Raw genomic sequence first — 71,817 nt, 5'->3', positions numbered from 1 at the left:
TCTCCAAGCCTCTGTCCTCCAGACAGTGGGCAGTATGGGGTTTGCAAAGCATCTTCATTGCTTCCAGGCACTCTGGAGTCTGTAGTAGTTTCCTGCCTGACACCTCTCCACTCTTTCTTGTGCTGATCTTTTCCCTTTGCTAAAACGTCACGGCTCTCATTCCTGTCCCTCACCATCCTCCTCATGAACTCTGGTAATGAGACAGGTTGTTTGGAGAAGTCCTGGGAACTCAGTCTGAGTGTGTAGACACTGAGCTGTCCAGGACCACGAGCTCCTCTTGCCAGAGACCAGCACCCAAGCTGTGTTCTCACTGGACTAGACCTTCCAAGCCACAGTCAGGAGCTACAGCTTCTAACAGCACAGCTAGATTGCCCTACAACAGCTGTCCACAAGTACCCAGATACAGATCTGCCATGTCATCCTCCACCGTCATGATGCTCCCTTAGGAGGGCAGGCTGTTCTACTACCCTGGGAAGTAACCGGATAGCTCTGTGATGGGAAGATGGCCTCTCTTATCTTGTCAATACAGCTTTGGCAAGAAAACCAGCTCCCTGCCTGTGACATTGCAATTTAGCCCAAGTCCCAGTGCCTGGCCAATGGTGAAGGCCAAGCAATGCCCTAGGGTGCCTCTTCAATGGCCCTGAGGTGCTTCCACAATGGCCCTGGGGTGCCCCTGCAATAATCCTGGGGTGCCTTACAATGGCCCTTGGGTGCCCAATAATGGCCCTAGGGTGCAGCATAATGGCCCTAGGGTGTCCCACAATGGTCCTCAGTTGCTTCACAATGGCCCTTTGGTGACCCATAATGGCCTCTGAGGGGCTACCACAGTGGCCATGAGGTGTCTCACAATGGCATTGGGGTGCCCTGGAGTTTCCCGTAATAGCACTGAGATGCTTTCACAATAGCTCTGGGGTACCTACCCCACAATGGCCCTGGGGTACCTACCCCACAATAGCTCTGGGGTACCTACCCCACAATGGCCCTGGGGTGCTACCACAATGGCCCTGGAGTGCTACCACAATGACCCTGGGGTGCTCCACAATGACCCTGGGGTACTTCACAATGACCCTGGGGTGCTCCACAATGACCCTGGGGTGCTCCACAATGGCTCTGGAGTGCTCCATGCAGCTCCACATGCAAGTGTTCCTCGTGTTCTCTCTCCCCCACTGTTTGCAGCTTCAACCCGAGCCAGCTCAGTCGACATCAGCCCCCTGCATCTGCCCCCTCCTTCTTAGAAGCCTTGCCCTCACTGATGCCTTCACTCACCCCCTGGCCAGACCTGCAGCTCAGGTAGACTCTTGCCAAAGGCTGATGTCATGAGTACAACCCACAGAACATCAGGAAACCACTGAATGTATGATTCTAGATCATTCTGATTTCTTGGCCATCCTGTTCCAGGCTCAGCCACCCCCTGGCTTGTGAAATCTTCTAAAGAGAACTAATTTGTGTCTTTGTCTTTCGGTCCAGATCCTGGATCTGGTCTCTCCTATCCCAGCCCATTAAAAATAAAATTATGAAATCATTTTATCTTAGCAGATAACACAGCCGGCGTATTCTCATGACCTGAGTAGGACAAGTCAGAGAGGTTTGGGAGTTTGCTTTTCCAACCTCAAAGGCACAGTAAGACGTTTTTCTAGAGAAACAACTACATAAATTTCCATCTAGTTCCAGCAGGAAGTTTCAGAGGGTTCGAGATAATAGTAATTGCTCAGTGTGCTTCGGTAAGTTCCTATACTCATTTCCTGGCCCTCTCCAGCTACGCCGTTGATAACAGGGAAGGCACATGTACAGCAAAGTTTCCATGGTGTGTGACTTACTGATACATGGAACAGTATGTTGGTTGGAGAGGTTAAGGAAGCAGATACATGAAATGTGCTGAGACAGAGTTTTAAAGCACCCAGGTTGTGTGTGGGTCGTTTCTCTCTCTCTCTCCTCCCAGCCCCGTGTGTGTGTGTGTGTGTGTGTGTGTGTGTGTGTGTGTGTGTGTGCGCGCGCGCGCATGCAATCACATGTATATGGATGTACTCCTCACGCTCATGGGGATGTGTGTACATGTGAGAGCTTACATGTGCTGTGGTTTGAGGTGATCTGTAGCAGTGTTTACGAAGGCCGGAGCTAGAGGGCCTGTGGAGTGTGGGAGAGGGAGAAATTTGTGTGCAATTTCAGATTTCTCAGCCTGTCTCTTGCCAAGTGGTTTCCTCTGAAGCTCAGAATCAGCCCATATGGCCTGGGGTGGAAAATACCACCGTAGGCAGCCAGTGCCTGACTCATTCCGAAAACCTGCAGGCTTCTGCTTACTCCTGGGTTCCACATTTGCATCACATCAGCCCTGCCTCCAGACTGTTCCTTTGAGGTCCCACACCCATCCCTCTTGGAAAGCTTGGAAGGGAATGTGGAGACCCTTGAGCTCACATCTCATCGTGATTCTCTCCTTCCTGCCTGGCCTCTTCTATGGAAAAAAAAACCTACTCTGTATTCAGAGAGCTCCCAACTACAGACTCCCTTACTATTCCCAGGGGTTCCTGGCAAGTATCTCCAAAGCCCCACATATGGTTCCATATGGTTTCTTTCTTCTTTATCTCCCTTTCTTCCTGTTCTACTTGACCCCTGGGTGACATGTCACTTCAGTGGCCCTGTAGGAATGATGACATCACCTCTGGAGACAGAATGAAAAAAGTTAAAACTTTGTGGAAGTGGCTATTATTGGGGGGAGTACTGGAAATGAACCTGTGACCTGATGCCCAAGACACTTTGAACCAATGTTTAATCTTAGCTAAAATTCAGAGAAGCAATATAGGCTTTCAAGATGATAGTAGTTCCTTCGTGGGCCTCATCAAGTTTGTCCATTCCCTTCCCTTCTCACACTATAATGACAATAATGGAGGGCACATCCAGGGGAGTTCCCCACTATTTCCACGTTGTATAACTATTTCCTTTGATATAGCACAGTATGAACAAGTGGGTAAAGGACTGGATACGCTTTCTCTGCTGTGTTTCCAGTCACAGGGTTTAAATGAGTTGTAAGTCCGTGTCTGTATTTTAAGAACAGGGAATATAGACCCCAGGCACTTCTGCCTCTAACCCTCCTTCCACTAGGGAGGGTGGGCATGACATGAGATCCCCAAGGCTTGGGAGCATTCATCCAGCTTGATCACCAGTGTGTAGGTGGCTATTTTGTCTCACAGAAAGCCAGCCTGTCTCCTTGCCCTTCATCTTGATGCAGCCTATGGGGACTACAAAATGGCCACCTCTTCTGAGTTCCTACCTGATCTGGGTGACGCTAGCCATGCTGAGAGTGTATTTCATCTGCAGGATATTGTTCTAGGATCTGGGCCCTGCTTTTCACAGGACACAGATTCTGTAGGTGCCAGAAGAATCAGCACTGGTATTCCATAGAAATGTGGGCCAGCCACTTGTCACATTTACTGCTGAGAGGCAAAGTGGTGGGCTAGAGTCTGCAGTCAGTATGTTCCTTCTGTTAATGGTTGCTCTTCCCTGCGATAGGAACCACTCCCACCTCCTTCTGTACCGCTCCCATACTTAGACAGTAGACACAGTCACGCACTTGCAACCCGCTGCTCTGAGACACCCATGGAAGAGGTTTTCTCCTGGTGCTGCAGTTTTTCTTTCTAAGCAGAGTAAATGGCCATTTCTAACTACAACCTCCTATTCTAGAAGTTACCAGCCTATGAGCACAGCCAAAGAAAAATCTGTTGCCACTTTCTACAGCTCTAAGTCTCCTCCTCCCAGCCCTCTGTGCTCCTTGGACCCTGTCCTCCCGCTCTAATTTGTCCCTGGCGTCAACAAAAACAAATTGACTTCTGGGTTCCAGCCATGCCCAGTGAAAAAGGCAGGACAGTTGAGGCTGACAAAGCTGGGCCCTGAATGACAGAGGTTACCCCCCTTTTCAGCTCCTAAGTTCCAGAGGAAACTTTTGGTGAGTTATTAACATGATGGACTGTGAGTTATGCAGTCAAGAGATGGGCAGAATTAAATGTCTGTTGTACGCCCCTCTCCATCTTGCCAGGTCATAAAAAAATGTCACGCATATTTGGTGGCAAGTACATCAAAGTCACCACAAATACAATGTACAGCATCTGGAGTAGAACCTTCTCCTGTCTTCTGAAGTGGTGTCTGAATTCTAAGGCCACAAAGAACAAATGGTGCCTCAGTTTCTTTTCCTCTTGCTGGGATAAACTCCCCAAGACAAGCAGGTTAAAGCAGAATGGGGTTTGCTCTGGCTCACAGTCTGAGAGCACACAGTCCGCAATGGTAGAAAAACTGAGGTGACAGGAGCTTGAAGCATCACATCATGTTGGTAAGGAAAGATGAATGCCCTCTGCTGCTCAGCTCCTCCTCCCTGCCGATACTGTCCAAAATCCCAAGCAGAAAATGGTCCAGGGCACCATTAAGACAAATCTTTTATTGATGAATGTTATCCAGACAATCCCCTACAACACTGGTTCTCAACCTTCCCAGTGCTATGACCATTTAATACAATTCTTCATGACCCTCAGCCATAAAATTATCTCATTGCTATACCATAGCTATAATTTTACTACAGTTATCATAATATACATATCTGCTATGCAGGATGTCTGATATGCAACCCGTGTGAAAGGGTCATTTGACAACCCCCCCCCATGGGCTGAGACCCACAGGTTGAGATCCACTGCCCTAAGGCATGCCCCCACATCCACCTTCTAGATGATTCTAGAACCTGTCATGGTCACAGATGCGGAGCACATGAATGGCTCATGTCCCCATCTTCCATCCTTCTCTAGTGACAGGACCTGGTGGAATTGTCTTGAAGAGTCGGCCTTCATGTGTTGGGATGGCAGGAGAGGAACATGTGTGGTGGGCTCTCTCAGGGTGGGCAAAGGAAGCGGTGGGCTGCTCTCTGCCCTGAACCCTTCTTCTCTGGGCCGTTTCAAGAAAATGAGTGACAGCCCACTCAATTTGGAGAATACTCTAGAAGTCTTGTTTGTGTTCTATACATTTTACTCCCCAGTGGGATTCTGGGTGGTCATAGGAAGTTGCTGAGAATAAAGGATTTTCCCGCATGTGTGTAGTGGTTACTAACCATTGGGTAAGAACATGAGCCCTGGAATAGAAAGGTCCTGCTGTATCAGACACCGTGAACTCTTGGACTCAGGAAAGTTGGAATGTGATCCGTAGCCCTCAAGACCAAGTTGAGGAAATTTGTATTACAGCCATATTTTATTGAAGGGCCTAATGTTTCCCGTAAGCATGTTCATTGCAGCTTTTTTTAACTGTAAAAGTCACATAATTCCTTACAGAAATTGCTCAGTGTAAAGACAGTATAAACGCAAAACCCATGGTTTCACCAGGAAGCTGTAAAATAACCCTGTAAATACCATGACATGTGTTCTCCTGGCTCTTGTCTCCCTGTGTGGGTGTGCGTACGTTTAGGAAACTCTGCTGATTCTTTACCTGCACTTCACATCCTTTCTTTGTTTGTTTTCTTACATCTGCTACCATGAGTCGTTTCAGTTTTCTACTAAGACGTCAGTGACACCACCAATGAAGTTGAAACTGAAACTTTAAAAAAAAATGTATTTTTCTCAAAAGATACATTATGTGCTAGGCAATGAGTGTTTAATATGTTTTATCCCTTCTTCCTTTCAGAAGAGGTAGGTTTTGATTTTTCTCTTGTTTTCCAAATCAGGAAACTAATGTTTAGATAGATAATGTAAATTATGGAAATAAAAGTAGAATTGATGGAGCTAGAAAGATGGTTCAGCAGTTGAGTTCTTCCTATTGTTGCAGAGGACCAGTTAGGTTCGATTCCCAGCATCAACGATGGCTTAAAACCACCTAGAGCTCTGAATTCAGGAGTTCCATTGTTCCATTCTGGCTGTTGTGGGCTCCATCACACATATAAACTCATAGGGACACACTCACACATGTACATAGGCACATACATGTGCATGCATGCACACACACAACATAATAAATATGCATTTTAGAAGGAATATTTTTGAAATTTAATTAGTGCATGTGATTCCAGCATTCAAAACATTAACCATCTCTCTTCTTTCCCTCTCTCTTTTATAAATGTTATTGCCAGACATTGCTTTAGAATATACCAATAAGAATAGGTAAAAACAAACAAACAAACAAAACCATTCTCACGGTGTTCTGATCAATTGGGAGTTGGTGAGGCAAAATTAACAAGTGGATGAGATGAGTACAGAAAGAGTATTATAAATGCTTCTAAGTGCTATGGAGGATGATAAATGGGAGGGGAAATAAGATAGCAATTGGCAGTACAATGCTATAGAAGACGTGATACAGGGCAGTGGATAAAAGGTAGTGAGGGAGGTGGCCATTTGGGTGTTATGAGGACATGAAGTGCTCCACCCAGATTCCTGTGTTGAATCTCCAGCTGATAGGTTCTATTATTAGAAGGTAGTTGGTTCCCAAAGACTCTGACTTCACCCATAGTTTAATTTAGTGATGGACTCATTATGGAGAGACAATAGAGATGTAGTCTGGTTAGAGGAAGTAGGTCCTTGCTGGTGTGCCTTTAAAGAGTGTGTACTGTGTGTGTGTGTGTGTGTGTGTGTGTGTGTGTGAGAGAGAGAGAGAGAGAGAGAGAGAGAGAGAGAGAGAGAGAGAGAGAGAGAACTTGACACAAGCTAGAGTTATCTGAAAGGAGAGAACCTCAAATGAGAAAATGCCTCCATAATATCAGCTATAGACAAGCCAGTTGGGCATTTTGTTAATTAGTGATCAATGGGGGGATGGTCCAGCCAATTGTGGATGGGGCCATTCTGGGCTGGAGGCCCTGCATTCTCTAAGAAAGCAGGCTGAGCAAGCCATGGGGAGCAAGGCAGTAAGAAGCACAGCTCCATGACCTCCACATCAGCTCCTACCTTCAGGTTCCAGCCCTGCTTGAGTCCCTGTCCTGACTTAATCCAGAGGTGGACTAAGGTCTGGAAGTATAAGCCAAATAAACCCTATCTTCCCCAACCTGCTTTTGGTCATGGTGTTTCATCACAGGAATAGAAACTCCGAGTAAGTTAGGGTTTCTCACCCTTGCCCCCTTTCTGCCCCTCTCTCTTCCCTGGCTGCCATGTGTTAAGCAACTTGGCCTGGCCATCATACTGTTTGCCTCACCACAGGCCCAACTGCAGCCCCGAAACCATGAGCCAAAAATCAGTTCTTCCTCCTTGAAGTTGTCCTCTCAGGCTTTTATCACAGGGACAAAAAGTCGACTAATATTGTGGAACACAGCAGACACCAAGTCCCCAGAGCAGGAGGGTACTTATATTGTCTGAGGGCTGGGAAACAAATGGGGTGACTGGGGTGGAGTGAGCTGGAAAAGTGGGGAAGAGATAAGACTTGAAATTTGGTACAAGGGTCCAGTGACCCCCCCATTTTACAGATGAGGCCGATTGAGACTTAGAAGAGGGGGAAATGTTCATACTAGTATGGATACTTGTTCTGAGGTCTTGGTCGGGTATTTCACAGCACAATTCATTGCAGACACTGGCATGAACACTATATCTCCTTTTACGATGGCCCTCCTGAAGCAGCCCTCCACCATTTTAGGATATCAAGGCTGATGGATGCAGCTCCAACTTCCTCCTGCCCCAGGTGATATGATTCTTAGTCATGATCTCCCAGAGGAAAGGGTCCCAGACACCTCTGGTCTTCTTTTTAGTTGATAACATTCTAAGATAATCCCAATGGGTTTTCCCAGATCTCCATGTGGATTAGTTACTGACTTTTCACTGTTGCAATTCCCGACAAAGAAAGTTTAAGAAAGGAAAGGTTTGTTTGGGCTCAGGGTTTCTAGGGACATGTTCTATCATGGTGTGGAAGTATGGCAGCAAGAGAATGACATAGATGGTCACATGATGTTCACAGGCAGGAAAACAGAGAACAATGAATGCCTGTGCTCAGCTTCTTTCTCCAATTATTCAGTCCAGGATCCCAACCCATGGCGTGGCATCAATTATATCTAGAGTGAGTTTTCATGCTTGGTTAGCTTAATCTAAATAATCCCTCAGATGCCCGGAGATTGCTTTCCACTGTGATCCTAAATCTCATCAAGCTTGCAACCAACGTTAATCAACCAAGATTAATTAATTAATTCCCTTACATGGGACGTCTGCATGGTTTCTCAAGAACATGTCTTCTCCCAAGATTGCTTTTGAAAAACTTGAAATGAACACTTGGTGTGACACAGGATGAGGTGGAGGACAGACATAGCACAGCCTATGGCATTTGGGGGAGCACGTTCATGTGTCAGTATGTATGGTACACGTGGTCCCAGGAACACATCCTGGTAGGTAAGGACTCACATCCGAGTGCCAGCTCATAAGCTTAAAACCAGAAAGGAAAATGTAAGCAGACACTCATGTAAACACTGAACAAACAGAATGCTGTTCTTTGCTCCCAGTCACTGTGGAATTTCTGAAACCCTACCCTGCCATATGCACACACATACACACACACACGTGCACACACACACACACACACGATGGATAGCTGTTGAGAGTGGAGAGGGAAGACAAGGCTATTTTGCTTTGGGGATTTCAAAATTACTCTCTCCTCCCTGTCTCCTCTCTTACTCTGCCCTCCAGGTCAGAATGGAGGATCTACTGATCTACCAAAGGGAGGCCCTGGAGCTTCCAGAAAGAGTAGTACTCTCCCTATGCTCTGAAGAGCCAGAAATTCACTGGCAGATGCTGGATCACCCAAAGTCCCTTTCACTCGTCACCTCCTTTTGAAACTTGAAGGGAAATCGTGAGTGGGAGTCCAATAGCTCTCAGTTGGGTAATGGAAAGTGTGGGCTCGTCATCCACCTGGGTTCATTCAGCCCATGGCTAAGGCATTTAGTGCTCTGAGGATGGGCCTCTGGCCTGCGAGAGGGGTGTGTAGCTAGCGTCACATCCATGAGGGAGGCTATGAGCCTCAGGTAACACTGGGAACCAGAAGAGACATCTGAGAGAAGAGACTTTACCAGAAGTATTCAGGTTCAAGTCTGATCTCTGCCATTCCTGGGACCATGGGAAATAGTACACCCATTTGATCCTGTGTGATCAACCTCATTTAATTTAAATGGCACTGTGCAAACATTCCAGTTGTTGACTTACAGGATGTACCTCATGATGTTCCTTTCCTCTGTTTCACAGATTCAGCTGTTTCCAAGGAGACTGGAGGGAAAGAGAAGCAACAGAGTATGTAGAAGACTCACCTCGGCATAGCAAAGAGGTCAGGAACTTCCAGAACTGATGCCAATAGCACGTGTGATTTAATGGTCTTGGTGCAGCCCTCTCCTCACTGTCGACCCAGGGGCCATGGCCACGGGCGATGAGACTCAAAATTTAGTCATCCGGTAAAATGCTGTAGCCTATCCGAGTGCTTGTGCAAAGAAACTAAACAATGGTAGCTTTATTTTCATGATTATAAACTGAAGGTCCATGAAAGCAAACTTTGAAATACAATCCAGAATGAAAAGATCATCCATAACTCGATCAAGCTTTGAGTATTTCTCTGCCATGTCTTTTGCTTTCTTGGCTTTTCCTTGAGCAAAGTACCATCCAACACATGGTAAATGTTATGATCTTAATTAATCAGCTTTTTCAAATGTCTGGATTATTTCATTTCGCAAATATTCTGGGGCTACACCCCGCATCATTTGATTGTTTACATTCTCACAGGCTCGTCTGATGCCAGTGGGCACGGAATCCCAGACGTGCCGTGTGAGGAGTGAGACGTGGTCTCATTATATAACCAGGAGCTGGCACTTTGGTCCAGGATGGACTTGAAGTGACCATCCTCCTGCCTCCGCTTCCCAACTGTGAAATGACAGTTGTGCACCACCATACTTGGCTCTTTAAATTGGTGATACATGTGCCTATGTTTCATTCTTCAGAGCATTTGAGATAGATGGAGAGCATCTTGGTAGGCAGCTGATCCTGGCCTGTGACCCACAATCCTCCTGCCTCAGTCTACGTCATCATGTCAATTCTATCCCAGTGGCTTGTAACAAGTCTTTCTTTGTCCTGCCAGCCAGCTCCCAAATAGCAACATGGAGACTTACTGTCAGTAACAAAAGCTTGGCCTTAGCTTAGGCTTGTTTTTAACTAGCTCTTATAACTTAAATTAACCTATTTGTATTAATCTTCATTCTGTCATGTACCTCTTATCTTGCTTCTCCCATATCTCCTGGCATCTCTCAGGTACCAATCATCTCCTACTTCTCCCTTTACCCAGAAGTCCTGCCTATGCCTTCTGCCTAACTATTCAGTTATTTTTTAATAAACTAATCACAGCAATTTATCTTTACACTGTGTGCAAATATTCAGTAACAGTGGCTCTAACATTAAGCAGGCTTTGCTTTGCTTCATCCCACAATCTAGTTAAGTACTTGCTAATCTCAATTTTCTCCCTGTGCCCTCATGATTTTATTCAGGTTTAATCAAATTTCATTATAAAACTAATAACATTTTAAAATGCACACTTAAAGGCAATGGATCTCATCTATGAGTATCCTACCAAATTCACCTTGGGTGATAAAGTATGTTAGGACTACAGCTACTCTTTGTCTATAGTTGAAACAACAGCTACCACTTGACAGCTTAGCAAACAAGGGCTAGACTCTTCTACTGTGGGCCAATTCTGACATATGTGCCTATTCTATGCAAAGAGGAGAAAGAAGACTAACTTCTGCTGTGAGAGACGCAGCAACCATAAGCTAGTATGTGAGAATTTTGATGCCAGTGGATCTAAGAATACCATGAAAAACAGTCCCATGGCATGATCATGACCTTGTGAATTTTTGTAATTATTTTAAATAGTTTCTTACTTAAATGATAGAGTTTAAACAGAATGGACCCCAAATGGCTGTGGAGTCTACAACTGGCAGGAGTGAGCTGATTGGTGGGTAGAGTTGTGTAAGGTACAGGCTTCAGAGGAAAGAGATGACAAAGAGATATCTCATAGCCATGTGAGAAGGTGAAGGGTGTGAGGTGAAGGCCCACACTTCATTTGCCTCCCAGTTTCCACAACCTCACAGAGAATCTGACACACACTCAGATGTGTGTTCATGTAGAATTGATAAAGAAAAAGTAACAAGTACAGTTTTAAAACAAAACTTGTTGCCAAGACTACAAAATTTATAATTAGCCCTATCCATAATTACCAGGAACAATTGAGGATGCAAAAGGTCCACGCTTGATTTCATTTTTTAATATGAGTCCCTGCAAGGAACTTTACAGCATGCCAGTTATCTGGCCAAATTTATAGCATTTAATCCTCACCCAAACGTTGGCAGGAGCAAATTATGAAACGTGATAAACAAGGCAGTTGTGGGTTCTGTCTTGTAAATAATTAATGCCTACTGTGATCATTAGAAAGCAATAAGGGGCAGCAGGGGGCGGAGCCTCAAACAGCACCATCGGGAGGCCTCTTGGGGGAGATCTGAAGGTTGGAGTGTGGTGACCAATGGAAAGGCAAGAGCATAAGGAAGATGTTTCAGGAGAGAGAGAGTTAAGATACCGAATAACGTATGAGCTCAGAAGGAAGCTGCACTTGTGCAATGTTTGTGACCCCTGAGGTGAGGCAGGGAGATGGCTTCTTGGGAAGGAAGAAAGGCAGGTAGAAGCCAAGTCATCCTCAACAGCAGGGGCCTTTATCATCTGGTCAGCTGAAGACACTGGTGTGTTTCAACGAGGGAGTTACAAGATGGAATTTCATGGTTTGAGAAAACATTGCTGTGGGGTGAAACACCACTCAAACTGCTGATCAGTGCAGGTTGCAGAAGGATGCACTGAATGGGGAATCTTAGTTAGCAAATCACTCTGATTTCCAGGGACAGCTGGGGAGGCTCGGGCCAGAGCAATGGCAATAGGAAGGGGAGAAATAACAATTTCTGACCCATTTAGAAGGCAAAGCCAAGACGCTGTGTTATAAGCAACAGTCCCATTTCTCTGGCTTTAGTGATCAGCATGGAAAGAAAGGGGGAGACAGAGTTCTCAGGTCCCACCAAGACCTCAGTTTTGGAATGCTGTCCCTAGGATGTCTATGAGAGGCCACAGGACATGTGAGTCTGGGGCTTGGAGGAGACTGGGTAGGAGGGGCACATGGAGAATTGCTGCTGGCACATGGTGGAACTGAAGCCACGGGAATGTATGAAGTCACCAAAGCATAGAGAGACCCTCAGAAAATTCAAAAAACAACTCAGCTACTCCAAACAAAATAGCCAGGTCCTGAAGGATTTTGAAGTAGATGACTTGGAAGAATTCCCTCTGTGGTGTGGGATTCCACAGTCATCTTTGGCTACAGGAGGGACATGGCTGGCCCCGGGCTGTGGTCTATTGACAGGCTTTTCATTGAGCCAGTCTGGAAACCATGTCTCCACCCACAATCCCCTGCCAGGCCCCGTGATCCCACGGCCTCTCTCTCTCCTTCTTTCCTTTCTGGCTCTGCAAGGATACCATAGCATCTAGGTCTTGAAACTCTGAAAAACCCTCAGGATTTTGACAAAGCTTGGCCTTCTGTCTCTTGTGCTGGCAAGTTAACTATCATCTACCACAGGTGTCTAACATGAATAGCAGGGGCAGGGGCTGGTGGATTTCACTTAGGGAAAGTCAGGCCCAGAATGGGGGGTGGGGGTCATAGTGTCAGGCAGAGCATCCCTGTGGTGGACAAGAAGGTAGCCACAGAAGGAGAATGTTAGTGTGGACATCTTTCTCAGGTGAGTGGTGGCTGCAGAAGGCCAATTTCTATTTGCCATGCACCTCACATCCATCCATTCTTCTCCAAAACTGTCACCAAATGTCCACTTGCTATGTCCACTCATTATCTCATGACCTCCCTCCCTCACTTTCTCTAGATGAGACTCTTGATGTCTTTTTTCTCCTTCGTCAATCCTCATCCCATCTTCCTAATTTCTATTAACAATCCCACTCTTCAAATCGCTAAAACCAGAAGGAACAAGTCTTCCAGGACCCCTCCCTTCCCTATTAGCCACATCCATTAGTTTCTTGAAACAGTAGTGATGGTTACCCTCTCTCTTCTTGTTCCTATCCTCTGGCTACCATCTAGGCTAGACCTTCTACCAAGTTTGCTCACCATTCTGCCTGGAGTCTAGTATCCTTGCTGCCCCCATACACATATAACACACCCATACCTCCCATTTTTTTTTCCTGTTACAATCTGTTTCTCAGACTCCAACACCAAAGTCTGGCAGGTTCCTACACTCTTTCAGGCTAAAGACTCTCCAGAACTCAATGGCAAAGCCATTCATTGCCTGCCCCTTCCCCCATTGTTGACCCTCCCCGGTTTCTCCACTGCCCCCTGTCGGTGAGGCACATATGTTTGCCACATGCTACTTTGAGCATCTCTTACCCGGATGCCTCGCTTGTCCAGCAATGTCTTCTCATCTTTCCCTGGTTGTGGCCCTCAAGCAGAATAAATCATGACTGAATTATACCGGGAGCTTCAAAAGAAAGTTCTAAAAGTTCAAAAACTTTGAATTGACAGGGACACTCAGAAGGAAGCCCTTGCAGATTTTCTGCCAGTATTTCTGTACTTTCAGGTTTAGTGTGGGGAGAAGGAGTTGGCATCCAAGCCTTAAATCCTACCTAGTAAGGTTCTATGGTGGTCTGAATATAACTGGACCCCATAATCTCATAGGGAGTCGCACCATTGGGAGATATGGCTTTGTTAAAGTAGGTATGGCCTTATTGGAGGAAGTGTGTCCTGTGCGGGGGTGGGCTTTGCTCAAGATACTACCCGCCTCTCAGTTGACTTCCTGTTGTCTGCAATATGAAACACTCTCAGCTACCTCTCCAGCAGCACATCTGCCTGTGTGCTGTCACGCTCCCTACCATAATGATAATGAACTAAAACTCTGAAACTGTAAGCTAGCCACCCCAACTAAATATTTTCTTTCTAAGAGTTGCTGTGGTCATGGTGTTTCTTCGCAGGGATAAAAAGTCTAACTAAGACAGGAACAGGATCTAAGAAGATGTGTTAGGCCATGTTCTCCTTTAGCTCTCTCCTGGCCAGCCCCTTAATTTCCCTCTCTTCTCCCTCCTTCTCTGTTGGTCCCATTTATTCACAGCAGCATCCAGTCACTCCACGTGTGTCAAACACGTTAGCCACACAGTGCTGGGTGCTCAGAAGATGCCAGTGTGTGGGGGGACACAGCCTAGCCAAATGGAAACAGGGAAAAGATAAGTAATTTGTTGTATAATTAACCTATGATTTTACAAGGAGAGAAATATTCTAATATAAGGAAAAATAATAAGACAAACTGTGAATATTGGGAGTGAGCAGAGAGAAGGCTCAACCCTCACAGCAAAAGGCTCACACCAGCATCCAGTCTCTTACACAGACTTTCTTCCTTCATACTTTCCCTATTAAGTTTTTTTAAGTAAGCTTTTTATTAGAATTTTGGGATTTTTGTGCAGTATGTTTTTATCATATTCACCCCTTCTCCTAACTGTTCCCAGATGCATGCCCCCTTTCCTTTCCACCCAACTCAGTGTATTCTTTTTTCACCCATCGAGTCCAATTTGTGATGTATTCTTGGGTGTGTAGCCTTCCACTGGAACATGGCCAACTTGCCAGGGGCTACATACTTAAAATGGATTCTTTTTCTCCCAGAAGCTACTAATTGCCAATAGCCCTTCAGCTGAGGGTAGAAGTCTGTGCCGATCTCCCCTCTCCATGCTGGAATTTGGTCTGGCTTAAGCTTGCCCATGTTACGTGCATGCTATCACAATCACTGTGTGTTCATACGAGCAGCTGCCCAGCTGTGTCTAGAAGAACACAGCTCCAAAAAACACTCCAGTGTAAAGATATTCTCTGCCCCTCCTGCATGCTCACCCTCTCACACACGCACAATTCTTTCCTCCAGTGGGAATGCAAGCTCTGTGGAACTGAACAAGATCAGCAGTGATTAGAATTCTCCTCATCTCACACTGACATGGTCACTCTCACTGGCACATGTCTTCTTTCTTTAATCTTTCTTTCTTGCTTTACGTTTATGATTATTTTATGTTTTGGTGTTTTGCCTGCATGTGTGTCTGTGTTGGGGTATCAGAAGCTCTGGAACTGGAGCTAGAGACAGATGTGAGCTAGGGGGAGTACTGGGAATTGAACTGGGTCCTCTGGGAGAGCAACCAGTGCTTTTAACCCTTGAGCCATCTCTCCAGCCCCTACCACATGTCTTTTTAGTGAAAGCAAAGCCTGTGGCTCCTCCCACCTCAGTAGTACATTTTTCCAAGTCTTTTGCCTTACCTGTTTTCTACTTTTGCCTGCAGATGTTACAGTGAGCATTTCCATTATCTATTCCCATATAAAAAGTACTGGAAATGATGGAAGGGTTTTAAAGCCTCAAAGTCTGCCCCCTGGGACATACCTCTTGCAACAAGGCCACACCTCCTAATCCTTACAAAACAGTTCAATCGACTGGAGAATAAGTATTGAAATATATGAACCTATGGGGGGGGGCATTTTCACTCAAACTGCCACAATGCCCACCCCAACTCCCATAGGCCCATGGCTGTATCACAGTGTAAAATGCATTCAGTCCAGCTTCAAAAGTCCCTGTAGTCTTTTAGAGTTCCAACACTTTTAAAATACAAAGTCTTTTCTGAGACGCAAAATAATCTCTTAATTGCAACCCCCCGTAAAGTCAAAAAGCAAATCACACACTTTCAACCTACAATAATACAAACTATATATTACCATTTCAAAAGGTAGGAGTGTGTAGTGAGCCGGACAGGATCGCCATTACAAGATGGCGCCGACACCCTGTCTTGTTTGTTACAAACAACTCCATATTTGGCTATGGCTTTGAGAGCTGCATGTCCCCGCTTCCCGCATGCGCGATGGATGCGGATTCTTGAGCCTATCCCGATGCGGTCTGGTGTCAGCTGTTGGTGGCAGCCAATCACAGGGCGACCCGTGTGCCAATTCCCTATTTAAGCGGCTGCCTAAGTGCACCCCCTTCCCTTCGCTTCCTGCTCCCCCTTCGCTTCCTGCTCCCCTTCGCTTCCTGCTGCCTCTCCCCTGTGCTCCCTGCCCCTTCGCTCCCTGTCCCTCGTTTTCCTGCCCCCTCCTTTCCTGCTCCCCATCAATCAAGGGCACTCCAGTAAAGCGTGATCTGAGTGGAATCCTGGTGTGGTGGTCGTTCTTCCGTCACCGGCAAAGAAGTCCGCCGCAACTGGTGCCGAAATCCCGGGAACTTCGGTCGCCAGGCGAAGGGCCGAAGAGGATTCTGAACTCAACACGCGGAGTGGCGACGTCGGTAAGTTTCTCCCAGTATGCTGGTTTCAGTCTCCCCAAGTATGCTGTTTGCGGGAGTGGGTTCTTGGGTGTTTGGTCTCGTGTTCGTGGCGTTTGTGGTGTTGGTACTGGCCTGCTTTCTCTGGTTTCACTGCCGTAAATCCGGCCACAACCTCAGAGCGGGAAACAACGTGGACGTTCCGAGAGAGGGGCGAAAGGCCCAAATTAAACACAAGAACGGTTTTTCAGATTCAAAGGGAGGAAACTTGGAAAGGCCTGAAAGAAAAAAAGTAAAAGAAAAGGATCCTGATACAATCCTCTCTAAAAGAGAGGCTAATGAGAAGAGGGGACATCCCCTCTATCCAGTGCTCGAGGAATTTGCGGGCCTGGATCGGTCTGAGGAGGAGTTAGACCCTCAGGAGGAGGAAGAGCTGGAGAAAGCCGCCTCTGGTAATCTTAATGTTTCATCCTATGATAGGCTTGGTAGAGATCTGGCCACTAAACAAGATATGCTAAGAAAGGAAATTATATTCCTCTGGTTCGAGTTACCGAGGCCTCCAGATTTTATAAAATGTGAACCGCTGAGGCTCCAAGGTCAAGCAGCACGGAGGGTCTGCAAAGCTGAAAACACAGGACCTGCCTTGAGGACAGACAGGCTAGAACGCTAGGCCACTCCCAGCGTGGGCCTCAGGGCATAGAAGTGCAGCACGACCGTGGCAAGGCTCACCAGCTTAAACAGTCGGGCCCAGCCGCTCTGCTCAGCCAAGTCTCCAAGCAAGGCTGAGCAGCTGAGCACATGTTCTTGTGGTTAAACAACTTTGTATTTAGGCCCAAAAAGGGGTATTGCTAAGTTTTGAGGTAGATATTTGCCTAATTTTAAAAAATAGACATAGTGGGAGACTCCCAATGCTGGAGAAACTCTCACTCGGGTCTTGGGATGGCGCGGGCCCCCGCATGGCTCGCGGGAGACCATCCTTGCAGAGGTCGCACACGTGGCCTTGGTTGGCGGGGGAGGAGTTCAACCCCAAGTACCAGGAAAAAGAATTTTTGAAAAAGAGGCCACATCCCAGTGGTCCAAAAGGGTCATAAATTCCAAAAAATCCACAGGTGGTTGCCTTGGGACCACTCCCAAGGTCGTAATCGGTTAGTTCCTAAAAAACAGCAAGCTGATAATCACAAGGAGGAAACTCACTGTTTCTCGGGATTGTCAGGATTGCAGTCTTGCTTTGTCTTCAGCTGGTTCCTAGGGCAGGGTCCCTGAAGCGGCTAGCCCTGGATTTTTGGTTCTTCTCTTCCTGCTGGGAGAGTCTGGTTTGTTCAGGTTTTTCAATGCGATGTGCGATCCAAAGGTGACTGTCGGTTTACACTTCCAGCAATGGAGTTTTTTCTTTACCCACATTTTCTTAAACATAAATTGTTAACAGTAATTTTTAATCTTGGTCATTTTTACAAGGATAAGGTAAAATCTCAGAGTTTTGGTTTGCATTTCTCTGAGGACTAAAGGTTGTTATGTTTGAGCATTTTTAAGTCTCTCAGTCATTTTTAAGTTCATCTGAGAGTTTTCAGTTTAGGTCTGTAACAAATATTTTTATTGGATCAAATTTTTAATAACTAATTTCCTGAGTTCTTCATATATTTTTGGAATGGATTTATGATAAGTAAAGATCTTTTCCCACTATATAGCCTTGTTATACAAAAGGTTCTCAATTCAGGAGATTTATGGTTTCTCCAAATGTTTATGTCACTGAGGCTGTGTTTGAGATGTGGCAAAGTGTGCTTCAAAAATTTTTCTCTGTGAGGTTCAACATAATTTTTATATGCTGAGGCCTTTGGCTCATTTAAACTTAAGTTTTGTACATGGAGATGGATGTAGATCTATTTTCATTTTTCTACATGTTGGGGCCTGGTCTTGGTACCAGATAAGATCCAACAGACTACTTCTATAAAATTTCTGGGGGCAGTTATATCCCCTTTGACGGTGACCCCTCAAAAGATTTCCATTCGCACCCATCATTTGAGGACACTTAATGATTTTCAACAATTATTGGGGGATATTAATTGGATTAGGGGGTATTTAAACATCCCCCGGGCAAAGTTGTTGCCCTTGTTTTCTATTTTGGAAGGTGATCCAAATGTTAATTCGAACAGAACTTTGACTCCCTTGGCTGAAAAGGCTTTAAAACAGGTGGAGAAAGCAATGACTAAGGCACAATTGTGCCGAGTCGATCCTGATTTGCCCATATTCTTATGCATCTTAAAAACTGCACATTACCCTACTGGGGTGCTATGGCAAGATGGCTCCTTGTGGTGGATCCATGGTAATTCTTCAGGTACCAAAACCATTCAATATTATCCCGAGTTGGTTGCTTCTCAAGCGGTATTGGGGATAAAACATTGTTTAACATCTTTTGCTACCATGCCAGATAAATTGATTATTCCCTATACCAAGGGACAGGTGGAGACATTAGCAGCTACAGTAAATGAATGGGCTGTTTTGGTTTGCGCTTTTCCTAACCTTATTGATAATCATTATCCAAGACATCCCCTATTAAATTTTGTGGAAAGGAACTTAGTGTATTTTCCTAAGGTTACCTTTAAAAAGCCCATTAATATGGCCTTGACTGTTTTTACTGATGGCTCCAAAACTGGCAAAGGTGCCATAGTAATTCAAGGTAGGGATCCCATTTTGCTTGACTTTCGACCTGATTCCCCACAAGTCACGGAATGTATGACCGTGCTGGAAGTTTTTAAAAGATTTTCAGAACCCTTCAATTTATTTTCAGATTCTAAATATGTGGTGAATGCTGTTGCCTCATTGGAGGTGGCTGCCTTTGTTAGAAATTCAAGTACAGTTTCCAATATTTTGTGTCAAATTCAAGCATGCATTTTACAAAGGGATAATCCTTTTTTCATTGGACATATTCGGGCTCATACTTTGCTTCCAGGACCCATGTCTGAGGCCAATGATTTGGCTGACTGCCTTACCCAGTCCATAGCTTTGGTCGTCTCGGACCCTGCAGAATTAGCACGAGATTTTCATAAGCTTTGGCATGTGCCTGCCAATACCCTTAGAAAAAAATTTCATATTTCCAGACAGATAGCCAGAGAAATAGTTAAAGCCTGTTCTTCATGTGTGACCTTTTTATACCCCCCTAATGTTGGGGTCAACCCTAGAGGGCTGCAACCTAACGCGTTGTGGCAAATGGATGTTACCCATCTGCCTGATTTTGGCAAATTAAAATATTTACATGTATCAGTGGATACCTTTTCGGGCATTATTCATGCCACGCCCCTAGCGGGAGAAAAGGTAACTCATGTAAAAACACATTGCCTGGAGGCCTGGGCCGCCTGGGGAAAACCCCTACGCCTGAAGACAGACAATGGCCCGGCATATACCTCCCATGGATTTCGTGCCTTTTGTGCACAGCTCCAAGTGACCCACATTACAGGTCTTCCATACAATCCACAAGGACAAGGTATTGTGGAAAGAGCCAACAGAAATATTAAAGAAATTCTACAAAAACAAAAAGGGGGAATAGCTGAATCCGCTTCCCCCAGGGAAAGAATCTCCCTTGCTCTCTTCACACTTAACTTTTTAAACCTGAATGAGTCGGGTGCTGCAGCAGCTGAAAAGCATGCAGCAGGCCCTATGGAACAAAAGGAATATGTGAAGTGGAAAGATGTATTGGATAACAAATGGTATGGACCGGATCTTGTGTTGGCAAGATCCAGGGGAGCTGTATGTGTTTTTCCACAGGGCCAAGAGGCTCCGCTTTGGGTTCCGAGCCGGCTGACACGCATGATCAAGGAAGTTCCTAAGGATGAGGCTGAGTCTCTGGAGAAAGTTCCTGCAGACATCCCTGATGACGTGGATCCAGTGGAAGGCGGAGCACTGAAGGGGAATCCTGTCAGCCTTCCCAAAGGCGATGCCTGTTCGGCATGATGCCACAGTTCTCCCCAGATTTTTACCTTTTAGGAGAAGCACGTAACTTTACAGAGAAAGGGTCCCTGTGCTTTCAGTTGCGTGGGCATGTTTTTGGCAAGCTGCCTGGGTGGCCGTGTGTTGTGCCTGTGGTTGGTTTGCTGCCTTCGAGCCCAGACCTATAGGGATAAGGCTATATTGGGATAAGGTTGTAATCTCTCAGGCATTAGCTACTCTGGAGTGTGGCTCCTTCCCCCAGATATGGTTGTCAGCACTAAGAGACGCTTAGGGCTTCCATCCTGCATAGCCTTTGCACCCCATGAGATCTGTTGATCCATTGCACTTGGGTAGGTGTGCGGATGTAGACTCCTGCGACACAGCCTTTGCACCCCCGGGGGTTCTCGAATACCCATTGCACAGGGGAAGGTGTGTCCATGGAAAATATCTTCCATCCTCGATCGACCAACACATCATGAGGTGGGGGTCAGATTGGATGACGTTAGTCCTGCGCTCATTGCTTACAAACAATAAGGGGGAACTGTAGTGAGCCGGACAGGATCGCCATTACAAGATGGCGCCGACACCCTGTCTTGTTTGTTACAAACAACTCCATATTTGGCTATGGCTTTGAGAGCTGCATGTCCCCGCTTCCCGCATGCGCGATGGATGCGGATTCTTGAGCCTATCCCGATGCGGTCTGGTGTCAGCTGTTGGTGGCAGCCAATCACAGGGCGACCCGTGTGCCAATTCCCTATTTAAGCGGCTGCCTAAGTGCACCCCCTTCCCTTCGCTTCCTGCTCCCCCTTCGCTTCCTGCTCCCCTTCGCTTCCTGCTGCCTCTCCCCTGTGCTCCCTGCCCCTTCGCTCCCTGTCCCTCGTTTTCCTGCCCCCTCCTTTCCTGCTCCCCATCAATCAAGGGCACTCCAGTAAAGCGTGATCTGAGTGGAATCCTGGTGTGGTGGTCGTTCTTCCGTCACCGGCAAAGAAGTCCGCCGCAGGAGTGGGTATTTTTAGGAAATACTACACCAAAGAAAGATTGAAAGCCAGAAGAGTAAACTTCAATCCTGTAGGTCCATGTCTGATGCCAAAGGGTTTAGATGGCACCACCCTTTTATCTTAGCTAGTTCTACACCCTGACTGCAGCTTTTCCTGGCAGATATTCCATGGCTCTGGCACTTGTAACATCTTGTGAATCTTTCTCATCTTCATGCAATGGCCTCTCAGGGCTTTCATGTAAGTACTGCTCAGCCACACACTGCCTGGGCTCAGCAACTCACCTTGATGACCGAGGAAGATTCTATAACCCATCAACTGTGTATCCTTCATGACTCTGAAGTTATAACCACGTAGATAATATTGCCAAGTTCAGCTTTCACATTCCTCCAAAACACGGCATGATCAGGTTCTTCACATACCCCACTCCTGGTACCAACTTCTGTCTTAGTGATAGAACATCATGATCAGCAGTTTATAAGAGAAAGCATTTAGTTGGTCCTACTGTTTCAGAAGGTTAGAGTCCATGATGAAGGAGTGAAGACATGGATGCAGCTAGCAAAAGAAGCAGTTGAAAGCTTACATCTCACAAGCAGGACTCAGAAAGAGCACAGTGAGAAAAACAGGAGGCTTTTGAAACCTCAGAGCTGCCCACTGTGACATACCCTCTCTAATAAAGCCGCATCTCCTAATCTTTCCCAGACATTTATACCAACAGGTGAGCAAGTATTCAAACATGGGAGGGGGCATTCTCTTTCAAACCGCCATAGTATCTGTCCTGCTGTGGCTGCTATTGCTGCAGCGGCCATCCTTGGCTACCCTCACACAGCTTTTTTAACCCTCAGGAATTCAACAGACTGGGCCTCAAAGACTGAGCAGCTACTGTGATATCAGCCTCTCTGACATGCAGGCAGCCATGGTTGAAAGGCCTGGCCCTTATCATGTAAACCAGTCTAATAGATCTCCTGTGCAATGTGTATTTCATTCTAGCTATCTGTTTCCTCTGGTGAACCCTGGCTAACACACACATGCTGGACTCCATCTGTACCTAAGTTCCCTGGCCAGCTAACCTGTAACTCCATGACTCAGCCTCTGCCAATCTCTTGTCTTCTAGTCGCATACACTCAGTACTCGGGGCTCTTCTCCACTCCCCTCTTGTTTATTCTTCAACAAAAGGCACAGCATTCCTCAAGACGATTCTACTTCCTCTGATCTTTCCGAAGCCCCCTACCTCTTATGTCTCTGTTCTCACTCAGGACTCAGGTGATAACTCAGGTGTCAGCAGTTCTGTGCGACTTTCCTTGAACTCAGCTAAACGCACTGCCTTAGCGTCACATACCATGTTACCTTGATTTTCCCTGCAGCAGCATTGACAGGATCCGTCATCATCTTGCTTGGTAAGGTGAGTAATTATTATGTGATTTTCCTCTCAGGGAACAGATCCAGTTTGTGTGGATGCTGCTGTGTCCTCAATGAGAAGAGAAGTGCCTGACACCCAGTACCCAGTAGAAATACGGTGCAAGGACAATTACTGTTGACTGGAGATATTCACCAATACCATGGAGCTGATTATTTGATTAAATCTGAACTTCGATTCTAGTTCAAGCCTGCACTTACTAGAAGATTTGCTCAGCCTACTTAAGCATTCTCAGTAAAATGGGAATAACAGCCAGTCCTTCGGGTGTCAAAGGTCATTGGATCTGAAATTTTAATTGTGTCGAACACTGTGAATGTTCTCACTTAATCTTTCCAACAGCTTCTGTGAAGTGAGTGCTTTTGGCCCTTTCTACAGATGAGAGCATCGCATCTCAGAGCTGTTGACTGATACCCAGAGAATCACAAATAATTGATGGTTTCAGAGCAGGATGGGATCCCACAACTGTCTGACACTCATTAATAACGCTACTGCAGGGCTCCCCGTCCTCTTGCCTTCGGTTCCATTTGGCTGTGAAAGTGAGCCTGGAATCCAGCTTCCTCCTTCACTTGGCCCAAGTCTCTCTTCGCCTCAGGCTCTTATCTGTCAGATGAATGAGTGGTCTAGACAGCACATCTGAGTCTGGGTTCCCCCTCTGGGCCACGTGTATGAACAAGGCTGATACTGGTTTACACCGCATTCCTGAGCCGTCTGCTCATCATTCACAGCAGGGAAACAAAACCACCAGGAACAGAGCAACAGGCAGCTAAGAGGGGTGGAAGTCTGAGGTCTACTGTGGGCTCCGGGAGTCTCTGGCCAGCCACAAACTTGTCCACACAGGCGGGCATGGATCGTCCATTATCTCTGAAATCATACGTGGCTTACGAGTGAGCTCATGGTGGTGAGCCATGGGAAGGACACAAGATCAGCTCGGGTTCCTCAGCACGTTGTGTAGCCACGGGACAGGGCTGCCTCAGACATGTTAGGAGAGTGCAAAGGCTCGGAGCGGGGGTGTCTGCAGAGTTAGTCAGACCTCAGACATGACCTGGGTGAGTTGGAGATGACAGTAACAGGGGAGGAGGGCAAGGATTCTCACCAGGGATAGGGACAGTGTGGCCAGGCTAGTGGTGCCAGGTGGGGATGCAGCATGTGGAAGCCATCTAAGCTCCTCCTTCAGGACCTATCTTATTGATCTGACATATCTTTCAAACCCAGAAATGGGCACTGGATCTCTAATAAAAATTAGGACACCGATCATCTTACTGGATAGTACAATTAATTTGTTAAAGGTCTAGTTGGCACCAGAATTCATCCTCTCATTCCTATTTTCAATCATTCAGTCATTCCAGTATCAAATCTTCACTGAGTTCCTGTAGTGTGCTTTATTCTGAGACGTCATAGTCTTAACAGTAGAGACCACAAAGCTCTTCCTTCCTAAAGTACACACAAGGACAGGGAAAGGACAATGATGCACACAGTGTGTGTCACTGTGCGTAAGCTTATAGGTAAGAGGTAGATAGAGAGCCTGTCGCCCTTGAGGTCCCAGTCTGAGTCCATCTGCATGGAAATGGCTTTGACAGCCACTTGAGGGTGACATTGGAATTCTGAACAACAATGAGGCTTTAGATCAGGAGCTTCTAGAAATAAAGATGGACTCACAGTGGAAATGGGGAGGAAACAGAATAGAGAGGCTGTACATGTGACACCAGGACTAAGAGAATAGAGAGGGTAGAGATGGCTGCTGTGGTATTCTGTTTGTACCTGTGAATAAAGTTCCTCCTGTATTCTTAAAGCTTTAGGGCAAATTGAAGCCACATACACAGCTTGGTTTTTTTTTTTCTCTTTCTCTCTCTCTTTTCTGACACACACCACAGAGACAGAGAAAGATACACACAGAGAGATGGAGAAATTTGAAGACCATGTCTAGAAAACATGGAGGACACAGAATAAAACTGCAGTGGTCTAAGGATGAGGTGACTGTTCAGGACAACATTGGTAGCTAAGCAAGAGTCTTTTGGAACGGTCAATGTCTGACCACTCCCAGGCTCTCTGCACCTCACTGCTCCATCATGTCACAAAAACCAGGCATACTCCCCATCAGTTCTCACTGTCTGGACCAGTTCCTTAGCAGTCTCGGGGTGGGGGTGTCTGGTTCTTTCCCTGGCATCTACGGATGCCACCTTTGACATCTCTGGGCTCACAGCTGTCATTTCATTTGTACCTTCATCTTCACCGAACTTCCTGCTTGTGTGACTTCTTTTGTCTTCATCTCTTCTTCTAAGGACAGTAATGCGGGTTTTAGGGCCTAATATCAAACCAAAATGATTTTTTTAAATCCTAAACTAACAACATCTACAAAAGCCCATTTCCAAATTGAGATGCTCCCCGAGGTTCCTTCCAGGTAGGCATAGATCTGGGGACACGCAATGTACCCAGTACAAACAAGCTCAGGAATGCATTTTACAGACTGGGGGGGGGGGGCAGGGTGAGGCTGTGGGAGAGAATAGAGAAGAGGAAGGAATGCTAACGAATTGTAAGCGAGTGTCTATTCATCCCAGAAAGGATCCTGATAAAAGACTAAATAAACAATCCTACCCCAGACCTAACCTGGTGAGCCACTGAGTTGATTTGGGTTACTTACAGAAGCATGCATGGGGGACCCAAAAGTAGCTGCATTAGCAAAAGGCCCAGTCTGGTGTGGTGATGACTCATGAAAGCTACTTTCCTGGAACCTCCAGCATGGCTTGCAGGTGGTCTCTGCCACCTGAGAGTCTCCCCCTCCTCAGCAGTTGCCATGGCTCATATAACCTTAAGGAGGGACCTCGTAACTTCTGGGCTTCATGGACTTTGTAAGTCACTTACATGGGCTGTTGCTCCTTCCTGTAAGAGAGAGGGTTTCAAATCAAGAAAATGGCTACCAGAGGCCCCCAGGGGTATAGGTGGGGCACTGGGGGTAGGAAGGATGAGAGCAGAGAGATCAGCAGAGGTCACTTGTTTGTGGGCTCTCAGAAAGAACATGAGAGATTGTTATCTAGACCTGTTGTTCAGGCAGCCTGAGAGAATTTGAGAAGCAGTGCAGAGGGACTTACTGGATTTTTTGACCTCCACAGGTCACTTTTGGGGTCCTCCAGGAGTCACCGAAGTACCACATCCACACACAGCAGGCAAACGGTCTTACCCAGCACCCAGCATGGTGTAGAGCCCGTGGCTTCCCAGTTCCCACCAGTGTTTCCTTATGTGGAGTAAACAAAACCAGAAAGACATGGTGCTGGCTTCTCCGTCACAAACAGTAGCAGCCTGGGGGACTTGCAAGAGCAGCTTCGAAGTTGTGCTTTGAAGTTCTGGGCCAACCCCTGAGGAAAATAAGATTTGCCACAAGGAGCATCCTTCTTGCCTCCTTGAAGCAGTGTCTCCCTATGCTCCAGCCTCCCTGAGTCTCTGGTCCCTCTCCCCTTCATTCCTGGCAGGGTACATGCAGAGAGGGCAATGCGGGCTCCAAATGGACACATCTGAAGCTCTATAACAAGCTGTGTGTGGTGCCTGGCTACTGGGCTTCTAGACACAGATGTTGGGGCGAGTGAAAGGAGAATAAAGATGGCATCCAAGAAGCTTAAGAGACATCAGAGCGGCACCGAGGCCTTACCCCATTGCAAGTGATAAAAAAAAAAGTACTGCATGCTTTGAGTTCTTTTTTCTTTTTATTTATTTAGTTATTAAAGATTTCTGTCTCTTCCCCGCCACCGCCTCCCATTTCCCTCCCCCTCCCCCGATCAAGTCCCCCTCCCTCATCAGCCCAAAGAGCAATTAGGGTTCCCTGACCTGTGGGAAGTCCAAGGACCACCCACCTCCATCCAGGCCCAGTAAGGTGGGCATCCAAACTGCCTAGGCTCCCCCGAAGCCAGTACGTGCAGTAGGATCAAAAACCCATTGCCATTGTTCTTGAGTTCTCAGCAGTCCTCATTGTCCGCTATGTTCAGTGAGTCCGGTTTTATCCAAGGCTTTTTCAGACCCAGGCCAGCTGGCCTTGGTGAGTTCCTGATAGAACATCCCCATTGTCTCAGTGTGTGGGTTCTAATATAACTGGTTCCATATTGCAAGCCTACTGCAAAACTAGAAAGCCAGAAACAAGCTGTGCCCAATGAGAGGGCGTGACTCTCCATAAACAGGACAACACACACTCCTTTCAAACCAAGCTGTGCCCAATGAGAGGGCGTGACTCTCCACAAACAGGACAACACACACTCCTTTCAAACCAAGCTGTGCCCAATGAGAGGGCGTGACTCTCCACAAACAGGACAACACACACTCCTTTCAAACCAGGCCCCCAGAAAAGGCACCAGAGTCATGGTGTAGTGTCACTTTAAATAAATGAACCAGTAGAAAATTCTCAAAAAAAACCCAACAATTTTTGTTTCATTCTTGATTGCTGGCAAGAGTTATCTATTATAACATCCATTAAGTATAATAAAGAATTAAAATATATATGCTCAACTATGTCTCTTCTACTTTGCAAAACTATATGAGAACAGAAGGTATTGTTGAACGCCTTTCTACAGGTCAATAATGCTTTGCTTAAATCAGGGTGTTGAAATTTTTATTTAGTTTATCAATTAATTTTCTAAGAAAAAAAGGCAACAGATAAAATGTTTTCCTTACCTGGTAAACTATATACAATTTCCTGTGACAGAATTAATGAAAACGTTCCTGTGTCTTTCGAGTTGCATATAGAATGGCTGACAGCTAGTCAGTGTAATATTAAATATAATAAAAGTATATTAAATAAGATGATGCCTTTTGTGGGGAAGTAGACCAGCAAAATGGCATGACTTCAGCTTTTAAATAATTATGTACCATATACATATATGTAGAAAATGCTTAAAACTTCTCAAATTACAACAAAACTTATGCTTGAGAATTAAGTCTATGTGAACATTTTTTCTTAAAGCGTAAGGAGTGGGGATGTGGCTCAGTGGCAGAGCATTTGTCTACTTTGTGTAAGACCCTGGTTTTGAGCAACATGGCCATAAAAACCAAAATTGTCAACCAGGAGCTTGAGAGATGGCTTGATGAGTAAGGGAACTTCTTACTCTTCTGGAGGACTGGAGTTGGGCAGCTTACAACCAGGTGTAGCTCTAGCTTTTTGGGATCCATTACCCCCTTCTGCCCACCACACACAGGACACTCATATAAACATAGGAAAAACAAAAACACACAGGCCTGTAGACATAAACACACATAAGTTGGAATTAAAAGTAGCTGCTTACTCCATGTGCCAATCTGTGGCCAGACTTTCTAAATGTTTTAGTATGCTTTTCATAAAAGCTCATGGCATCCAATTCTTGTAATTTTCCTTACAGATGGGAAGGAGACAGTGAAACTCAGAGAAGAGGGGAATAACAAAAATGTAGAAGGCTTATCTAACCCAGATCTGAAGAAGAAAAGACAGGCAGTATTGTGACCAGGGTAAGTGCAGGCTGCGGACAACGTGGGATGACTGCCCACACAGAGCCGGAGCTGCCAGAGAGTCTGCAGAGGCAAGGGGATCAGATGCCACCCCAGCTAGAGGTTGCCAGCCAGCCAAACCAAAAGTTGTCCCCAAGTGCCCTCAACTAAGGAAGGGACTGGAGGCCAAGGTGGCAGGAAGCTTAAGAAGTAGAGTGTCCCTCAGAGAGGTAACTTAGTCCTGGAGAAGGAAAGGACACACACAGGGACACACAGTGAAGGAGTGTGAGAGTGAACAAGAACTCAGACCCTTTGAGGGGTACACTAGCTCTCACCAGGCAATGTGCCAGGCAGCAAGGATGCAGCAATGGGCAAGGTGCATAAGTCATTGCTCACTACCGAGTCATTATTGCTCACATTGCACCAGTTACAGGTGTACCAAGACTCTGTTCTCCAGTGCTTTACCCCAGTTACTTGTCATACCCACTGGACTCTCCACCAACTGAGCTTCCTGTTGCCGATGCTCCCCCAGTCATGTGCCTTCCCCCTACAGCATCCATTCAGAACATTCTAAAAGGTCTGAACCATGTACTTCTTCTGTTGACCCTTTCTAAGTGTTCCCTCAGAATGACAGTGCAGGTTTTCATGAGGTGACAAGTGTTTAGGAAAACCTGGAACCTCAGAGTACCCTGTCAGGCTGAAGTCTTTAAAATTCCATGAACATGCAGAACTCTGTCTGAGCTTCTAATAAATAGAAAGCCACACTCTCTGCTATCTAAGTGATCATACCCATAAGCTACCATCTACCTCTGACATCACCCTACTCCATTAGGTCTGAGTAAAAGCCCCCCTGATATTCCCATAATCATTTGGGCTTGTTTCTACTAAAACCATAATGGACATAGTCGATATTGACTTTTTGCCTATATGTTAATTTCCTTAGAGATCAAGACTATGGCTACTGGGCTACAAAGATCCAAACTCCTTCCTGTGTCTGGCATACAATATGTGCTTAATAAGCAAGGATAGAGTCTTTCTCTAAAGTACTCTGAGAGTTAGAGGGCAGATAAGGAGCAGGTTCTGGAATATTATCTGTCATTGGCTAGCCAGTGGGATATATGTCATAATTTCTCTGCATCTCACTCACCTTGTATGTAAAATGGATCTGGTGTGAGGAAAACATTTTTTTCTGTCATGAAGATTAATAGATTAACATGCAAGGTGCCTTAAATAGCACCTAGTATTATATAACAAACAGTAAATACTGAGCTCTATTGAAACAGGGCAATTGTATTCCTCCTCCTCTTTCTCCTCGTTCTCTTTCTCTTCCTCCGCCTAATTAAAATCCTCTTTTATCCTTTTACCCAGAGACCAAACTCCTGTTCATTTTTCATGACCTACTTATCTAGTGTTTTGCCTCTTTGACACAGAGAACCTCTTGACCTGCCCTGATTTCTGTGGTGGCTTGTTTCCTTGCTTGTTTCTAGAGCCCTTCTGCGTAAGCTCAGGCCTGGTTCTTGGGTGAGCACACAGGCACGCATGGAACAAAAAAAATGACCCATTTCACCCACACTCCATAAAAGGCAGGTAGAACCAGAACGCTGAGTAAGGAGAGAGGGAGAAGGAATGGTCACATTGTTTCAGCATGGTGACATGCTTGTCTCTCCCTGTGGCCTGGAATCTGGACATCGGGCTGGAAACACTCTCAGATGATGCAGTACCCACAGACTCAACCCCAGAGCATGTCACCCTCCACAGAGGCATGAGGAGGAATCCCATCCTGTTCTTGTCCAAGATTCCCAGACAGTCTTGACAGGAAGATGCTGTGCTGGGGGAAGGGCTGTCTGGCTCTCACAGCCTCCGGAATGTGTGAAACCCTGTGCTTCCTCCTGCCAGATTAAAAAAAAAATCCTATCTGCCTCCAGCTTACTGCAGTGAGGCCAAGGGAAGTATCACTTGTCACAGACCTGCTCTTTGTCCCCGCCACATGCTCCCTGTGCTCTGTGAGAGACCTGGTAGCCACCGTTCTTCCCCCAACTCAGTCTTCTAAACTGTTAAGCCATGTCTGGCTCTGCTGGTGCCTCCGCACATCTACTTCCTGTCCTCGGGGGAGCTGATGATAGACGCAAGGAAATCTGGCCCGAGCACACTCAGAACCAGAGCCCAGCTGCTCAGACACCCCTGAGTCACTCTGGTTTTGAAGGATATGAGGGTAAGAATGGACTACAGTTAGGTGTGCCATCCTGCGGATGAGGGCTGAGGCTTTCTTGATGGGGTCAGGCCCTGAGCAAGTACACCAGCACTTGTTTACTGTGGGCACCAACGGTGTGTCCAGAAAAACATCTTGGTGATGTCAGTGAACATTTTGGGGTAACTAAAGTGGTGAATGAGCTCAAAGGTGTTGGGCCTCAACTTTACTTGTGTGGGTAACCAGCTCTCTGACAGGGGCTGACCTGTACCCTCCATAAGACAGAGATGTTGAAAGTTTTACCCACACGACTCAGGTTTCTGTTACTGTCATAAAACACCATGGCCCCAACCCATGTGGAGAGGAACCAGTTTATTTTGCTTTATAGCATCTAGTCTTTCCTGAAAGGAAATGGGGGCAGGAATTCAAGCGGAACCTATGGAGGAATGCTGCTTACTGGTTTGCTCTTCATGGATTGCTCAGCTTGCTTTCTTATACAACCCAGGACCATTTGTCCAGAAATGACACTACCCACAGTGAGTGAGGCCCTTCCGTAATCCATTATTGACTAAGAAAAGGTTCCATAGACTTGCCTGTAGGCCAATGTAATATAAGCCTATAGACCTCACCTGAGGTCTCTACTTCCTAGGAAACCTTAGCTTTTGTTGAGTTAACAGAAATAAAGAAAGGAAGGAAGAAAGAAAGAGGGAGGGAGGGAGGGAGGGAGAGGATGTGAGGGAGGGAGAGAGGAAGGAAGGAAGGAAGGAAGAAAGGAAGGAAGGAAGGAAGGAAGGAAGGAAGGAAAAGAGAGGGGAGAGAGCGAGGGAGGGAGGGGAGGGAGGGAGGGAGGGAGGGGAGGGAGGGAGGGAGGGAGGGAGGGGAGGGAGGGAGGGAGGGAGGGAGGAAGGAAAGAAGGAAGGAAGGAAGGAAGGAAGGAAGGAAGGAAGGAAGGAAGGAAGGAAGAGGAAAATCAGTCAGCATGTCTCACAATTTGAGGGTTTGGCAGATCTGGAGCCAAGTTCTTAAAGGCACAGGTGCAGTGAAATGGTATCACAGGAGTGGCTCCTTACTCCAATATGACTCTTAAACCAGGAGAGGGAAGATCTAAGAAGACACAGGTAAAGATGATTACCTTCAAGGCTAGGAGAGAGGCAGGCCCTGCTGAAACCTGGATCCTTGATTCAAAGACATTAAACTATTAGAACATAAATCTCTGTCATTTTGGTCAATAAAATCCACAGTATTTTGCACAGAGGCCCAGAGAAGACAATACTTTCTCTGACTCCTCTTCCTCCCCCCTTCATGCCTACAACACGGCACCCACTCTCCCAAGTTCAGCTCCTCCCTCTACTTTCTCTGATCAATCCCTGATTTATTCCTTTTCTCACTTGTGAGTGTCACGGGTGTCTTCAGTGCTCACCTGTGGAAGGATGTTTCATGGGTGTCACGGGTGTCTTCAGTGCTCACCTGTGGAAGGATGTTTCATGGGTGTCACGGGTGTCTTCAGTGCTCACCTGTGGAAGGATGTTTCATGGGTGTCACGGGTGTCTTCAGTGCTCACCTGTGGAAGGATGTTTCATGGGTGTCACGGGTGTCTTCAGTGCTCACCTGTGGAAGGATGTTTCATGGGTGTCACGGGTGTCTTCAGTGCTCACCTGTGGAAGGATGTTTCATGGGTGTCACGGGTGTCTTCAGTGCTCACCTGTGGAAGGATGTTTCATGGGTGTCACGGGTGTCTTCAGTGCTCACCTGTGGAAGGATGTTTCATGGGTGTCACGGGTGTCTTCAGTGCTCACCTGTGGAAGGGCATTTTGCTTGTGTTCCACCTAGGTATTAGAACTGATGCTGCTGGGAAGAGCCCTGAACTTGGTTTGGCACAAATGTGACTTTCCCCTCTCCCCTCCTGTTTCTTTCTCTTTCCCTCCTCCCTCCTCTCAGCACACTCTTTCATCCCCCCTCTCCTTCTCCAACTTTGCTTTCTCCTCTTTAAAATCCTTCTTCCAATTTTCCAGTTCCGCTGAGGTGGATGGCACTTCCCTGGGAGCAGAGGACTAAAGTCACTTGAATTTTTCCATCATCCATAACTCAATGCTCACGGGTTCTTCTCTGGGTTCATCGTGGGGTCCACCTCCCCTTGTTCACAATGGTAGGCAGCATCTCTCGTGTGTGTCTTACCACACGTACCTACCTTGTAAAATGTGTGCCTCTGACTCCCTTGCAGGTGGTGGTGGTTGCTGGGGCTTTGTTCCCAATGCTCTTTCTTTAGTCACTTCTGGGTTAAGCCTTTGCCCAGTGTCCACTATTCCTAAAGGGATCTTGTGCTGTTACCACCCAAGGCTTATGCTCTCCTTCCTCGGGCTGCTCAACATTCCATTAGAATTAGCAATACTGCAAAAGCATCGTCCCTCTTGATGACTACAGAGTGTATTCATTTTCTGAGAATCAGTGGATTCCATTGGCCAAGGAAACAAATGAGCTGTCTTCCTACCTCACACAGGTGACACTTGGGGCCCTTAACAGAGTCTTTACTTTCCAAGGCTGACTTAAGGCCCAACCTTCACATGTTTTTTCTCCTTGGATCTCCTCTAACTCAGTGGGGACAGGGGCTGCTTGGAGACACGCTGATTCAGAAGCCCAGTGTGCACACCTAGGGCTCTGTATGCCTTGAGAGTTTCCAGTGAACCTGGTGAACAGGCCCTGAGAGATGCCCCCTGTCAGTACTGCACTGCCTCTGAAGCAGTCAGGGCCTGGCCTAAGACCCCAGCCTGAAGCCAAATGTCTCAATGAGGGATCAACCTACAGTCAGATGTCACAGTGAGGCCCAGTAGAACCATGGAGTGTCATTGGCATGGCTCGGGTGTTAGCCTTCTTCAATCACCAACTGGATATGATCTACATCTCTACCCCTCTTTCCGTTGTTCCCTAGAACCCCTGGAACCTAGGATGGAGGCAGTATGCCATCTTTTGTGGCAGCTGTGTAGCAGCTGCTTTCTGTTCCCCAGCCTGGAATGCCCGCTTACAAGCTGCTGCCAAGCTAAACCAGCCAAGAGCCAAGATGCAGCATGTGCCCAGTTCTTTCAGTAAGTCTCTGAGCCACAAACGCTTCCTCCTGTGAGTATTCCAGAGGCCAGAACCTCAGGATACCGTTGCTCAGGTGCTCCACAACACTTGGAGTTCGAGACCCTTGCATCTGCCCGAACCTTGGGCAGTCGTTAGTGACTTTTCTTTAGCTGCGACAAAACACCACGTTCAAGGCAAGTTAGAGGAGTTTGTTTGGGCTTACAGTTCCAGAGAGTAAGGGGCCCATTGAGGTAGGGGAAGCATGACAGCAGGCATGGTGGTTGGAGCAAGTGTGAAGCAGAGAGAGCAAAGTCAGAACTGTATGACTCTCTAAACTCTCAGAATCTCCAAATGCCTGAGAGCAGTTCTTTCTGTACCTTGCCTCACTCAGAGTCTTCAAAAGCCTTAGAGCATGGGCTGTCTTTCTTTCTGGGTCTTGCCTCTGTGAGATACAGAGGAAATTGATGCCTACCTTGCCACGAAAAGGGCAAGCCCAGCCTCAGTAAGCAGCAACAGCCTATGTTACTTCTTGTCATACAGAACTGAGACACAGAAAGATGAAAATTCCCTTCAATTTAATATTGCTGAAAGATGAGAAAGACAGCATGCTTGGCCTTTTTTTTCTCTCTACCAGAAAGATGAAATAACTTATAACTGTGTGTGTATGTTCCTGGATATGTGATGTGAATTTGTGTGTGTGTGTGTGCATGTGTGTGTGCATGTGTGTGTGTGCATGTGTGTGTGCATGTGTGTGTATGTGTGTGTATGTGTGTGTGCATGTGTGTGTATGTGTGTGTGCATGTGTGTGTATGTGTGTATGTGTGTGTGCATGTGTGTGCATGTGTGTATGTGTGTGTATGTGTGTGTGCATGTGTGTGTATGTGTGTGTATGTGTGTATGTGTGTGTATGTGTGTGTGCATGTGTGTGTGCATGTGTGTATGTGTGTGTATGTGTGTGTGCATGTGTGTGTATGTGTGTGTGTGCATGTGTGTGTGCATGTGTGTGTATGTGTGTGTGCATGTGTGTGTATGTGTGTATGTGTGTGTGCATGTGTGTGCATGTGTGTATGTGTGTGTATGTGTGTGTGCATGTGTGTGTATGTGTGTATGTGTGTGTATGTGTGTGTGCATGTGTGTGTGCATGTGTGTATGTGTGTGTATGTGTGTGTGCATGTGTGTGTGCATGTGTGTGTGCATGTGTGTATGTGTGTGTGCATGTGTGTGCATGTGTGTATGTGTGTGTATGTGTGTGTGCATGTGTGTGTATGTGTGTATGTGTGTGCATGTGTGTGTGCATGTGTGTATGTGTGTGTATGTGTGTGTGCATGTGTGTGTGCATGTGTGTATGTGTGTGTATGTGTGTGTGCATGTGTGTGTATGTGTGTGTGTGCATGTGTGTGTGCATGTGTGTGTATGTGTGTGTGCGTGTGTGTGTGCATGTGTGTGTATGTGTGTGTGCATGTGTGTGTGCATGTGTGTGTATGTGTGTGTGCATGTGTGTGTATGTGTGTGTATGTGTGTGCATGTGTGTGTATGTGTGTGTGCATGTGTGTGTATGTGTGTGTGCATGTGTGTGTGCATGTGTGTGTATGTGTGTGCATATGTGTGTGTATGTGTGTGTGCGTGTGTGTGTGTATGTGTGTGTGCATGTTCATGTGTGTCAGCACCCATGCAATAATGGGAGCCAAAAGGGAACCTCTGGTGTCCATCTTGGTTTCAGGCACGTCTTCAGGGGACTATCTTTTAGTTGAGATGGGAAGGCCCACTTTCACTGGGTGTAGTCTTGTGTCTCAGGCTGAATGAACAGGAGAAAGCAATCTGACCCCTTCACTGTGGTGGGCTGTACCCTGGAGCTGTGTGCCAAAATTAACCTTTCTCCCTCAAGTTGTGTCTGCCAGGTACCTTGTTACAGAAACAGGAAAGGCAATTAACACAGGGTTGCTCCCTGAGCCTGCAGGCACAATTTAAGCTAGGCTGGGTGACCAAAGAGCCCCAGGGATCCACCTGTCATCACCTCCTCCATGTTGAGGTTTAAAACTCATGCCATATTTAGTGGCTTTTGACATTGATTTGGGGTCTCGAACTCAGGTCCTTTGCCAACTGAGCTATTTATTTAGCCCCCACTCTTTTCTCATAATGAACACCTATTGAGTGCTTACTGCATGCAAGACAAGGTCAGCCCACAGAAGCATGGAGATTCAAAAGGACTGATGTGTTCCCAATGGCTAACAGTAGCCATCTTTCCCCCATCTCAGACCATTGTGGCTAGAACCCACACCCCAAGTCATAGAATGAAATATTGGACAAAGATCCAGATGGATCCCAAAGCATATGTTCCATACAACCCAACCCCAGCATCCCTGGCTGCAGTCACTACAGGCAATAGGTGGACCTCCAGATAAGGAAGTTAGACGTGAAAGTTCATGGGTTCTGGGCATCCTCCCCTCCACAGAGGCACTGTGGGCACAAGAGGTGTGGGTGTGCACTCCAGTGTGACAGGTACTGAGATCGGAGGACACGAGGGAGGCAAGCTTCCATCTTGATCTAGAAGAGGGGTCATGGGATGCTGTCAAATGTGCTCAGAGACTCTTAAGTGCTTAGAAGCAGGGCCACAAGACCCTGTAGGAACTGGGAAGGGCATCTCTGCTGGAGTTCAGAACCCTTTGTGTTTGGTTTTGAAGCGTAGAGAGGCTGTATCTGCTGGTCACACCAGCAAAGCTGACTAGAGAGGCATTTCTTGTCATCTCATTTCAATGTCTCCTCCCTGATGTGCGCGTGTCCTTACCAGAGCAAACCAGCAAGACTGTAGACTTTACCTGGCAACCAGTGATGAATGAAACTGGAGATCCCGCCTCACACCACAGCCAACCTCAGGGAAGGAATGCTGAGAGTGAGAGCTGAGCCCAGGTGCCCCAGGCTGGCAACGCAAGCTGAGCCTCCCTGATAAGCCCAAAGAAGATGATGAACAACCGTTTGCTCAACCTCTCCCAGGCGTTGAGGACCAACCCGTGCATCAGGATGCTGGAGGCAAACATTATCCTTCATATGGTTTAAGTAACCTAGGCTACCATACCAAGGCCCTTGCTTTCCCCTTTTTCCTCCCCTTATGAGTAGTGGCATGTCCTAGGGTTCCCTATCTGTGGCTAGACTTTAGCAAGTCAACATCAGCTAAGGGACCTAGGAGCAGAGACGGGAAATGAGAAAGACTTGGGGGAAGCAGGAGGCTGGACACGGTAGAACAGTAACCTTGTTCCTGTTAGCAGCTAGTTAAAGCGGTAGCCCAGAGGTCCCTGCATGGTTTGGGTCCCAGGAAAGGAGGGGGTGCCTGGGCCCGACAGAGCTCAATCCACCCACAGCCACTCAAGGCAGCTTTTCAAATCAGCAAGCCGCTAATGTGTATGCTGAATAGCCAGCCCGGGCCTGCATAAACCTGGCCCTCTGCCACCTACTTGCAAGCAGTGTGGGCTCCCAGCATGTTCATGGGATGAAAAAACGACAAACAAACAGGCTGTGAGCAGATCTGATACAGATGGAAGCCTCGGGGCCTCTGGGTACCTGGTTCTGAGACTGGGTCTGGAATCTTCTGTGCATCTGGCTCTGGTCTGGCTAGCCTCAGTGCCTGGTGGAGGAAGGCTGTTGTTCTCTGACCCTATTCTGGAAGCCCTCCCCCCATCCGCTCTTTGGAATTTATTTATTATTTACAGCTGCCAGGGATATCTGCCAGGACACCTCCTGCATGATTACAGCTCCTGCTGGTGCAGGGAGCCTGCCTGAGATGAAGTAGAAGGCAGAACTTTGATAGGAACAAGGGGACAGCCAAAAACAGTCCTTCTATGACCTGCACACGTACAGCGGGTTTGGGTGTGGAACACAAGAATGCCCTGGGCCAGACTCTTGCCTTGGGAATGTTACCAGGACAGGGGCTGAGAAGGTAGAGATCATTCTACAGACATGGTTTGGGGAGGGAGCTACTAGTGCGCGTGCACATGCGTACACACACATACACCCTATCATCACCACCATCATCATCATCACTTTCTCAGTGCCAGGAGCCGCAGGAAGGAAGCAAGAACACAGAGAACTCCAAGGCCACACAGCTGAACGTTGTCAGCGGGCAGGAATTCAAGTCAGTTGTCTTCGGGTAGTACTGGTCCATCCATGAATCACATGGGAGTGGTATCAGGTAGGATGGTAGCCAGAGACTGAGTTCTGAGAAACTTTTAAAAGGTGAGAGACTCTCTGCTTCTGCCGTGGGGAATTGTAGGTACATCAAGGACATTCACTGGAGAATAAGATAGAATAAGGCCTGAAAATCAAACGCAGTGGACACTGAGGCAGCCATCAGGAGTCTTGTCCTAGGAAGATATTCTTGGAGAACGTAGTGCACGTGGAGATTGAAGGAGGCTGTGACACCTGCCATTGACCTGGCTCAATACCCCACTTATGCCCTGAACTCGGTACCAGACTTAAACTCAAGTAACTGCTCTCTGTTGACACTAAAATGCTTGCCAGATTTCTCTTCTCTGGGCCTCGGTTTCCCCAAAGACAGTGTTCCAGTGAACATTTTAAAAGAAACAGCTGCCGGGAAGTTGGTTGAGACATGGGACAGTCAATCACCGCAGCTGGAGAGATGGAGCTGGCTGTCCCTAGAGATGAAAAGAAACGGAGTTTATGGGGCTCAGGGTGGGAGAAGACCCAGAACAGAGGAAGGAGCCGCAGCTTGTGTTCTGTAGGCTCAGCTTGGCGGGCTGGAGATGCAGAATCCTCAGAAACTGAAGTGGCCCAGGAGGCCTGGGAAATCTGTTCCCGACGCTGTGCATGTCAGCAATGAGAATGCTCTGGTGTGTGAGCCTTAAAATTGCCCAGCGCTTCTGAGTTTGTCCTGCCTGGCCACAACACAGAGGGAGTTGTAAGATGGTCCACGGCATGGGACATGTCCATGCCCGCCGTCTGTCCAATGACCATAAATTATTCACTGGTCCCCAGTACTTAGGGAGAGTCCTTTAATGTCAAGTGCCAGCATGCTGGCCTTGAGGAGTCCCAGCTACAGAAGCAATTGGATGAGCTAATGAGAAGAAAATCATAAGCTACTGGGGCAATTGATCTCATGGCTCCACACTCCTGCCCTCTTTGCTTATGTATATGATTTTTTTCAATTCTCAAATATCAGTTAATGTGAATTGGCTCTAAAGAACAAAATACCTGACTACCTGAGACTAAGGCCATGAGCTGCCGATTCATCTCACATGTGGTTCAATAACAAGATAAACTTCCAGGAACCCAGACTTTTTCATCAGTCTCAGCCTTGTTCTTATATCAAAATGGTTGCTCCAGCTCCAGCCATCACAATGGACGCCAGAGAGAAAATGAATAGAGAATCCTTTTTTCTTAAGAAATGAGGTCTCTTTTAAGACTTCCTCTTATGTCTCACTGGTTAGAATTGGGTCAGAGGCCCAGTCTGAGTGAATGACTCAATAAACCATCAGAGTCACCTTTTGGGGGTCATGTCTATGATGATCACAAATGATTTCTGTGGGTACAGTCACTGCTGCTCCAAACAGACAGCATCCCCTACTAGTGAGCTGCCAGGAAAGGGAAGGGAGATGAATGCTTAGTGCACAGAATGGAGTCTTGTAGGAGACAGGCAGGTAGCAGTAAGGGATGGGACAGAGGGATGGTACTCAAGAAGGAGAGGAGCCCCTGGCAGGCATTGGCTGGCAATGCCCAGGAGATGACCCACACTGGCCATAACGCCCCTCTGAAGTCTGCTCTGGTCTCTCTGGGATGCAGTAACAGGATAGTGCAGAGGAGAAACTGAGGCAGGAGGCTGAACAGTGCCTGTGCAGAGATTCTGGAACTACGTGGGGTGGATCTGGATATTCTCTGCTCTCTTCTCTTTGGCAAGCAAACGTGACATTTCTTTGACTAGGTCTAGAAAGGATAAGGACCAAGGCCCCATCCCACCAAGAAGAAGAAATACCCAAAGGCACTGAAGGCAGGCTGATGGGTTAAGGAGTCCTGGCTGAAGAGCCAGCTGAGAGAGGCACTGCCACCAATGTCCATGGCCTTGAGGAGCTGTGCAGACCCCACTGATAGTGCACACCTCCAGGCATGGCAGTGGTAAAGTCTTGTCATTTCTGGGTGGAGCTGAGTCAGAGGTGGGAGAGACAGGGAAGAAAGGCTAGCCCACGGGAAGAGGGCAGTGAGACAGAGGGGAGTCTCTCCACACTCAGACCCCTTGCAAAGCCCCACAGTGTCTCCAGCATCCCCACCTCCAGCCTGGACCCTCCTGTTTCCTCCCTCCTTCCCTGAGAGCCTGGGCTCTCTGAGAACATGGAGGATGCTGGGTGAGAATTCACCTCCCCATGTGGAGTCAATCCTGGAACTTTCCCTTTAAGAGCTGTCAGAGCAGGGAGGCTGGCCAAGCTGGGCTGGAGGTGGGGACAGAGGAAAGAAAAGGAGAGAGAGGGAGAGAGGCAGGAAAAGTTTTTTTTAGAGGAAAATGCAGGGCTGGTCTGTTGGCCTGACGTCAGATGTCGCTTTCATAACCCCCTCCCTCAGGGGCTGAGGAAGGCTCTCCGCTGCTCTGATGGGCCAGCCCAGTCCTGGCCCCGCTCCCCGGAGAGGCATCTGCATCCTCTGGGCTGAAAGGTAGCGCCTGTGCCGCTGACTTCCAGGCATGAGGTGGCTCCTGCCCTGGACGCTGGCAGCCGTGGCAGTCCTGGTGGCGGGCAGCGTCCTGGCCACGGTGAGTCCTGCCTGGAAAGGATTGGTGAGGGAGACCTGATCTCTTCCCACCTGGTGCTGAGGCCAAGGGACTGGGGGTCAAGACAAGATGGATTGGAATGGTGCCCTGAGAGGGGAGAGGGCTGCTGGGATCTGAAGAAGCTGGCAGAGTGGGGGGCAGAAGGAGCACCCCTCAAGAAAGAGCCAGTCTTCTTTTCTTTATTTTCATAGAGTAACACTCAACAAAATAAGGGGTTGGGGGATCAGCATTTTGGACTGGCTGTGTGATCTGGGGTGGATCATTCACCTATTTCAGAGCAGCATAAAATGAGGGGGTTCCTGGGGAGTTTGAAAACCCCAGGACTCTGAGCATCAGCGCTCCCAAGAGGAGAGGTACTGGGAGACCCCAGGAAAAGCTAGGAAGGAACTTGCCTGCTTCCAGCAAATTCCAGCTAAGCCAGCAGCGCTGTGGGGGGGGGGGGGGGTGTTTGCGAGCTGCATTTGTTGCCACCTTGAGCTCCTGGGGCCCTCCATGGTTTATTCAGTGAGTGTGTTCCTATCCTGCCATTCCCAGAAGGGTTCTAGAGGCTTCTCTCCCACCTGGGTCCAGAGGGAAGAACAGCAGTCTGCACCCTCAAGAGCCAGGGGAAGCAGACACGTGGCAAAGTAGGAAGCTTACTGGAGCAGAGCAGGATTGGGGGTGGGGGTGTGGCTGGGCAAGGGGGAAAGCTGCTAGGGGCAGTGAGGTGGATGCTAGGCAGAAGGGAGGCAGCCTGGGGCGGCAGGGTGAGCACTGATTCTGAGGCCCACATGAGAGCCAAGAACCGTGGGAGAAAGAAGCAAGACTATTGCCATGGAATTATGCCAAGGGTTTTTTTGGGGGGCTGTCATGCCTATTCATTGAGGGGACTTGGAGTCAGGGTTAGCTACCTGCCTATGTGTACACAGGCTCAGTCCATTTCCAGTGAAGCTCAGACCTGACTGGGACTAGGTAACAGGCACCCTAAGGTGTTGCATGCATGGAATAAACCTGTCCAGTTTATACCCAAGTCCTCTAACCCTCTAGCATGGTGCTTGTGGGTGCCAGCACCTAACCCTACCAATAACAATAATAGCGATCATAATACCAACTCTGTCCACAAAGGATGGCCAGAAAGAAGCAGAGGTTTGGCATGACTCGGGACTTGCCCAGGGTCAGGATGAGTAAGTGGCCAGGGTCAGACACTGTGTCATTGTGTCTCCACTCACAGTACTCCCAACATCTCCTAGTCTGGAGCCCAGGAAGGAAGGAACTATGCCTGCCTCTGCCTCAGGCCTGGATGTGACTGGGTGTGGGCCTACAGGTGGCTGGGCCTGGGAGGGCTGGGTGTGGATGGAGAACTGGTCAGAGTCAGGGTGAGGGCACGGGAGGAGAAGCTTATGGTAAGTCCCACACTGCGGCCTGCTCCCTTGCTGCCAGAGCTCTTCTGACTGCCAGACAGTGGGGGACAGAATCAGAGCTTTTCAGGGGATCTCAGCAGAGAGATCTGGGGTCTGGAGGGACATGGTAGTAGCAGGGGGTGCTTCCAGCAAAAGCTCCCAAGCTACCCACCCCATCCTTTTAGGGAATCTGAGGCCTCTTAGTACAAAGGTCTGGGGTTCCCGGACGGCCTCAAAACCCGTATCCACTGACACGGTACCCTTAACAGTAAAGAGCTGGGATCTGCCCAGAAGCCAGTGCCTGGCTTTGTGGCCAAATTCCACACATGGCATCCTCCAGAAATAATACAGAAAAGGAGTTCAAGTCCAGCAAGAGGCCAGGGAGCCCCGTGGAAAGAATGATGCTCACTGGCCATATGGAAGGAAAAGTATGTGGGAAGTGAGAATTGCCAAGAAGACTTCGAGGAAGTGGGCTGGGAGGGAGACTATCTGATGTGCATGGAAGGAAGGGGAGGCCAGCTGGGGAGGGGCCATCTTAAAGGGAGGAGACACAGCCTGAGCTCAGATACCAAGCCCGCTACGTACGGCAGTGTTGCTGTTGACACTTGGGGTGAGGAACAGTTTGTTTTACCTCTTCTTTCGCTTGGACAAGTGTTGACTGCCCACCGGCTAGGAGGAAGGAGGGAGAGTACGTGAGCCTTCCCAAGGACTGTGTTCCCAGTAATTCCCACCCATGTGCCATGCCTGTGCGGAGAGAGAAGACTTGCTTAGGTACCACCAACATCTTTTGATGCTCAGCATCTCTGAAATTCCTGTCACAGTAATAACAAAATGCAACCATCTTCCTATGGAGATGCAAAAGCTGAAGCTCAGAGAGATTAGGTAAATCACCCAAGGCCACACAACTAACAGTCTATGAATATGACATTGAACTTAGAAACAGTCTTCTTCAATGAAGTCTTACCCTGCTCTGCGTCCTTGTGCTGAAATGGAACACATGTAGGCTAGACCCCAGAAGAACTGGCAGGTTGGTGTGGCTGGAGGTTGGAGACATCCACACATGTGTTGGAATGAGGGATGGGAGGGGACAAGGCAATGTCTTTCAGGATGAATAGACTGAGATGCAGGTTCTGCAACTGGCTGAATCTTCTCCTCTCTTCCTGTCCATATGTGTAGGCTGTTCACACAATTTGTGTGTGTGTGTGTGTGTGTGTGTGTGTGTGTGTGTGTGTGTGTGTGTAAGAGAGAGACGGTGGTGGGGTGGGGTAAGGGAAAGAACTCATTGCTTGGGTAGGGAATGCAAACTTCTTCTCTGTTCCCAGAATATCAGGGACCTGGGCGTGTGTTGAAATTTTCCCTGTAAATGAGAAATTGGGCAGGACCCACAGACAGTCTCCATATACAGAGCAGTGGTGTGAGTTGCAGCTCCTCCCACCCTTACCTCCAGATCAGAGCCCTGCAGTGCCTTTTAGTCTCTGCCTGGCTCAGCTCCACCCCAGGCTTGTCAGGGAGCTATGGGAAGGCTTCTGACAGTCAGTTTCCCTCTGCTCCTCCCCACCCCGTATGGCATTTATTCAGGGATGGGTCTCAGGAGGGCTCCCTACCCCATTGACAGTCATGTGCCCCACCTTTGGGCTGGACAGACCTCTGGTCCTTTGGCAAACCCACACAACATACAACACAGGATTTAGTGACAACTCTGTCTAAGACAACTGAACAGGAAGCTGCCAAGAGTGCTTGGTGCCCCACTATCTCCCACAAACCACAAAACTCTCCCCAAAATGGCTCCACTGAGAGCAAAGGAAGGATTCATAGCCACAGCTAGGCTTCCAAAGCCATAGAAGCCACTAAGGGTTGGGCGGGTGACTGTAAGATTTCAGAGTTATGCTTTGGCATGTGAGCTGTTATGGTCAGCATACCATGGATGGCCTACTTGCCAGTCCCTGGAGAATAAGGATGGCCCACTCAGTTCTGACACGGGGCTTTAGTCTCCATGTAGACCAATGCATTGGAACATTGCTCACTGAGAAGACAGAGTGTGCTGTGGTCCAGACACTCACTCACTGCACTTTGCAGCCACTGGTCCCCCAAAATCACACTGAGTGGTCCATTGGATAGCACATCAGTGGAGACAATCCAGGGCAGCAGATGTTCTAACTCCTACCCTGACTCCTGTTGACTGGATATGTTTAGACTGTGCTTTGGGTTTAACAAAACATACAATGGAAGTCAGTTTCACCTGCTTCTGATTCCTTTTGTTATAACTGCTAGAAAAGTCTGTCTGTGGTTTGCAAATGGACACAAGGGTACTGGGTATGGTGAGGAGGGGTCAATTCGGAGGGTTCTGAGCCAGGTTTAGAAGCCTAGCGTCCTGGGGAAAAGGATCCCTGGTGCAGCATTGTCCCTGTAAAGATTCACACTAGATTCCAGGGATGGTGGGTGTGTGGAGAAGATGGAGGGAAGGAGTAGCGGGCAACCACATGAGGCCTGAAGACTCAGCAAACGGTCCCATTGTCCCAGCAGCAATGCTGGATCCCAAGCAAGTGAAGACCCAGACTTCAGGCAGACCTCTAGTCCAGGAGTACAGGCACTAGGGGGACTGGGCTCACTACCCTACCACGCATGTACAGAGCAGGACAGGTATCTGCTATCCAGGGCTCAGAGCCGGGAATTTTCTAAGGCCTGTTAGCCAAATCTCTGGCCCTGAAAGCCAAGTCAGTGAGGACTCCAGGGGACTGTGCAAGAGAGGGAAATGGGCGACATAATGCTGCTGGTGGTGACAATAGCGGTAATGACGGTAATGGTGACCATAGCGATGGTGGTGATATCGGTATTGTGATGATGGTGAGGTAGTGGTGATACAGATGGTGGTGACAGCAGAAATCAGGAAGATGGTGAGGACGGGAACTAAGGTGTTGATGGTAATTCTGGTGATGGTGAGAGAGATCACGGTGATAATGATGGTGGCGGAAATACTAAGGATGCTTGTAGGGTGTATGTGTCTCAAAAAGCTGAGTCAGGGCAATAGCCCCTCCATTCTGACTGTAGGACTCACAGCCCATCCTCTTGCTTGTTCTATTGGGAAGCAGGAACACCAGCATGGGGTCTGCATTAGGTTGTTAAGGAAACGTGATGCCTGCCTGGAAGACGATTTCCTGATAACTCAAGCTTGCTTTGGACTTTAAAACAAAGGATGAGATAAATTATTCTGTGTTCACATGCTGATATCCTGACATTCATTGGCCAGAGCTCCCCTTCCTCATCCTCTCTCCTCTACCTTCCTCCCCACTGCTTCCTCCTCCTCCTCCTCCTCCTCTTTTCCATACACGAAAAAGAGAAGGAGCCTGGAGGGAGGAAGAAGGTGGAAGAGGGAGAAACTGGGCCTCTGAAAGGGATAATGGACATTCCAGGGATGCGATTTGATCTTGGCCCGCCCACTAGGCTGGGATCTGGAGGCAAGTCCAGGCGAGGTCTGGGCTGTTGCCCATATGCTGGGGGCAGGGAGTGGGAGGACAGGAACCAAGATCTAAGGGCTCCTCTAGGGTCTCTGACTCCAGTCTACGAATGAAGAGAAGGAAAGTGGACTGTGAGCTTCGCCAGGGCTGGAGAGTTCTGAGGGGGCTCGCAGGAAAGAGGAATATTTAAGAAAGCTAAACCTGAACATTGTCTTTAGCACAATTGCCGTGCGACGCTATGCATATCACTCCCCTCCCTATGTTCATTTTCTCATCTTGGAAGCAAGGAGAGGTTGAACTTGACTCTTCAACTTGCTTCCTGCGGAAGCTGCCTGGAATCCACATGTTCATTTCTGGGGTCGAGTGACCACCGAACAAATTGCAGGACTTGTACTGGCTAATCTTCACAGTTGGTATTGGGCAGGGGTAGGGTGGGGGTATTACTGCCTTCCTGCAGAGAATTGCTAATCTTGCTGCCAAAACCAGTGTCCCTAGTTGGAGTTAATGGTCATGTTCCTCTCTCCAGGTCCCAGGGCTGTTTCTCCAATCCCTGTGTTCTTCATAAATTTACAGCTGTTCCCTGTTGTCCTGACCACAGCTAGCCCAATCTGACCTTGTGTGTGTGGGGGGGGGGGTCGGGTCCCACCATCTTGGTGGGCATAGCAGGGCCCTTAACCAGTTCTTTCCGCCCATAGATGTTTTTCAGACTCATTCTTCATGACTGCCTTGCTCAATTTTTTTTTTTTGAGACAGGGGTTTCTTTGTAACTTTGTAACTTGTTCTGAAACTTGCTCTGTAGACCAGGCTGGCCTTGAACTCACAGAGCCTCTGCCTCCTGAGTACTGGGATTAAAGGTACACCACCACCACCACCTGGTTTACCTTGTTCATTTTAAAAACTATTTCCCAAGTCATTTCCCCAATTCTCCATTCTGTATACATATTCTGGTTGTTCTTCCATCCCAGCCTTGTCCCTCCATGCCACAAGTGGCACCTACTTGGGACACCTCCAGGAGCCCTTCCTCGCATCTCCAAGTAAAGCTACAGACAACCCAATAAATCTTATCCTTGTCACGGGGAAAGGGAATCACATCGCCCAACTGAAACGGCACTGGCCTCACCCCATGGAAGACCTCTCCTCTGCTCAGACCCTGTACTCCTACGAAGCTAAACACCTCTTAATTCTCAAGACACGTGAGCTCCTTAAGCCTTTGCACGTGCTGAGTCTTCCACAGGCGTAGCTAATGCTAGGTTGCTTCCTGGTCTGGCATGACCCCTAATGGTCTGTCAGTGACTATTCCAGCACAGCATGGATGCTCAGGGCCAAGTTCACAGTGACTCATAAAGCCAGGCCAGTCCTAGTGGGGGCTAGGCAGATTGCACATGAGGAGGATGGACAGGAAGGGGTGACCAAGGACCTTTCTAAAGTGGAGGTGGCTTGCTGGGGAGGGACAAGGAAGGTTGAAAGAGGACCCGACCAAGTAGCTAAGAGGCCAAGACAACAATTAATGGCTTCCAGACTTGCTACCAAATCAAGAGTCTTGACCTCTGAGATCTGCCTGTCTCTGCCTTCTGAGTGTGCACCATCACTGCCCAGTTTCATTGTGATTTTTCTTAAAACTCCCAAAAGAAACCACCTCTTCCTAGAAGCCCTGAGGTGGCCGTAGCCAGGCTGTGGCTGCTTTCACTCCTCCTTTGGTCCTTTTCACACATTTGTCTCCTCAGAAGGAAGAAGAGTGAGCATGTATTGTTGTACCTGGAGGTTAATAGAGCTTCTAAGTACTCTGTCCTTTGCTTTTGAGATTGAGCACTGATACACATTCCAGGCCAGCCTAGAACTCACAGTCCTTCTATCTCTGCCTCTCCAGGCCTAGGTTTACAATACTGTTCACCATGCCTTGCCTCTGTACATTTGAAGAATGAATGAATGAGTACTGTAAGTTTGGAAACATCTTTATCTCGTGCTCCCTTTATCCTCTCCACACACAACTGCCCTGTTCTGCCAGAGGCCTCCCAAAATGCAGTGTGTAAAATGGATGGGAAGAAGATTACAAAGTCTTTCGCATTCCTTGTCCTGATCCCTAGCCAGCTGGCATAAAGACTTGGGGCGACTTTCCTCCCTGAAAACCCTCTTGAATGTGCAACCTGGGGGTCCAAGGCTGTGTTGGGAGGGGGAAGGACCTGCCACTCATGCCTGGCTCGGGCCTCAAGGCTTGGAGCCAAGATCCTCCCACACAGTAGTCTAAGTGAGTAGATGTCCTGAAGCTCCCACAAGGCTCTGGAAAAGTAGCATCATTCAAAAAACCAGAAATGCAACAAGGCAGTGAGACCCACAGGTTCCTGTACTACATGCCACAGCCTGGGCCCAGGCCCACCCTATCGCTCACCTCCTCCAGAGACTCTCTTTTCGGAAACTGCTTCTAGGCAGGGAGACACGCTCCCCACAACCCCATCACTTAGAGGTCCTTAGAGGTGTGCGCTACCATTCCTGCCTCCACACTGACCTCTGGTGGAGCATTTAGGCACAGCATTGCAAAGGCTTCGGCCAGGCTCTCCATTCTGTCCTGCTATTCCCTGAGCATTGCCCAAGTAAGCCCTGGAACCTGTGGGCATGTGGGAGGTTTCCCCTTGTGGGATGAATGGATGTAGCCATTCTCTCCTCTTCTGGGGCCCTTTGGGACCAAGGATTATCCCTGTTGGGTTACAATACTGCAGTGGTCCACGCTTTATCCCTTCAGGTTCCAGGCAGTCAGTAGAGACTTAGTGCATAAGTGTCGTGGGAAAGAACAAATGAATGAACCTGGATGGATGAAGGTGTGGTGCAATGACAAATTGCACATCCATTTGCACAGCAAGGGGAAGCCTTCTGAGTACCCACAGGTTCCAGGGGCACACTTGGGCAATGCTCACAGAACAGCAGGAGAGGCTGGAGAGCCCAGGCGAAACCTTTGGAATGCTATGCCTAGATGTTCCATCAGGGGGCAGCTAGCAAAGACAAGTGCATACTCTGGGGAGACACTAGGGTCAGACATGACTCACGGGCAGTGAGACCTCAAATGAGTTCCTTCAGCTCTCTGAGCCTTTGTTTCTTTTGTTGGAGATGGGACTGAAACTCCTCATCAGGACTGATGAAGGGCCCTGCCACTACCACTTTTTTACAAATAAGGAGGAGAGTTCAGACGGAATGACAGCCCCCAGTGCCCAACCCTGGCAGTGGCGAGGATGGGAGGTTATCACGTGAGGTCCCCTCATTTCTCTGTGTCTTCTTACCATCGGACCACTCATACCCTAAGAAAGGAGAGATAGACATCACTGGGTCTCCTGTAGGGTCCTTTCCACCTAGACAGGATTGCATTTTCTGATCCTATGTCTCTAATGGGCACCTTCATAAAACAATGAAGCAATCCCATTGTGTGCCGCCAAGAGGATGGACTTCGCTTCTGGCTCCATCTAGAATGATAGACCATGCTGCCCTGCCCTTACTCACTGCTCACCTGTAAACAGCACATCAAAAATGCGCATGCAGGCTTTCCCACGGTGCTGGATTTTCCTTCTCAACTCCAGTCAGCTTAGGCATTCCTGTAAGTATGATGTAAGATTTCACCCTGCCTACCAATTATCCCCTTTGTCCAGAAGTGTGTGACTCTTAGGGACATTGCCACAAAGCTATTTTCAGGCACTTTAACAAACTCTCAAGGGCTATAATGAAGTTCTATCCATTGCTTCACCGTGTTTTGTCCTGAGAGGTAAAATAATGATGTATGTCCCCCAGCTGTGTCTGATGGCTCTGTGTAGGGCCCTCTGAGGCACTTTATACTGTGCACAAGGCTTAGGCGTCACAAGAACCAAATGCTAAAGAAGGAAGGTGACCCAAAGCTCTGCCCTGTCCCTAGCCCCCACCCGTTATTCTCAAATCATTGTTCCTACCCTCTTAAGAATCACAAGGACTACAGGCCAACTCAGGCTGTAGGCCTGTCTAAAAGAATCCAGAAAATTCAACTGGGAACAGGGCATCTGTGTTGGTGGTGGCTGCATTCTGAACTAGCCAGAGCTGCCTTCCTGCACAGCCTCCTCTCCAGTGGCCTAAGTTTGGGTTTCTGGGGGCAGTAATGGGTTGTCAGTTGACTCTGGTTGTCAAAGTGATTCTTTTTGGTGGGCAAGAAAGTCCAGGAAGTTAGTTCCGTTGGGCTTTGCTCCTGCTAAAGACCCCTGAGCAGGCAGTGGAGAGGGTCTCAGAGTGGAGAAGGCAGGCAGGCCAGCAGCCATGGAGCTGGGTAGGCCAGCTATGACTGAGCATGTGCTGTGCATTCGGTCTGGGCAGCATCTTGGGCATGCCACTTTGTCCTTGTCTTCCCATTAACACGGTAGCATCTGCAGGGTCTGGTGCCAGAAGCACATTGTAAAAGAAGTTTTATGTGAGCAACTTCAGCTTGGAAAGACCAAGCCTTTTTTTTATTTTTTATTTATTCCTGTCTCTGTCCTTCTTAGCCAGCATTCTCCTTACTTGCTGATTTACTTTCTCTTTCTTCCTTAAGAGTAACACAGGGTGCAAGTAACATTGTGTCTGCACAGATCATCCTGCCTACTTTCAGAGTAGGCACTTGGCCCTGTGAGCTGTAAGAGGATGAGAGCCAGATCTCTGGGGAGAGCACAGAGTTCATGCTCAGAAAAGCAGGGGCAGAATCCCAAGAAAATTAAGAGTGTAGGAAGATGGTCTTATGGGTCCAGGGCAATATCTCCCAAAAGGAGGGTGCCACTGGAGGATCCTATGACAGCTTAAAGAGCACAAGGGGCTGCTTCTTTTTTTGGGGGGGGGGGTCACCAGGAGATTCTCCCCTTCCTCCCACCTCACCTAGGGCCATACTCCCAGACCATGTGAGACTAATCTTTGCAAATTATTGAGCTTGCCTGCATGCCTGTTGCTTCCACAGGACAGCAATGGGCTTGCTGATTGCATTCTGAGTACAAGGCTCATCAAGTCCTGCTCTCTTTGGCCACCACAGTCCTCGTGCTGGGTTTATTACATGGGCAGTTGAGTTAATTGCTTAAAACCTTCAGGGAAAAGGCTGGAGAGCCGGCTCTGAAGTTATGTGCACTTGTTCCTCTTCCAGAAGACCAGAGTTTGGTTCCCAGAATCCATGTCCACCAGTTTACAATCCCCTATGACTCTAGCTCCAGGGGATCAGATACCCTCTTCTTGTCTCCATGGGCACCTGCACACATGTGGCATACACACATATAGACACACACACAAATAATAATAATATAAAGCATTTTTTCTAGAGCTTTGGGCATAGAGCAGCTTGGTCCCATCCCTTACTCCCTAGGTGACCATCTACAGATCAATTGTCAGGTCACCAAGGTTCTCTGAGGGCCCAGCTCCTCACCACTCTGAGGAAAATCAGCAGCCCCCTTTTTAATATGTTAGGCAGTTTGTGAGCTAGTGTGTGTAACAATGCTACAAGGAGCACTCCATCGATATTAGCTGTAGAAACCTCAAAAATGTGTGTGTGTGTGTGTGTATGTGTGTGTGTATGTGTGTGTGTGTATGTGTGTGTGTGTATGTGTGTGTGTGTATGTGTGTGTGTATGTGTGTGTGTGTATGTGTGTATGTGTGTGTGTGTGTGTGTTTATTCACAATAAAACAGGGGAAGGCAGGGAAATGTACATTAGTTCATCTTTTCTGCTGGCACGGGCATATTAATACCTACTGTGTGCCCAGCTCTGTGGGGCCTGATCTTTGCCCCCATAATTGCCAGCTATTTAGTTTTTTAATTGTTTATTCATTTTTATTTAGCATCAGACTGTACATGTGTGCAGGCCAAAAGACAGATTTCAGAAGTTGGTCCCCTCCTTCCATCTTGCTAAGACAGAAAGTAGTCTCTTTCTTCTACACATTTGGGGCTAGCTGGTCCACAGGCTTCAGGGAAATCCTTCTCTCTTCACCAGCCATCTCACTATAAAAGTTCTGGGATCACAGATGAATGCCACCATGTCTGTCTTTCATACGTGGACTCCACGGGTTGAGCTCAGGTCATCAGATTTATTGACTAAGACATTGCACCAGCTCCAGGGTTGCCTCCCCAGACACTATCCAGAATGTCTTTCAGCTAGTTTCTTCCATCAAGAAATTCTCCCTTCATGCACAATAGTGGGAAAGTTACTAAATCCAGCAGACATGAGTTCTAATCCCTGTTCTGAGATAGCTAGGTGTTCTAGTCATCTCATTGATCTATAAAATACAAATGATATGCCTGTTGCCATGGGGAAAATGAGGTAGTCTGAGTAGCAGAGAGCCCATTTGATGCTGGTCCCAAGTGTCCTCAGGAAGGTGGCTCTCAGGGAACAGGCTGAACAGCTGGGGGCTATAGCATAAAGTTGTTCCCTCAGGCATAAGAATGCCACTTCAGAGGAGCAGACTGAGCCTCAGATAGAGATTCCTCAGCCACAGGAATGACGACAAGCAAAGGCCTGGCACAAAGGCTCAGTGTTTGCTCCAAGCCCACATCTGCCCCAAGCATCTCCTGCTAAAATCTCTTAGTGAGTGAGGCCTTCAGGACTATTCTTGGCCAGCGTACTCAGTGGGCATCAGCAGCCAATCAGCTTTTGCCTCTTCACATCCACGCTGACTGACACACACGCTGCTGAGCTCAGGACACTGCGTGCCACCAACTCAGGACTCAGTCCCCTGCCCCCTTCTTTCCACTGGGTCCATTTTTACTCTTCCATCATGGTTTCATGATTTCTAGAGCCTTGGCACTCCTTGGAGAAGTTGGCCCAACCTTGTACACTTCCACGTTCCTTCTCTCTACTCCTGAAGTCAGGTATGCCTGTTTGTTCACACACACACACACACACACACACACACACACACACACACACACACACTTCAGCACCCAGCCTGGTACCCAGTGTAAAGTAAAAGCTAGCGTTGTGCTGAGTCAACAAACAGGAAGAATGAGTGAATGATGTCACTGTAGCGTGACCACCTTGTTGCAATTATCATCCTTGTATCAGCACTGGGTATGTGTTAAGGAAGAGAGGGACTCTATGCAATGCTGCTTCCACTAAACCCATCACAGAGCACAGCACACTGTAGATGTTCAGTAACAATGAGTGGATTCATTAGCCAAAGAGCTGGTGTGCGTTTCTGTCTGAACTGTCTATCTTCAGGGGCAGAAGTCCCCTACCAGTCATCTGTGCGTCCCTGTATGTCATGGAGGGTGGATCAGTGGGAGTCCGAACTAACTTCTGGCCTGTAGTCTTACACCCCAGATAATCCTGGAGTAGCCTGGGGGCAGAAGGATGGCAGTGTGCTTCTTGCTTGGAATAGCGGGAAGCCTTATCACCACTAGATGGCACCAAGAGCCAAGACTTGGCCCAAAGTTAGTTTTGCCTGCCCAGGCACTGCCCAGTGGTTCTCATTAAGTCTGATAAGGCCTTCCTCTCTTCCCTACCCAGATGCCTTAAATCAAGGTTACAGTTGCTACAGGTCCACTATAGTTGCCTTGCTGGCCTTCGGTGTTTTCTTTCCTTTGCATCAGTCTGTATGCACTTGTGCCGCTGCGTTCAGAACCTGCCGGTCGGACTAACACAGCAGGGCATCTCTGGTCCTCTTTAGCAAGAGCTGTTCTTGTCCCAAGTTCCAGACAGCTTCTCTGTACTCTTCACAGCAACCATAGTCTTACATTATGATCCATAACTCCTGCATGAACTTCGAAAAAGTAAAGGGCCTACTAAATCTTCAAGTGTCTAAAACATAGAGACATTCTATATGCTAGCTCACCAGACATGTGATGAATGGCTGAAAGAGCCTGGAAATAACTGCAGAGTGCAGCTGATTCTCTTCCACCCTTCAGGCTTCAGTCTCTTTCAGTGCATGTCAAGGAACCCAGATGGGTCCTCGGTGGGCAGGTGACTGGATTACAGAGGTGCGAGCATCTTATGCTTGGACACCAGGGTCCTTCCACCTGCCTGTTATCCAGGACAAGATGCACTGGGATCTTAGTTTTCCTTCCCAGCTGTCCTGTTCTTCTGTTTGCCACATGAACTTGTAGGCTGGGGGATAGGATGGCATGCAGCTGCTGAAGAGAAGTGCAGGCAGGAGAAATAAAGAGTTTGCTTTGAATAAAAAATGAAGACCCCTTTTCCATCCGTTTTACTTGAGTCACAGAGCCCAGCTGTCTCTCCTAAGGGCCAGGGAAGAGAGAGCTGCAATGAGCTGAGGCTATAAATCTGTGGCTGCATCTAGGTGGCCCTGCCTACTAAGACTTATGTGTCAACTACAGTGAAGAGCTAGTCTTCTAAACTTGAACTCAGCGAGGAGCCATGTTGGGACTAGAGAGACATCTCAGTCAGTAAAGGGCTCAGCAAACACTAGGAAAATCTGATTTCCATCCGTAGAACCCCTGTGAAAAGCCAGGTGTGGTGTAATCCCAGCACTGGGGGAGATGGGGACAGGCAGAAACCTAAGGTTGATTTCAACCACCCTAGCTAAATCAGCAAGTGCCAGAACAATGAGATACCCTATCTCAAAAATCAAGGTGTGCAACACCCGAAGAAAACAGCTGAAGAAGTCCCTCTGGCACACACACACACACTCACACACACACACACACACACACACACACATCAACATATATGCAAATATACTACACCCAAAGGCATGTGCGTACCCATGCATGCATGCATGCACACCAACACACATGCACACACACACATCAACATGCATGCAGGCCTACTACACACAAAGGCATGTGCACATCCATGCATGCAGTCATACATGAACACCGACACATACACACAAACACACACACAGAGACGGACAGACAGATGCACGCACACACCCAGGAGCACCATCTGACTCTACCAGGCACAGAAGATTCAGTGGAGGAAGAACTTGGGGCTACAGCAGGAAGCAATAGCTGTGAGTTGTGGGCAACTCCCCTGCAGCAAAACTTATCAACATGTCTGCACTGCCTAAATCCTGGGCTCCCTCTCTTGGAACTCAGTGCCACCACACATACTCCTGGGGCTATTGAGACACCAAGGAAAGAAGGAACCACCGTGGGCTACCAGGCCCCAGCACTTTACAGGCTGGGAATTGTTTTGACCTCTCTAAACTTTGAGCCCCTTAATCTTACTGGCTTTATTGAAAGAAATAGATGTTTGTCTATTGATCGTATGGAAGCCAATTGTGAAAGAACCTAAACATAATGAAGATGGAAAGTCAACTGCAGTCATTTGGGCTTGGGAACCCTGGACTCAACAACCCCTTTCCATCTCTCCCCTTCCTCCACAGGTCATCTCTCCGACCCCCACAACCATGACTTTCACTCCAGTGCCACCGGAGGTCGCAACTACACGCCCCGAGTTCTGCAAGTGGCCCTGTGAATGCCCACAGTCTCCACCTCGCTGCCCACTGGGTGTCAGCCTTATCACAGATGGCTGTGAATGCTGTAAGATATGTGCCCAGCAGCTCGGGGACAACTGCACAGAGGCTGCCATCTGTGACCCGCACCGGGGCCTCTACTGCGATTACAGTGGGGACTGGCCGAGGTACGCAATAGGAGTGTGTGCACGTAAGTGAGAGCCTCCATATCTTCCGACTGCCCCTCGCCCCAGCTCTGGCCCACGAGCACCCACAGCCGCTCATCTGGTCAGGTTTAGCTTGGTAGGAAGCATGCTCCAACCCTGTCCACATTTAGAAGGCACAGGAGGATCATCCTGGGGAGAGACCAATGACTGTGTTATTCTTCTCCCTAAGATCTCATTGTGTCTTGCTCTCTTCCGTATTAGAAGCATTTTCCCCAAGGAAGGGAGTTCTGCCAAGAAATACTCAAGCCTGGTTCTGTTCCCTCGGTAGATAGGACTCTGCAATAGATGCCCAATGGCCTCTCTGATGACATTGAATCACTGCCATACTACAGATATTTTAGTGATCCTTTAAATTAAAATGCTTAGTAATATGCTTTAAAAAGCCAGTGGCCATGGAATAATGAAAGCTGGCAGCCTGCAGTCCCTGTTTCCTGGGAGCCATGCTTTCCCAGTTACTACCATTACTTTTAAGTTGCTAACCCTTTATTTTAAAAGCCATCACGAAAAAAAAAAAGTCATCACGACATAGCAATGTCTTCTGCTAGATCTTAATTGGTTTGCTATACTAATTTTGGATCATTTATTAATATCCCTACATGTTAGTTAATGGCTAAGCTCCTGATGCTGTCAGATACCTTTGTTATCTTCCAAATGTCCTTCTTCTGATTTTTGGCTGTATAATCATGACTATTTATTACTCTCTCTGTTCCTTGGAACCTAAGCAGTGTACGTGTTTGACCTCCCCCTTCTCATAGTGCCTTTTGCTCTTCCTACTGTTCCTACCTGCCTTTGTTTTTCTTTGATTTTGGTCTGTATAGTATCCTTATGTTTGGAGGAAGACTGTTGTTTATTTTTCACGCAGTCCATTCTGTGTCCCCTGTTCCTGCTACTGTTCATAGAGACAGTGTTTCTGAGACTTCATCACCTCCTGCTTCACTCTGGACTCCTGTGTTCTTAGTCTGAATTCTCTGAGCATCGCTTGCCAAATGGCGCAGACCAGCATGATGATGAACAATAGCCTGAGACAGGAAAGGTTCCTCAAAGTCTCATTCATACAGGAAGCCCTCTTCCAGAAGTATTGAATCAGGACTCCTCCATATCATCTACCCCTTCCCCACTCTCTGTTCATAGACAGTGCAGCCCCTCATTCTACCCAACACTTTAGATTCCTGTGCGGGTTGTTGATGAGGACTGTGCACATGACCCACGTCAGTAAACCCTACCTGAGCCTCCTGGTTCCTTTGTGGCTCTTTTCTTTCTTGCCTTGTCTCCATTCATTTACATTTACACCTTAGGCTTCTCAATGCCTTGCTTCCCCCATCTCTCCTGTGTTTCTCCACTTTCTGGAGATTTTTTTGTGAATGCCACAAAACTGTTCAAAGAAGACTTGCGCCATAGCCTGCACATAATCACCCAGTACATTAATTAAAGATGTGTTTCCTGCACACCAGCCCAGGCCAGTTTAAATAAACCCTTGAGTTCCAGGTGATCTCTGCTTGCTGGTTCTCAAGACCAGCATTAAATAGTCATCTACCTTTTTTCATAACGCAGGGAGACTTAGCAAGTCTCCCTGTGCTGGAATCACCCATGAGACCAGGCCTATGGGAGCAGCTAATAATTCCTCTCCTGGCTAGCAGCTATCCCTAAGGTCATTTGAAAGGTAATTCAGTTCACCGTGATTATACTAATCTCCAAAGCTATAATGGGATCTTGCCCCCTTATAGACATTGTCTCATGGACCCAGAGATTGTCTTCCCTGCTTACCACCCACCCCCACCCCACCCTCACAGCCTCCAATTGCAGGTCCCACTCCCAACCACTACAGTTCCTTAGCTCCCTGCCACCAGGAACCTTGATACAGTTCCTTTCCATTAATTTAAGAAAAAATACACAAACGCCTTGATTTAAGGAAGGATTCAAAAGGTTTATCCATTTCCTATCACTTCCCTGGCCATGTGGGTTTACAGACATTGAAATAAATACAGTTAACCAGGCGTTACGGGGACTCGAAATGCTCCAGCCCATTGTTAAGTGTGTAAAGGAAGCCTCCACAGAGCCCTGTCATGTCCAACTCCAGCTCTTAACTCTTTCATCCCAACATTCTCACCCATGAGCCTCAGCACAAGCACTCTCACAGACACACATCAGGTGCATGCTATACACACACACACACGTATGCATGTGCGCGTGCACACACACATATGCACACATCTTGCATCTGTAAACACATATACATACAATTCACTGGTGTCCCACAAGCATTTCCCCATAAATATGACGTAATGTCAGAATTCATGAGGCCCAAATACAAGAAGCAAGGCAGAGCATGAAAGAAAGCGCAGAGTGGCAGCCGGGGGGAAAAGAGCATCTCCCGAGCAGACAGTCCGTCAGCACGTGGTCATGCAAATCTCCAGGACAGGCTAAAGCCATCTGGAGATTTGCAGAGAATTAAGGCCAAGACAAGGCGAGTGCAAAACAAGTCATCAAAATGCTGCCCCACACAGGACCCAGCGAGCTCAGAAGAGACGTCGGCATGCCAGCAAATGCCAGCTTTGGCTGTTAGTGGTCACCCTCCTGGGCCCTGAGGCCAGGCAGAACAGTGACTCTAGTCTTGCCTAGACTGCTCAGCTGTAGGAGGAATCTAGGCTTGTGTGTGATTGGTAAACCCTAGAACTACGTTCAAGGAAACTTTTAAAACTGTGTCTAGGCCAATATAAACACGGTGATGGGCACAGTGCCCTTGACTTCAGAAAGCTCCACTATTTTGGTTGCCCAAACACTGCCCTAATGCAGCTGGAACAGGCACTGGGGCAAAAAGGTCGTTGGAAGAGAACATGGTGTTTACAGGTGAATGGACTTGAGGTTTCGATCCCTGTTCTGCCTCTTGCTGCTCCCCACCTTGGGCCACACACCTGAGGAGCTTCAATAAATCAAGGGAAGGAGAAACAGGAGAATGGTGTCTGTGGCTTTCACTTGCACTCTGAATAGCATCTCAGCCCTATCCACTCTTATCCTTGGTAAGGGGAAGGTCTTATTACAGGACCACCCAACCTTGCATTGCTAACGGAGGGAAGGGAAAACTCAGCATGGTCCTTGGGGCTAGACAACCTGAGCTGGAATCCCAATGCTACCACTAAGTACTCCTGCAATGTTAGACAAGCTCCTGAATCTCTTAAACTTCAGTGTCCTTAGAAAGGACAATGTGAGGAAGAGTGAGATCCATGGGGACAGGCTGTCATAAGCTTAGATACAGTAGGCGTCTAGTGGAGGTTAGGGGCCCTGACACACGTGTGCCTCTATCCACCCATCAGCCCACTAACTTAAGACAATATACAGGTGAGGTTGCAGGACTCCAACCTTGTTTCTACTCTCACAAGGCCACAGATGATGAGGGCTTGAGGGTCCCAGGAAAGGAGCATGGTAGCTTCACTGTTGCAAGCCCTTTAGCTATGAGAAGGCTGGCCATATTTCACCTGAACATTTAAGAGAGGTTAGAAAGGAGCTGGCTGTTTCCCCTCACCCAAAACCAGTTCCCTGGGATAAGGTACAAAGGCTGTATGTGCCCGAAGAGGGGGTCACACCTCTGCTGTGGATAATTCATGATCATCATATACCCTGATCTCCCTTTGCTCTATTTGGGACAGGTCTATCAGCTGTCTGTGTGTCCCCATTAGCCAGTCTACAGATATAGCATGTTCTGAGCACAATAGTACTTGACTTTCACTGCACACTGGACACTCCTGGAAGAATATCGAGTCTGAGGAAGGCAATGTTCCAGCATCTCAGGCTGTCTCATGCTACGTGGCCTGGATATCAGCATTTTCAAAGGTTTTTCTGTTAGTTCCTTTGAGCTGATAGGATTGCTTTGCAGGCGACTCCAGAACCCTGAACTGACATCTTTACACATAGGAACAGAGCATAAGCTTTAGTCCCCTTTCTACCTATACACACACAGACGAGAGACTCACACACACACACACATGCATACACACACATATGCATACACACACACAGAGATGAGAGACTCACACACACACACACAGACGAGAGACTCACACACATACACACACATACGCATACACACAGAAAGAGGAGAGACACACACATACACACACACAGACAAGAGACTCATACACACACATACGCATGCACACACACAAATGAGAGACTTACACACATACACACACAGAGACAAGAGAAACACAAACACACACAGATGAGAGACTCACACAGACGAGAGACTCACACACATACACACACATACGCATACACACAGAAAGAGGAGAGACTCACACACATACACACACACAGACAAGAGACTCATACACACACATACGCATGCACACATACAGATGAGAGACTTACACACATACACACACAGAGACAAGAGACACACAAACACACACAGATGAGAGACTCACACACACACATACACATATATAAACTAGCATGCACAAAGATATACATACACAAGCATACATTTGACTACACACTCACATGTACACATATGTACAAACACATCTTTCGGGAGTTTGAGGATGTGGTGTGGTGATTGAGGCTCAGGGGCCTCCTTGCATCCTGTTCCTCTTCCTGGGCCTGAACTTCTTTCTTCCTCTCCCCTCATCTCCCTCCTTTTCTGATGTCAGGTAGAAGGAAGAAGGCTGTGGGTTTAGCGTCTCCTCTCTGTCATTCACTTGCTCCATCACTCACGTCATTTGAGCACATGAATCCCTCCTTCTCCCCGACCTCTCCTGTCCCTAATGCAGTAGACAAAGCTCTCCTGATGAAGTCATTATCGGGAGACCTGAGTGAGATCATGGGCCAGGAGCTGGTGTCGATGCATGCCAGAACCTGCTTCCTGGATGTTCGGGAAAAGATAACAACAGTGAGAGGCACACACCCTGAAACTGTGCCTTATTGGCCAGCTTGCACTCTGATGTCACCCTACTGAGACTATTTTCACTATACACAACAGTGGAAGGGATAATGTGTTTCCTTACAAAACAAAATATGCTGTGAAACCCAAAACAGAGACCCTGGTTCTGACAGTGTTTGCACCTGCCAGATGTCCTGATCCTTATGATCAGCCACCACCCCCACCAATCCACCAGCAGACAGGACAGAGTTCCTGCAAACAGCAGACTCCTAACTGCCTCTTTCCTGTGGGCATTCCTGATGTCCCAGGACCCTCTATGGATTGTTCCAGATGCTATTCCCAAGGAGCACACAGCACCAAGGGTAGAATCTGGCTCAGCATTCCCCAAGCCATGCAAGGCCGGTTTCTATAGCCAGCTCCACCAGGCATATCTCATGTCTAATGGAAGACTCTGGAGCCAGCCTGCCCCAGTCCCAACTCCTCCGGAGAGGAGGGAAGAGCTCACTTTCTGGGCCTCAGTACAGAGCACTGGAAGTCTTCTTTGACTCCTGGGGGGGGCTTTGCAGCTCTTCTTGAAAATGTGTCTGGATGGTGAGCTTTTTCTTTGCTTTGGTCTGAGAAGCCACTATCCTCTGCCTGTGTCATCGGGGTGCCATCCAGGGCTGTCTCGTGGCTTTCTCCAGCCAATTGTCTACTCATTACCACAAGATTTTCTTGTGAAGTACATAATTCATCTCATTCATTCAATTACTTATTGAACATCTACTATGCTCCAGGAAGAGATCTAGACACTAACAGTTCTGGATCTTCCGTTGAGACAGGAGGAAGATGGATCTAGTCTCATTGCCTCCAACACACCCTTTTCTTTTCTTTCTCCCTTCCTGCTTCCCTGCCCCAAGGCCTGTTACCTCATCAGGCCCTTAGCTATAGTAGATGCCCTCCCTACCTGGAAGATTGACATCAATGCCTGGTCTGTCTCCCTCTCATTCTGGTCTCTGTGGAAAACAAGCAGAAAGCCCTCTCAGGTCCGTGAATCTTCCTGGTTCCCTTGTCTCAGTCTACAGCCATGTTTATACCCATTACTCCCTCCTTGTTACATTATCCCTCAACACTTATTATGAGTGGCTGTCATTATCAACAGACACTCCAGACGACCATTGGTCCCTCTTCCCACCTCATAAATCTTCAAGGATCATCCCACCCTCATTCTGTTCAGGATTGGGTCCTCAGCTCCTACCATACTCCACAGTCAATACCGATGAAGGCAGTCTGTTTGCATCTAGGTTCTGGTTTCATGTGTATGCCTTCCTCCCTTGGACAGGCATTCATCAGTACTAGGCCTAGTGCTGGGGACAGTGTAGGGCAAAAAAAAATGCCTGAGTTCTTGCACTATGGAGCTGGACCCTCCCATCCAACATCCAGCAGACTCTTCAGTAGCTAAGACCTTCACTGTACCCTTTCTCCTTGCTGTGTACCATCTCTTCACGTGTCCCCATCTTTGCCCTTGGGGTGCAGCCAGCTGATATGTGGGACAGCCCCTCCTTCCTCACATGAGTGATTTCTTGGCACGGCATCCTAGGCAGAGGGAAAATTGCACAGAAACATCTTGGCACAGACCCTACCCCTCCTGGCCTGACATGTCCACCACCTGTGTTTGCAGAGATGGTCGGTGTGGGCTGCGTCCTGGATGGCGTGCGTTACACCAATGGCGAGTCCTTCCAGCCCAACTGCAGGTATAACTGCACATGCATTGATGGCACAGTGGGCTGCACACCGCTGTGCCTCAGCCCCAGGCCCCCACGCCTCTGGTGCCAACAACCCCGGCATGTGAGGGTGCCTGGCCAGTGCTGTGAGCAATGGGTATGCGACGATGACGCAAGGAGGCCACGCCAGACAGCACTGCTGGACACCAGAGCCTTTGGTAAGTGTGGGCAAGGATGAGCGGAGTCTCTGCATACCACAGAGCCCCTAGAGTCCTGATTTTCTTTTAATAAATCAAGCTTCCAGGCCATTACCCACTCCACAACTCACCAGTTATATAGCCTTCGGGATGTGCTGTCTGGGATCCAAATTCTCCATCTGTAAAATGCAAATGACATCATCTTTACTGCCTGTCTTGCAAGCTGCTCCCAACATAAAATCCTGGTGCAGTGTGTGCTGTCCTCTCTCATCTTACTAAAGTAGCCTGGAGAGTGTTTAGGGATCTAAAAAAAAAAGGATCAGGTGGCAGGGCATAGGAGGGGGTAGATGGACCTTCCAGGTAACTCAGGGAATGCATTGCTACCATCAGGTGAGCAGATGAAGTTTTTCTAGGTAAGCCTGAGAAAAGGAAGCCCTAGGTGGGAAGACAGGAGCATGATTTTTTTTTTCACCATTGCCTAACAGAGGCCAGTGCAATTGCCAGATACTTGGAAAGTACCCAATTCATGCTTGCAGAGGAAGCCGTATAAGGTTTTGGCTAGAGGTGACTGATGGTGTGTGTGTGTGTACATTGCACAATCATTACACAAATGTATGGATAGATGCATAGAGGAGAAATGGTTGGAGAATGGAAGGGGAGTAGGTGGATGGGTGATTAGACAGATGGATGCATGGATGGATGGATGGATGCATGGATGGATGCATGGATGGATGGATGGATGGATGCATGGATGGATGCATGGATGGATGGATGGATGGATGGATGGATGGATGGATGGATGGCTAAGTCAATATAAACACGGATAAATGCATGTAGAATAGATGGCTACAGATTGGATGGAAATAGATGTATAGAATCAGATAGATAGATAGATAGATAGATAGATAGATAGATAGATAGATACATAGATAGATAGATAGATAGATAGATAGATAGATAGATAGATAGATAGATAGATAGATAGATAGATAGATAGATAGATAGATAGATACATAGATACATAGATACATAGATACATAGATACATAGATACATAGATAGATAGATAATTGATAGAATGAATACAAGGAATGGACAGATGGTAGGTGGATAGGTGGATGGATGATAGGATGATAGATGGGTCAATAAGGATAGATAGACGGTGTCTGGTTGAATGATAGTGGATAAATGCATAGTTAGGCATCTGAACTAGGGCAGAGGGGATAGAAGAAGGAATGGACAAGGGCAAGAAGCAGTGCTAGAGTACACCCAGGGCCTGGCATTTGTGCTGTGCATGGCATAGTGGGATGAATTCAGAGTGGTTCCAGGCACTGGCCACTGCCCAGGAGAGAAGACAAGAGAAGAAACATATTTAGGGTGGTGGTGGGCTATCTGCCATGAGCAGACTGAGCTGGGGAAGGGTGAAGGGTAGAAATGTTCAATGTGGGCAGCCTCACGGAGGGGGCCCCACAGGAAGACAGCTCTGCTTACAGCAGCTGTGAATGGTTGATGAGGCCTGGGAATAACACACAGTGAGAGAGAGGAGCCTAGAGCAGAGGTCTAGGGAGGCTGACCTTTGAGAAGTAGACAAGGGAAGAAGAGAGCAGGGACTACAGAGACATGAAGAGGTGGGGCATGGGCCACAGAATGAGGACCTCGCTAGGGGAAAGTGCCTCTGAGGCAGAGGGCCCCAAAGGACAGCAGATGGCTTGCTGCTGCGCCTTTAGGTGTGCTAATGTTTTTAAAAATTCTAAGCTTATAAGTTTATTCAGAGCCTGTGCAGAGTTGGAGTCTTAGTCTTGGTACCAGTAGCACTTAGCATCAGAAGGATTTTGTTGTTGTTGAGGAAAGGGACGTTGCAGGCTTGGTAGCATTCCCTAAGCAGTCCCTTAGATGACTATAACCGTTTCCTAAGTTGTGACCATCAGAAACACCTCCAGACATTAACACATGTGGCTAGGGGATAAAGTCACCCACACGGAGAGATGATGTGGCAGGAAAGGCTTGGTCTCTGGCAGCTCAGGATAGCATGGCAGCTCCTCCCGTAAACCTCCCTCCAGAGTATCTGAACAAGAGTCAGTGGGTGGTGGAGGGGAGGCAGAGGCTGCCTGCTCTTTGTGTGTGACCCAGTGACCCAGTTCTTACCATCCCAGTCAGATCCCCTGCAGCGGTGTGAAGGAGACCCAGAAAGCAAAGCCCTTTGATCCTCTCATCATCCCAGGCAAATCCCTCCCTCCTGGCTTGCTCCATGCTCCCAACCAGCTCATCCCAGACCGCCTGCCGCCTCTGTCCTTGGATGCCTCCATTGCTCTCTCCCTTCTGCCTGTTGAAGGCTTCCCTATCTCAAATCCATTCATCAGCAGTGCTTGTTGCACACCTGGAAGCTCTGGGGACTGCATGAAGAACTCTGTTACCCTAAGGAGATTCCTCGTTTGCTTGATGTGTTTTTTCCACTCTTCTTCTCCTATTCCTTGATTGCTTTGCCTGTCCTTGCTCTTGTTCTCTCCCCTCCATCCCCCCTGCCTCCTCCCCGCCTGCCTCCTTTTCTCCCATTTCCTGTTCCTGGGGGATCTCTATGTGTCTACCCCATCTTTCTGCAGGCTGTTCCGTCTTGCCTGCCATCTGCCTGTCTCCCTTCACAGCTCACCCGCCTCTCCTGCTCACCTCTGGCTAAGCAAGTACCCGTCAGATAGATGCCAAGGATCTGTATGTTCACAGGATAGTCAAGAGCAAATAATCCAATGGGACTATAGTCGAGTAACTACACCAACTGGCTTGTACTAGGACTCACTAAACCAGGGAGTCCCAGTAAATACACAAACACAGACATAATACTGTAATGTCAAAATAAACAATACTAAATAAACATAAAAGTCAATCTCACTTCAGTGAAAATAAGAGTACAAAAGGCAACAGGAGAACGAGGCAGCAGTTGGTCACAGAGCATCCAGTCTGGAAGCAAACCATGATGAATGCTGTGCTCAGCTCACTGTCTTCTTCTTACTCGCTCAGGAACCCCAGTCCATGCCCATAGTTAAGGTGGAACTTTACTCCACCTTAACTTGTGGAGCTTGTGGAGGCTGCAGATTCATGAGTATTCTGGTGACCCTCTACAGCAGCTTCAGGCACAGTGGAGCAATAGCATGGGAACTACATAGCCTATTCCAGCCCAGTCTATGCCCATAGTTGAGGTAGGTTTCTTACTTTAGTTAACCCCATATAGAAAATCCTCGCCAGACATGCCCACAGGTCTAGTTCCTCTCAGGTTGACAGTCAATATTAACTATCGCAGAAAAGAATTTGCCCTGGGGACCATCTTGCTCTAAAGATGAGGTTTCCTTCCATGATTTAATACTTCATCTCTTGGTCAGAAAAAGAAATATTAAGTGTAAGAATGTAGTCTCCCCTGCCCGGGTGCCCCTGCCAATTAGAAGGTATTTTGTCTTCCTCCTTACAGGGAGGTACAGCCCAATTCTGTCTGTCTGTCTCTGTGTCCTCGTCTCTATCTGTTTGCCTCTTTCTGAGTCTCATGAAGCCTAAACATTAGGGGCATGGTGATGGTGAGGACGGGAGGAGCTTGTGGAGGCTGCAGACTCATGGGTGTTCTGGTGTCCCTCCACAGCAGCTTCAGGCACAGTGGAGCAATGGCACGGGAACTGCATAGCCTACACCAGCCCCTGGAGTCCTTGCTCAACCACCTGTGGTCTAGGAATCTCAACTCGGATCTCTAACGTCAATGCCCGGTGCTGGCCAGAGCAGGAAAGTCGCCTCTGCAATCTCCGGCCGTGTGAAGTGGACATCCATCTATACATCAAGGTAAGGCCAGAGCAAAGGTGGGCATCTCAGGCAGGTCTAGGCATGATGAGCATGTATAGCATAGAGTTGGCTTTGTGCATGGCCACTAAACTTCATAAGATGGAAATAATGAAGGCCGTCTGGCAGGAAGATGCGGCTGCTAGGCTGGTCCATGATGGATTTCACTGAATGGATGCTTTTGTAGTTCTCATCTGGTCAAAAGCGAGGTTACTCCAAGCAGAAATCTGAAACCATCTCAAGTGTTCTTTCTGCAGTGATTCTGAGGGACCTGTATTACCTTTCATCCCCACGGCATCCCACATCCACCTGCACAGGCACAGGACAGCTACCTGGACAATGTGAAGGCTGTTAGAACTTGAAACACATAGGGTCAAAGGCTTCTCTCCTGTTTGTGTTTGGTGCTATAGCCAGTGTGGCCCAGACCTTAGTGCTGGTTCACCCAATGTCACATCTAACAAAGCAAACTACACAGGGCTCATCACTGGATCTGTTAGTGGAGCAGGAAAAGTTCTTTGGATGCCGAGAAAAGGATGCAGTAGAGAAGAGAACCCCACTTCTCACCATATCCTTTAGGCATGTCTCCTTATCGAGATAGCATCTTATCTTTTATAGGCACACATTTTTCTTCTTTCTTGTCTTTTCTCCTTCTGTTGTGCCAACCCTGGGTGCTTGAGTGTCTTCTAATAGGAAGTAGGAGTGTTTGAGGGCCCAGCATAGAGAAGCATAAGAACTAGGACCCTAATCTGGGATAAGAAAATCTGTCACAAGGCTGGGCTAGTCACTGTAGGCTCGTGATTCCCTCGCCTGTCTCCATGATCATCTACCCTAACTGGACCAGCTACATGCCCCACCCACATTGAATGTGCTCTGCCCCCAGCTCTGATAAGGTGCTGATAATATACTCTAAGAAATACTAACCCAAGGCATTTAGTAAGCGCCTAAATGTTTACCAGCTTCGCAATTACATTAGTGAGGTATGGAAAGAGGCTTAAGTATCAAGGCGCCCACAGCCTCATGGAAGGCTATTATTGGATTAAAGTAGTGTCAGTGCTATTGAAAATGTTGCATGGTGGTATTGTGTGTGTGTGTGTGTGTGTGTGTGTGTGTGTGTGTGTGTGTGAGGGGGGAGGGAGAGGGAGAAGGGGTAGCATTGGAGTAGAGGAGACAGGTGAGTGCAAAGCACGTCCCTACCTGATTGTGGAGTTCCATGCCAGCTCAGTCACTCACTGTTTGGGAAGATTGGTTTGCTAAAAGAGATAACAAGACTTCCTGTGCTGATGACACTGGCATACGGGCACCAAAAAGGCAAAAATGCAGGAGAAGGGAGATTGCAGACTGTGAGATCCGAGCGCAGCCTGGTAACCCCCTTCTGCAGTCTTCAGTTTACCTACGCCATGGGGGTTAGGACTTGTGTTTGCCTACATCCTCCCTTGCTCGAAGGTGCTGCGAATCTGGAGCAAAGGTGATGTTTGCCGCACGTGCTGACTGGAAGGGGAGTACTGGATGCTTGGTGGGAACGAGGTGGCTGTGCATCACCAGAGTATAATTAACAGAAGGTCCCTTTCCTTTCCTGAAGGCTGGGAAGAAGTGTCTGGCTGTGTACCAGCCAGAGGAGCCCATGAACTTCACTCTCGCGGGCTGTGTTAGCACCCGCGCCTACCGACCCAAGTACTGTGGAGTCTGCACTGACAACAGGTGCTGTATCCCCTACAAGTCCAAGACCATCAGTGTCACATTCCAGTGTCCAGAGGGGCCGAGTTTCTCACGTCAGGTCCTATGGATCAATGCTTGCTTCTGCAACCTGAGCTGCAGGAATCCAAATGATATCTTTGCGGACTTGGACTCTTACCCTGACTTCTCAGAGATTGCCAATTAGATAGGTGTGTGGCTCGGGGTAAAAGCCCCGTGTTTACAAAGCATCCAGTCTCTGTGACCCAGGACTTCACAAGTGAGTCTTATTCCATCTACTTCCTACTCAATTCTAAATTCCCTGAACCTGACCATTTGCCTGTTTTCCTATTTTGACCATCCCATTGGCCCAGAAGAGCATCACTCAGACTCAGACAATGCGTCCTTCCTTGGGGATAGTCTATATCACTCCAAAGGAAACACATCTCTGACTGTTCAACATGAATCCCAAGCCTGACCCAGCCTGTCCGGTTCCAGCCTGGTCAAGTTGTCAGATATCATGATGGGGCTACCCAAGGAACAGAGTCAGCTGAAGAACCAACATCAAAGACTCCTTCTTCAGATGCCAAACCTGATGATGTTGGGATCCTTTCAAATAGATGGATGGGACTGGAGACACAGGAATAAGCTATGATTTGGGCCTTGCCAAATGATACTATCAAGGGCATTTCTGCCCACAACACACCAAAGAACTTTGTACCACCAAGTCACCAAACATTTTCCAGGTGATGTCAAGGGTTGTGTCCTTTTTCTTTGCAATAGAAAGTCATTTCCACTAATCTGGGCATAACTGAAAATACATTTCACTTCCCCTGTAGTGTGAAGAGCTCAAATTGGGTTCATGCTAACCAGAATGTAATTTGAGAAATTTCATTTTGCCCATCCTATAGAGATGGGGCAAGGATAGCCAGTCTCACAGACCATAGCTGATCAGGTCATTGAATCTGCAGCTGACCAAGTTCTTAGGGCAATTAGCTAACTCTTTCCAACATCTGGGCCTCCCTTGCCATGGGGCTCCTGGGAGTTAATAGGGATCTTGGGGTGACCTGTCAGATGTCTCAACAGCACCCTAAAACAGTGGGATAGTTGGGAAGATGCCCTCATTGGGCTTGGAAGATTCTTTTGAAGTTCAGATCAGACCTAGCTGGATGTATGTATCAAACAAATAAGTAGGTCACCCTTCACTGGTCTGGGTGGCTTCTGGCAGGAGTGATGAGGCCACAATAGTCCCTGGCCCATGATACATCTCTTCTGCTTTAGTGAGCTACTTCATAGTTTTAGTGGCTCAGTTTTATAGCCTTAGACAGAAGTTGACCAGCTGTTTAGAAATGGAAGTCAATTTAACGGAGGTAAAAGCCAAAGAGTTTGTAATTTGAAGAAAGAGATTTCTCCTATGTGATAATAATGTTACTGATTATTTTAGCAGTAGAGTGTGAGATTTTCTCTCGTCATTGGTTTACTGGGTTTGTTGTATGCGCTATGCTTTGTCTATGAGATTTGCCACATCCTTGCTCAGTGAAGCTTTGTGATAACATTGAGGTGTTCCCTTCATAAGTTCTGCTCTTGAAACTGTGAAATGGAAGCCCAAAGAAGAAAGTCAACCAAAATCACCCATCTGGAGATTCACATCCCAGATAGATTAACTTCCTAATTCATATTTCCTCTTTGCTTCAGAACCTTCCAAACAAGTCAGGATAGGAAAGGCAACTGAAATCAGCAGCTTGTCCTTCTCAGTTTGGCCCTTAATATTGTCTCTCTAGCTCCTCTCCCACAAGAGGGGAGTGTTTAAGTATTAAGCATTCAAACTAAATGAGACAGGAAAAGGCATGCACGTCTTCCATGGCTCCTCCTGCCTTGAAATCGGAACCAGCTCACAATATGCATTTGTAAGATGGCTCTGTTTGCCCAGCACCATATGTGCAGTGGTGGGAAGATGCCTGTGGGAGAACTATACACAACACACAAATGAATTCTTAAATAGGAAAGGGAACTTGCGATTTCCCCTCCTTCCGGTAACCTCCCAAAGACCTGGCCTTGTGCAAGGCAAACAGTGGTGCTCAAGATGTATTTAAGGAAAAAATACATTATATTTACACTCCTACTTTTCCTTAGAAACACTCTTCTTCCAAGAACTCATCTTACCAGTGAAAATCCTCTATTAAAGGCGGCTTATAATACATGTATGTTCATATGTGTACAAGAGCTTGCATGTAAAGATATGCTACCCCTGGGGATTATCACTTATGTGAGTTCTTTGTGGATCATGTTAGATTTTTTTAGCTTGGAAAAAAATCTGTCTTAATATCTAATTCTAAAAGAGCTTCCATAAAAGCTGTAAGTTGGGGTCTTACCAGGTATCCTTCCTATTTGGGGGAATTGAGCCTAACATACATCTTTGATCAAAGGGGGCTCAGTTAGAGGAGTTAGGGTGATCTTGGGACTAGAAAGGAGGGATGGCCAAAGTAGCTCAGCAATGATTGGTTTTGAGAAATGAACCTGGCCTATATGAGGATCAGAAGAACTGTCTTAGAACCAAGAACTAAAGTCCTAAGGAAGAAGAAATAGGTGCAATATTAAGACATTCTTTTTAATGGTTAAAAACAGCCTGTAATGGTGTGGCCTGGTTCAAGGAAAGTTAAGAATAGCAAGTACGGTTTTTAAAATAAAAGTCCATTTATTGATAGCTTATTTGGTGCTAAGCACCGCGGTGCCTTTTATCAGGTTATCAATTAGAGCTGTGCTCAGAACACAACCTTTCTCCATTAGATAAACAAAAGCTCTGGAACTCAAAGGGACTGGGGAGCTGAGGCCCAGATCCATACTTACTCCACCCCACTGTAGAAGGAGATCTAGACAGAACCTAAGAGACTGATACTGGAGGCTCATATAAGCAAGGCCTTTGATCCACACCCTCCCCCACAATGCTTAGAGGCAACGAAAAGAGCAATGAGAAGGCGCTAACCATCTGTGAAGAAATTCACTGTGGCACCCTGAGTGAATTTCTTGAGTGTGCTGAGAGAGAGAGAGAGGAGAAGTGTGGAGCATGCATCAACCAAGACCACTACTCCATGCTTTACTGACATAGCCCACTTAATCCTTTCAGTGAGCCCAGGAGTTATGGCATTACCCTGCCCATTTTAGGATTGAGACGGCAAGATCTTTAGAAGTTAAGGAATTTGCTCAAGTTCTTATCAACCAGAACACTGTAGACATGCTCTGAAGCCCAAGATCATATGACACCCATGCCATCTCCCATGATACTCACACTCAGACTACTTACCTGTCCCCCAACCAAAGGCTCCAGAGTCACAAGAGGGGATGATCTGATTGCCTGTAATCACACTAATTGATTTTGGATGCTGTACACATGGAGATTGTGGAGAACATCACAACCTCTGACTACGGTGTTGACTCATGTCATTTCTTTTTAAAGACTTGTGTTTGGCTGGGTGTTGGTGGTGCACGCCTTTAATCCAAGCACTCAGGAGGCAAAGATAGGCAGATCTCTGTGAGTCTGAGGTCAGCCTGGTCTACAGAGTGAGTTCCAGGGCAGGCTCTAAAGCTATAGAGAAACCCTGTCTCTAAAAACCAAATAAATAAAATAAAAAAAGACTTGTTTTTTGATTCAAAGGAACTGCAGTGACAGCTCTGAATGGCTGGGAAGCAGGAATGGCCATGATTAGCCGTGTGTCCCTACATAGCTGTGCACGTGTGTGTGTGTTTGTGTGCGTGTTTGAATATATGTACCTATTTTCAAACTGTGATTGAGTATTTAAATATTCCTACTGCCATGTTGTAAGTGAATACCCATGAAGAAATGTCTTTAAAGTGCCCACTAGAGGAAAACTAGCCCTTGGGCAACCTGTCATGTTTACCACATTCCTCTTTTTTCTCATGATTTGTGGAGCAGGGAATGTGTTTGTTCACCCGTGACGGGTTTGCATTGTGCAAATTCTTTGTTTACAGCTTTTCTCCTTAAAGCAATAAATCATCAGCAAAAGTGACTTCTTTGATTTGGTGGTTCTTTTTTTGTTTGCTTTGTCATTTTTTTTTTCCTTGTGGATTCCATTGTTAGAAGGCAATGATTGAGGGCTGGGCATGTTCAACCAATGTGCAGACTGGAGGAATTAAGTCCCAGATATTGGATAGGAGGAAATAAAAAATGCTTGAATGCTTAGAGACAAGTCTCAAAATGTAGATCCTGAAACTCTGAGGATGCCAGTGTTACAAGACACTGTTCCTGAAGAGACCTGAACAAACATCCACTCGCCCTAGACAGGGAGCCCACAAGATAGCATCAAAGGAATAGCATCAACGTCTGATTTGGTGAGCCAATGTGCTTTATTGGAGTTGAGTACAGGAGTGTAGATGAGAAGTTATTCACAGAGCGCATATAACTCAAAGGCCACTGCATCACAGAAAGAGCACCCAGCAGGGAAGCTGGGATTTCCCAGCTCACTTTATGACTTGAAGGCTCAGCAAGTCAGAGGATCTCTGTCTCTCTGGGGCTGCTCAGCTGATCTGTCTTTGTAAGCAACCCTGCTGATCTGTCTGTTTTAGGCAGGTTCAATTGGCCTTTGTTTCCTTAGTAATTCTTACTATTTTCATAGCCTTGAGGGTGGGAGCTTGTGCTTCTGGTCAGTTTTAGGGACTTTTTGAGTATCCTGAGTTGTTTACTTCTTGAATTCTTGGGATTTTTTTTTTCTTGAGAACAAGTCTGTCTTTAGACTTTTTTGAGGCTTAACAAGCCTCTTTTATAACTTCTCTGGTCTTAAGCTTCAGCTTTGGGGGAAATTGCTACACAATGATCAGAGTTGCAATGTGCCCAATCTTAAAGACAAATTGATGGAGCATTTTTAGCACCCACTCCCTTAGTGACATTCTTACTCATTTGTTTAGTAGCTTGTTATAGTCTTTATGTTGGGTACCATGAGGTCAGGGTTGTGACTACCAGCACAGTGCCTGGAGCATGTCAGGGGCTGGTGAGATGACCGAGTATCTATTGCGAGATGACAGGGTATCTATTGCATACTGTCCTCAGGGCCAAA

At 47.5% G+C, this 71,817-nt stretch overlaps 1 protein-coding gene across 2 annotated transcripts; it reads left to right on the top strand.

Moving 5' to 3' along the window:
- Positions 1-39,809: 39,809 nt before the first annotated feature.
- Positions 39,810-70,761, top strand: Ccn4 (cellular communication network factor 4). 2 transcript variants are annotated; one of them, XM_075960883.1, is made up of 5 exons: positions 39,810-40,041; positions 54,194-54,473; positions 61,026-61,286; positions 64,890-65,080; positions 66,657-70,761. In XM_075960883.1, exons 1-5 carry the CDS (start codon positions 39,973-39,975, stop codon positions 66,954-66,956), a joined length of 1,101 nt encoding a protein of 366 aa, XP_075816998.1. In that variant the 5' UTR covers positions 39,810-39,972; the 3' UTR covers positions 66,957-70,761. The 2 variants fall into 2 exon arrangements, with proteins under 2 accessions (XP_075816998.1, XP_075816997.1); XM_075960882.1 differs by having other exon boundaries at positions 64,887-65,080.
- The last annotated feature ends 1,056 nt before the right edge of the window (positions 70,762-71,817 follow it).

The sequence above is a fragment of the Microtus pennsylvanicus genome, chromosome 2, assembly GCF_037038515.1.
Source record: "Microtus pennsylvanicus isolate mMicPen1 chromosome 2, mMicPen1.hap1, whole genome shotgun sequence".
NCBI classification, from domain to species: Eukaryota; Metazoa; Chordata; class Mammalia; order Rodentia; family Cricetidae; genus Microtus; species Microtus pennsylvanicus.
The sequence above is the reverse complement of the archived record's forward strand: the minus strand, read 5'-3'. Positions and strand labels throughout refer to the sequence as shown.

Excerpts from the sequence above, each read along its gene's own strand:
- Ccn4 (XM_075960882.1), top strand. The coding sequence starts at position 39,973 with ATGAGGTGGCTCCTGCCCTGGACGCTGGCAGCCGTGGCAGTCCTGGTG. Across the intron at positions 54,474-61,025 it reads CGCAATAGGAGTGTGTGCAC|AGATGGTCGGTGTGGGCTGC; the intron begins GTAAGTGAGAGC and ends CTGTGTTTGCAG. Across the intron at positions 61,287-64,886 it reads GCTGGACACCAGAGCCTTTG|CAGCTTCAGGCACAGTGGAG; the intron begins GTAAGTGTGGGC and ends GTCCCTCCACAG.